This window comes from Condylura cristata, unplaced genomic scaffold (assembly GCF_000260355.1).
Source record: "Condylura cristata isolate star-nosed mole 26May11 unplaced genomic scaffold, ConCri1.0 scaffold00004, whole genome shotgun sequence".
Taxonomy (NCBI): Eukaryota; Metazoa; Chordata; class Mammalia; order Eulipotyphla; family Talpidae; genus Condylura; species Condylura cristata.
The window spans coordinates 20,363,473-20,435,561 of NW_004567105.1; positions in this window are offsets into that span (position 1 = coordinate 20,363,473).

The following is a 72,089-nucleotide window of genomic DNA, read 5'->3' on the forward strand; positions in this document are numbered from 1 at the left end:
AAATAGTTTCCCAGTATTCTGTTGACCATGGCCTTTAGTTTGCATCTTATTTTATTTTGATTTGTTTTTAATGAAAAGACAATAATGGAGAAGACAGTAAACCTCTCCTTACTACTTTCAGGAAACCAGACAAGTATAACATAGCGAAGGGAAGCCCTCTGCTCTATTTCAGTATAGTTCTCTCAGTCTTTCACATAGAAAACATCCTTCCCATGTCTGGCAATTGGCTGCCTGTCAGTTATAGTTTTCTGCATTGGGAATTTCAAATTTTTCTGCCTTTTATGTTTAAATTAGTGCAAGTTAGAAGAGGATGAAGCAGGGACTTCAACCTGATCCTATTTTAAACCTACTCCTGCCTGCTTGATTCTATGTGACAAATACAATTGTTTAACTTCCAGTGTCTCTGTCTTGAAATGTCATATTTCATGCCAATGAGAGAACTGAAAAATGAAAGAATAGCCCTATGAATATTTTATTTGTTTGGGCTAATTTTTGTCTTGCTAACAAATATATAAGACTTACTGTACTTTAAATTAACAAATGGGGTTAACAAATACAATTACTCTTGATAGTCAGCATTTTAATAAGCTTATAGTTTGCATTGTTGATGTAAAATTTACAAAATGCCTGTGCTTACATTATTTTATTTGAAGACATTGATAATTCCTTTAGTTCCTTCATGTAGAAATAGACATAGTGATATTTAGGTCTGGAAAAATTAAGTAGTCCGCACAATTCCATGTGTATTTTTGCCTGTCCTGAACAGATTCTTCCTTGGAAATTATTAATAATTGACCAAATGATTTTTACATGGAATGGCACATTGAGATTACACTATGCCTATCTCTATATGGAGTTTTAAACAAATGTAAAAATCACCCTGTTTTTATGAATACAAAAATCTTACAAATTAGACAGGCGTTTCTTGAAACATCAGCAAATTAATTCTGTCAAGAATTTTTGAGGCCTTCGCATGTCACTACAAAAAGAATATATCTTGGTTATATCTGCTGACATCTGATCTATGTCTTTGTGGAAAAAAACAGATGACTGCAAACTATATAGATTGCATACTAAATGGCAAGTCAGTTTGAATATAGACTTGTCAGTGTATGGAATCTGACTCAATCTATTTTCCTTTGTCAAAGTATTATTTATACAGACTTGTATGCATAATTATTCCTTTCTTATAATGGAGACAATTTCAATGAATTTTCCCCCCTATAAAATAGCTAAACATAATTAAATACTGCATGTGTTAGTGCAATTTTTAAAAACACGTGTCAAACACTAGTCAAGATTGGTGAGTTTCAGAAAGAGAAAATATATATATATTTCTTGCCTATTTTGGTCAGCCATTTGTCCATCATGTGATTTCTATGTTATATGTATTGATATTAACTGCAATGAGCCTGACTAATCAAGAAATTGTGCAACTGAAGTAAAGTGACTTACACTAACAATTTGAAATAGAAGCAGCTACCTGCTTACTAGTATTTTACCTGCCATGAGCATCAATGGCAGATAAAATAATAACCATGCAAGAGACCAACCCTTAGTAACTAACAGATGGACCTGAAAATACATCTCTGAGGCAATGTAAATATAGCAGTAGAAATAAGCTAAACTGAGATGCTTTGGAAACCACCCATGCCTGTCGCGGCTCCTAGATCTTCCCCAGATTTTGACATCCACAAGGGAAGCTTCAGACCTGAAAGTTGCCAACTTGTGTGCTGGGTTCCTGAACTTCACCTTAGTGGTTTGTAACCTCTGCATTTCACTGTCAATTAAATTATATCTGATTCATTGTGATGTGAATTTCTCCCCCAAATCACAGTGCAATGATGTGTGATTGGCTTGAGACTTTACATGAAAATTCTCCATCTAAGTAGTAGGAGTCAACACAGTTAGAACTGAACCTCACACTATATGTCTTCTACTACCAAGGGATCCATAGATAATTTAAATATATTTTCAGTCTTAATATGGAAATCCTCAAAGTCATAAATAATGCAATGAGAAAAAAATATTACACAAGGCTTTCCAAGTTTATCCACCAGCTCCTTTGTTTTCCCTGAAAAGCTTGTGCTGCTCATTTTTACACTGTCTGAGGAAATGAGCAACAAAGGATTATAAATTGATTATTAGCATGACTATGGAAAGTTCTATGATCCTCTATGACTTGTTAGACCCAAAGGGCTTATTTCAGCTTTGGAAAAATATATGTCCTTAGAAATGTAATAAAACCTAAATTGGGTAGAGAGAAATTATGTTCAAATAAGAGAGAGATTAGAAAAAATAATTGAAGTTTTTGAAAAGAAAATTGCTTTCTGTGTTCTTAAATATAGTGCCAACTCAATTGAGTTTTTCTTTTCTTTCTTATTAATAGTAGAATTATACCATAAAAGTAAAGTTTATCCTGTCACATGTGGAAGAAGTATTAAGATCATAATGTATACATGTTAATTATTAATACACTTAATTGTATTTGCTATTTAAGCAAGTGAGCATACCTAAAATATTTAAATGAAACACTTAATGTTACAGTCACACCAAATGTTATAAATATATACACTTTGATAAGCAAACCAATTAAGAATGGGTAAAGACTTCAATAAGAGGACAACACTCCATGACATCAACTTAAGAAACATCTTTGGGCAGTACTCATTGCAAGTAGTAAGCAAAGAATATAAACAACTGTGACTACCTCAAACTAAAATACTTTTGTACAGTGAAAAAGCAGTAATCAAAGTGAAGAGGCATCCTTTCTAGGAGGAAATATTTGCATGTGATATATCTGACAAAGGACTATCAAAGACCTACAAAGAGCTTATACAACTTAACAATACAAAATATCCCAATCAAATATTGGGCAGTTTCAATGAAATTTCAAATTCTTTTCTATCTATTTCCATTTTTTTTCTGTCAGAAAATCTTATTTTAAAGCACTTTTGAACATTCTATAAATTTCTTTGGGATATATCCCTGGTTCTAATCATTAAGTAGTTATTTCTACTTCTATCAAGTAACCACCATTTCTAGTTCCTGCCCAGTAAGCTCTGGAAAGTGGGAGAACCACCACCCTTTTAGGAGTTGACAAATGAAAATTACTTGTTTTTATATACAGCAGGATAATATAAATTTGATAGTACTATGTTAATTAGTTGGCAGAAGAAATAACAATTTTTGGTGCTATAGTAATAGTTGGAACTAAATTTCCAGAAAATAATAAGGATTTTACTTAATAGACTTTTACAGTGGAGTGTTGAAGTGGTGAAATTTCGATTTTCCTTTTCTAGAAAATTATATGTACTAATTACATTTAGAGATAGTTATTTTTTTAATGTGTATAAAATAATCTCAATAATCATGATGTAAAGAAAATTCAAATAATCCATCTAATTCTGTGGACAGAATGTTTCTCCTCTTCTCAGAGAGCAATTCTAAACTACTTCAAGCCTGTGGTGGGTTATTAATTGAATAAAGTTTCTTGATTCCCTATTCTATAAAATAAATAAACATTACATTAATATTAATTAAAATGGGAAAATATTTCATTGGAAGAAACACCTGACCATTAAAAACCTCAATAGTTAAACATCATAAAAGCTATAAAAGGGACATTATTAATAAACTGTTTATATGTGAAATCTCACTGTTTATTATGAATTAGACTTTGGGGAAATAAAAATGCAATTTGTCCATTGGAATTTAAGAGAAAACAAGAAAATACCTTTTTGCTCTTCCCCTTCCATGTCTGAACCACTTGAGAAATAAAAAGAGCCAGAGAGCTGGAGATGAAATTACTCTTTTTATTACTAAGAATGCTGATGCAGGAAAATGTAGACATGCAAAATAATGAAATATCTAATGCTAAATCCCAGGTTTATATAGATTTATATACTGCAAACTTTTCTGTGGTTTAGTCTCTCTCCTGTAAAATTTATAGCAGGGAAGAGCAAAAGCAAATTTGTGTTTCCTTGGATTGATTGTATCCCAAGATCAAGGAAGAAGGTGGGTTGAGGTCTAAGCCATTATCTCAAATGAATGGCTTGGATAACTCATTCTGTCTTGAGAGGGAATTAGTAGGGAAAGAAGAAGCAGCATTTCCTTAAATGTCAAATGTCAGATGACTTTTTGATTTTGACATAAAACATTACAGTATTCATAATGAGCATTGCCTTTTTAAATATTGAAATAAGCTTTATTTTACTTTAGAAGGGTTTAGGAATTAACTGGAAGAATGGTTGGGAGAATGATTTAGTGTTTTTTTCTTGATAATGTATCAGGAAGCTTGAATACATATCTCTTTCCTTGATATTTCTTTTTGTTTGTTTGTTACTGAGAGTATTTGAAGACTATTTTATTGACCTTCACTCGAATCATTTCACGAGAGTGCTTAATGCCTATTTGCTTTTTTGATGATTTTGTCCTTTCTCCCACAAAAAGACTCTTAAAATATAGGCTGATCCCCTAATCTTCACTTTTCCTTCTACTTCAGGTTTTTCAAATCTCTGCAATACTTCAAATTGTGCAGGATCACAAAGAAACAATATGTGACAAATAGACAATAAATCTTTACATATACATGGATAACCACAAAAACAATTATCTTGTAGTTAAGGGGTTTTGAAAAAGACCTCATAACATCCTTATCTTAGTTGCAAATACAAGTATAATAGAGCATCCTTCCTGACTGTGCATTGCTACTGCCTACTTAAATTGGACACTAAAGATTTGTGATACTGATATGATGTTTGCAAAAAAGCAGAGAAAGCTAATTTTTATGTCATTGCTCTTTCTCACAGAAAAATAAAATATTATAATTAACTTACTTGCATGTTGATAACATGACTTAATTTTTTAACCTCAAGGGTATTTATTAATGCAGTTATCTAAGCACAGTTTCAGGCAGGAATTGCTATAGTCTGAGTTTCCACACAGACATCAAATGTGTGTATATACACACATATATGTGTAGATATACAAAAAAGAGATGTGTGTTCATGTGTGTTTATGTGTATGAAAAGATATATATGACTGTAAATCAAAATCATTCTAATTACAATTTTATATCTGGATTTTCGCTAAGCAATATTTTCCCCAAATATTGTATGTTTATTTTATCAAGATATTTACTGCCATACATTCAATACTATTGATCATATTTTCGTGCCAGTTAGAACCCTAGTTTATATTAAACTTATTCAGAGGTAAAATTAACTGGAACTATTTGTAACTGTTTATAAGTTTGTCTTTGAATATTTCTGTAGAATAAAGAAAAATACATGGATGAGTTTTTTTAAATAACATAACAGTTTATTTTTACATCATTTTGTGCCTTTTTCCATCTCAGTTGTAATCCCTGTAGGCTTCCCTTCACCAAATCACCCTTGTGCCATAACCATAGTTCAGTGCACTTCCTCCCCTGCAATTTTGATCCCATTCCCCACTTCACCCCCGCAAAATGTCTCTGTATAGTTCTTCATTCTTCTTATTATTTTCTTCCCTGGTCCGTTATCCTCCTGCTATGAGTGAAACCTGATATTTTTCCTTTTCTTTCTGGCTTACTTCATTACGCATGATCCCTTCCAGCTCCATCCATGTGGCTGCAAAAGGCATGTATTTATTTTTTATTTTTTTGGTTGCTGAGTAATATTCCATTGTATATGTGTACCACGCCTTTTTAATTCAGCATGGATGAGTTTGTTGCAGATTCATTTATTTATCCAGTATTTATTGAGACCCTAATACTGTTAAAAATGTTTTGTTTCCAGCTCTATAGCAGTGAACCAAATCATCAAAATACTTACCTTCCTGAACTTTACAATTTGTGGGATCAATCATGTAGTATAGAAAATTAACAAGAAATGCTATGTGCTGGATTAAAACATGGTAAAGAATTTGGAGAAAAATTAAATGGATTGGAACAACTCGCAGCCATAAGCCTCAATGAAAGGGTTTATATTTGGACAAAGATTTAGGAAGAAAATTTTTAACCTTTGTAAATATCTTAAGAAAAAACATTTTGGGCAGAAAGAGTCATATATGCAAAGATGGAATTGTGTCTGACCAACTTAAAGAACAGTGAATAAATGAATGAGTGCATGAAGATTGCATGAAGGTGAGGATATTAAGAAATGAGGCCAGAAATGACAGTACAGGGAAGCAGCGGATCTTGTAGGCTCTGGTGGGTGCACAAAAGCACCTGCATTTTATGCTGTCTTAGAGTGGAATGAGATAGAACAAGAATCGTTGAAATTTTTTGAGCAAAGAAGTGATAGAGGTTTTTATATCTATTTTATCTACATCTATTTAAAAAAAAATCACACTTTCTGATATACTGACAAGCCATTACAAAAGGGCCGACGGAGGAAGCTGAGAGTCCAGTTCAGAGACAATGACATTTCTCAATATATTACTTATAAACAATGTGGAATTAAAGAAAAATTATGATTCATAATAGTTATCTGTAGAGGGCTGTATACTAGTTTGTTAAAAGATATCTCACTACCCTAATCCCTGGGACTGCTGATTGTTGCTTTATTTGAATAAATGGTCATTGAGGCTTTAAATAAATTGAGGACCTTGACATGAGGAGATAATCAGGGTTATTGAGAGGATAACCAACCCCTTAACTCCTATGAAAAGTAGCCTTGTAAGTGTGAGACATACACAGAAGAGTTGGACACACTGAGGAGAAGATGGAGGTCCAGCCCAGAAACACTGGCAATTATGGGGAGCTTGAAGGGACAGGAACAGATTCTCCCTGGAGCCTCTGTGGGGAGGGTGACCTTGCCAACACTTGATCTCAGACAACGGCCTTCAGGACAGTGTGATAACAGATTTCTGTTGTTCCCTATTTGTGGTAACTTACTATGTTACTTTGAGATAAGTTATAAATCATCTAAAATTAAGTCTTTAATGGTGTATCTTTTTAGTTCCAACAGATGCTGCACACACACACACACACACACACATAACATAATAACTTTATGCTTCAAACGCCTCCAATTAGTGATGATTATTTCCATCAGACACATGGAAAGTGGTCAAATTCCTGTGAAATTTGCTCAGGTTATAGTGCAGCTCATAATACATCCAGGAAGTCCATAAACTTTAAAGGTGTTAATGAATCTTAATCTGTCTCTCTCAAATATGTATGACATATAAATTACCTTTTTGTTGTTGTTGTTGAAGTAATATTCATTTATATCATAACCTGTACTTCTATAGCCTTTAAAATCAACAGCTGTATATCCTACCTTCTTTTTACCTCCAGAATTCTAGTTTTCATACTCTCCCGCTCAGTTGATCCCTTTTACCTGATTTGCTCACCATCCTTCTCCCTTCCCTTTTGGTAAACACTATTTTGCGCTTACAGTCTGGATGTTTTATTTAGTTTGTTCATTCATTTTGTTTCTTTGCATAGCGCATGTGAGTGGAATCATATGGTATGGCTTTCTCTGTTGGACTTCTGTAATGCCTTCTACATAATACTTTCTAGTTTCAACATTGTTACAAATAGTGGAGATTTAGTCTTTTTAAAAAATTATGTTGCTTTCATCCATACAGTTCAGAGGCATAAACTGCTTTTATACTATTATAACCATGATTATTATACTTATTCAGAAATTTTTCATCACCCCAAACTGAACCTCTGTATCCATTTAAGTAATAACTTTCTACCCTTCTTTTTCCAATCTCAGGAAATCACTATTTTACTCTGGATTTAAAACTATTTCATATGCACAATATAAATGGAACTTTATAATATTTTCCTTTTATACCTCTCTTATTTCACATAGCATACTATTTCAAGGTTATCTGTGTTGACTGTATCAGAATCAGATTGTAATGTGTACAGTGTTTTATCAGGCTTAGGACACTATGTTGTTACTTTTTTTTTTTAATGTATTTATGCATACATAAATATGGCATACAGGCCAGAGGTGCAGGGACAGTGAGAGGATGCACCAGAGACAGTGGGGAGCAGAAGTACACTACTAAGCAAAGCAGCAAGTGAGATAGCGAGTCTGCTGCGCCATGTGAGTCAGCTCCCTGGCCGGAGATCGAATTGGTGCTCCAGTGGCTTCAAATAGCTTCACAGTGTTGTGCTTTATTCTATTGTATCACCAAGGAGGGCCCACTGTGTTGTTATCTTTTATGCAGTGGAAGTTTTCACTTAAAGTACTCAAGCCAAATTCATATACCATGGTGGGGATAAGACATTATAATAATGTGAGGCTATGATTCAGTTAAGAGCAAAAGGGGGTAGCAAACCTTTTGCAGAATTGGACCAGTCTGGAGAAATCCTGGAATCTATTTGCAAAGCAGAAAGTGTCACTTGTCACCAATTTTTGGAGAAATTGGAGTCCAAGTCTAGAAGCATGGCGTCCACAAGCATCTCAATTATTTCAAATCCATTGCCTATATTGGTATCACTTTCTAAAAGTGGTTTGTATCTGTCCTTGCCTTTGCAATATATATGTTTATCTGTGTCTCCCCTCCCTAAACATAGGGTTGCATATTAATTGGTTACTTGGTCTCCGTTGTTCCCATTTTTACATCAATCAGGACCATAACAATATCGATATATAGACCATTTGTCAGTATTATTATGATATAAACATAAGCTATACCAGTGAACTAAAAAGGGGTACAGATTCTGTAGAGTTTGTGAGGTAGGTTTGTGGATCCATGTAGATGAAGCAAATATTTCCTGGAGTTACTCATGCCAATGAAAATCAGAGATTCCACATTAAACTGGTTTAGAATTATAAACTAGAGATTTGTGTGTCTGTAGGATGTAAGGGCTGTACCATACCTTTACACATATGTTGGTTATTTATCTGATTCATAAATCATTCTTCATCCTCACATTTCAGGCATTTGAAGATCTTATAGGCTGTCATAAAATGTAAAGGCTGATATGTAATGTTTTGAAGATACAGTATATTTTATTTAATTTACTTACATATTTACTTAGTTGACTTTGAACTATGAATCATAGTTATAAACTGATCTTGTGCATGTATATGAACTCACTGAAAGTTGCCCATTAAAAAACAAAAAATAGATTTTTGGCCCTCCCTGGTGGCGCAGCGGGTTAAAGCACAACACTGAGAAGCTAAAGCCACTTCTGCATGAGTTCGATTGCCGCCTGCTGGGGAGGTGACCACATGGCGTGACAGACCTCTCCTGACCCGCCCGCTGCTCCCCTCAGCAGTGTACTTCATCGACCTGCCTATTCTGCTCCCCACTCTGTCTCTGGTGAAGCCTCTCACCGCCCCTGAGCCGCTGGCCTGTACAAATAAATAAATCTTTAAAAACAACAAAAAAAAAACAAAACGCAGATTTTCAGAACAATCACCATTTCTCTTCTTAGGGCATATACCATATATTTTTTATGATTTTTGCTTTGGATTACAGAATAAATTTCAATCTTGAAAAGATTGTTTTGAAGTATTGATTTTTCCATAATCAGGACATGAATAAGGAATAAAGAGTCCCATGAAAAGAATACCCAACATAGCATCTGGCAGACAGGAGATTGGAAAAGAGTTGAAATAACTGAAAACTTTTTTTTTTAATGGGACTCAAATTACTAAGGGAAAAGAGGAATTGTTAATACACTATTGGCTCAGTGATGACCCATAGATGGTGCCCTCTGCTCTGTCTCAGACAGAACAAATGATATTTGTTGTTTTAGCTGCATGGTACTTGAGAATGTCATAAACATTACACAGATTGTAAGTCTTCTGTTCCTTTTCTCTGCCTTTCCTCCTGGTCCTCTGAATTAAGTGCTAAGTTCTGTCACCTGGGGATAGTTATAATAATCACAGTACTGATATTGCCAATGGCAGGAACAAAACTAGATCAAGGAAAATGTGACCCAAAGTACATGATTTGAGATGCCAGTTGTGACAGCTAATGCATTCACTGCTGGAGGAAAATGAGCCCCTTGACTGAACTCACCCTGGTCTGTTAACTGATTACAAAATGTAGGGTGGAAGGAAAAGCATGCTTGCTTGTTACACATAAATTTACTGATTAAGAATTGAGATACTGTATACATGGACTCTCATATATTTGAGAATATTTTTGTGTTGAGAACTTGACTATTAGGTTTGTATGGTGGGAATGAAGCCCACAGAATTGCAGAGTATCACAACACTTTTGTCATGATACGATTTGCATTTCAGAAAGGAGGTAAATATGAAATAACCACTAACATGCTCTAGCTCTGTAACTCACAGGGTTTTAAAATCTTTTACATGAGGATGACCTGAGGGCTTTCCCAAGCACCAACTTGTGAGCTGTTGATAAGGCTTTGTGATTCTCCAGGAGAGGAGGAGACATCCTGTGATCTCTTTACAGAAAGAGAAATGAACCTTGGGTTAATAAAGATAAATAGAAATTTGTATTAACAATATACATTTGAAAAGAGTTACATTGTTCAATCAAATGTTTAGACTCTAACTTTTCTTTTTTAATTTTGTTATTATTATTATATATTTTTGGTAACATTCATCATTGTGTATTAGAATCATAGGATCTCCCTCCTCAGGTGTTACCACACCACACCCACCACCTAGACACTTACAGTCCACCACCACAGTCCACTGTGCTCTCTCCTCACCTTGCTCTGGCCTGTCCTGTGTCCATTTGCCCCTCTGGTAACCTTAGTTTTATATCAGCTGACTAACTATTAGTCTCAACTCTTAGTTCGATTGATTATTTCTGATCCTTTGTTTGGTTTCTATAGATTCCATGTAAAAGCAACACTATTAAGTAATTGTCTTTTCCTTCTGATTTATTTTGCTTAGTAGCATCCCCTCCAGTTCCATCCATGTTGCTATAAATGGCAAGAGTGTCTTTTTGATAGCTGAGTAATACTCCATTGTACATATACCACATCTTCATGATTTCTTCACTTGCATTTGGTCATTTAGGTTGTTTCCACAGCTTTACTGTTGTAAATAATGCTACAAAGAGTGTGGAAGAGCATGTTGCTCTTTTATTAATGTTTTTGTATTTTTCTGGTAGGTAACTAGGACTGAAATTGCTGAACAGTGTGGCAAATACTTATAATATTTCAGAGTCCCCCATAATTTTTTCATAGGGACTGTATCAATCCTGGTGGGATTTTTTTTCTTTTTCTACTGTTAACATCCATGTATTACAAATGTGACAATTTCTTTTTGCCAAAAAAATTTTTACATAAATTTTGAGTTTTAAATGACTTTTAAAAAATAATTCATGTGTTATCTTATATAATAATAAAAAAGGCAAAAAAGGAGTTGGACAAAATTAAAGATTTCTTATAATCAGAAATAGGGCGGAACATAGTTATTCATGAGAAAAAGATACTTTTTCAGGCAAAGTCACCTTCCCTCAGGGGGAAGCAGGGAGCTTTTAGTCATACAGATGGCCTCACTAGTAGTAACCAAGAACTCCAGATTGATCACTTTAAATCTCCAATTTTGGGAAAGGCTGAAACTACAATTAGGTCAGATATTGAGTCTTGGTGGGGTTTGGAATGAATGACTTAAATATATTAATACTTAAGACTTAAATATATTAATACTTGTTGATATAATCTGATTTTTTAAAAGACTTAAAAAATATATATATATTTATGTATACAGAACTGAGGTATAAGCCAGAGATACAGGGGCAGTAAGAGGATTCACCAGAGACAGAGTGGGAGCTGAACACGCAGATTGACAAAGTACACTGCTGAGGGGAGCAGCGGGGGAGATAGGAGAGGTCTTTGCCCGATGTGGATCACCTCTGGGGCCTGGGATCGAACTCGCACTGAAGTGGCTGCAGTTAGCTTGCAGTGCCCTGTCCTAACCCATTGCTCCACCAGGGAGGGCCCTATCATCTGAATTTTTATATTAAACAAATACATTTTCATTTATTTATGTCTGAACACTTCTGCAAGTATAATATAATTATAATAGAAATTCTACAATAATAGGAAATATTTTTTCAGAGTTGAGAGTTGTTGGTTCTGTAAGTGAGCCTACTGTGGATACTCTGCTTCTATCATACAGACAAACTTCCTGATAATGATTTACAGCAGGAAAGAAGCTTTATTACAAGACGGTCAGGTTTGGAGTGGACAATACAGCCTATATGGGCTAGACAGCACCTGGGCAGCCGCAGGTTATGTTCCAAATGTGCATCAGGCTTGTGGCCTTCTCCCTCCAGTTAATTGTGAGATAATCATTAGCCAGAATCTAATGCTTTTTGTCTGTCATGGTGCCTCACAGTCAGTGCAGTGGCCAAATTGTTTGGCCAGGGCCCTCCAGTCCATGAACAAGGCACCTGTTCAAACAGGTGGGGCAGCTAGTCCTATTGGATCAGAATTTCTTGTACGGAGGCTGCTTCATTGTCTTGGGGTATTTGGATTGTGTGGCAGGTGAACTGGCTCATGAAACACTCCGGTATTTCACATGTGATAAGTGTTAGCTTCACTTTTTTTCTTCTAGAGGTTGTTCACATGTATTTCAAAACCACAACAATGTATGTCCAGTAATATAGGTATCTAACAATTTCCTCAAGATACAAATTTATTTTCCTACTAGAGACTTTATGTGCTTCTGTTGCTAGAGGAGCTGATTTAGTTATCAAGGATAGCTTTTAATATGAAGATGGAATCGAACTACCTGGAAGCTGCCACGTTCATTTTCCATTAAAGGTCCTCTAGGCTTATGCTAACATTTCTGGAATGCCTCTTTCAGAAGTTCTATTGAAAATCTCTGTTTAAGTATTACTTTCCTAGGAAGCTCTTTGTAAAATCCTACTGATACTGCATTCCCCAGACAACTTTATGTTCTCTACTTTTTTCACTTATTTAATCTTATGACTTCTTACCTTTTGTCTGTAGAATACAAACTGTAAAGGCATGAACTGTATCCCTAGCAGAATATCTTATGGCATTATGGTTTCAAAAAAATATTAAATATTAGTGAGTTAATATATTTTTGGAGGAGGAAGAGATTAATTCAGTTGAAGGAATTAGGGTTAAATTATAGGAGATATTTGAGTTCTAATTTACATGTGAATATTAACAATTGAGGGTGTGTAGGACAGGAAAACATAGATAAAAAATAAGACCAATGAGAAAAATTTATATACAGCACTTTGTTGATTACATTTGTCTGGCATAGAATGAAGTCTCAGATTGAGAGAATGCTTGAGGTATGAATTACATGCCTATGATATATATTGTCTAGGTAGGCAATGATGAGCCATTAATATTTTAATCAAAAAGGTGACATTTATGTGATGTTTAAAAAATAATCAGGTTACTATAAGTAGGATGGAAAAGCAGCTATAGGGTTCCTGGCCAGATAAGATTCTTTGACTTTAAAGAAATTGAAAGAAGTAAATAGAGCATCAGAACTTCATTATAATCTTGCTGCTAGAGAATGGCCTCTAGCAAACCAGTTCTAAGATTTCTCTTTTTGTAGAAATATGTTTAGATGAAAATAGCTTAAATAATCTTCATGAGGGTAGAATAGGTATAAAGAATGAGAATAGCAGGTTAAAGATAAATACTGTAGGATGCAATTAAGTTGAGTGTGGGCAACTGAGTCCCCAGAAATTCTCACTCACATACATCTATCAAAATCTTGTTTAAACATTGTATTAGGAACACAGATTTCTTCCCAGAAGGAAGTTGTGAATCCTAGCATACAAAACAAACATTCTTTCCCACATCAAGTAAGGAATCATTTTTTTCCTGATGAAAGGGAAGGACAGCCAGTGTGTACAAGAATGTTTTTAGACTAGGGAAGGCTGGCAGTTTAAAGTAAATATACCATCATGGACATGCACTGTGTTATAAAATGAATGTTTTTATATTTATAACCCCTCCTTCCCCCGTTCATTTGATGAAGACCTTAGCTTCAGCATGGTGATATTTGGAACTAGGGTCTTTGTGAGTTAAATCAGTTAGTGGGTAAATGAAGGTCATTCTCCACAATGGCATTGGAGTCCTGATAAGAAGAAGAAGAGAGCAGAGTATCCTCTCTCTACCCTCAGAGAAAATGGTGAGAAGGTTCTGTCCCCAGGAACTGAGTGTTGATCCCATGATCTTGGACTTCCAGACTCTATAACAGTGAGAAATCAATTTTCCTGAAGTCCTGAGCTACAGTATTTTGTTTTGGCTATCTGGGATGACTAAAACGTCTTGAGCCTAAAACTAACCTCCAGATCCATTTTGAAATTTCTAAGTCAGTTCTTATATTTCCATGAGAGTGCTTTTTCCTTATTGATTTACTTAAACCTTTACAATAACCCTCCCCTTTAAAGCTTGTGTTTTTTGGGATAAGATTGATTTCTTCAAATCAAAACAATTCAGATTAAAACATTATATTAAATTCTAGTTAAAGAAAAATGTTACAATCTAGGGTTATGTTGATATTTTGAATGTAATCTAGAAATTGAAGTTATATGATTGTTCCAATCTATAACCAGTTTATAAAATCTTCCTTTTGCATTTGTCAGGATTTTCTTGTATCTAATGTTCTGTTGTTTCAAATATTCAATACTTTACATCCAAGTAGACAAACCTTATTAGTGCTCAGATACTTTTTCCAGTGAGAATAATAATAAAAAAAAATCTGACCTAACGATCTAAAAGAAAAAAAAAAAAAAAAAAGGAAGTCCAGGCAGCTTTTTTTTTTTTTACCTTTATAAACATCCCAGAATTAAAATATGCAGTTCGCTGAACTGCTCACAGGTGTTTGGCAGAAATGATAGTAGTTTATTTACCAGAATGAAGTACAAAATACAAAACCAGGGACAGCATAACCTGGCGTATATTGGCAAATGACAGATCATGTCAAAATAATGAAAATGCGCAAATTGTCAGAAAGCTTTCTAAAACCATGTTTCTCAGAAACCTTTTAAATTTTCTTAGTCCTTTTTTTCTGAAAACAAAATGTCAAGCCAGTAGGATTTTTCAAACAAAATACACTAATGATAAATACATCAGGATGTGCATGCAATAGCTAAGTATGACTTTTTTTTAGTGCACTATGAAACTTGCAAGTACCACATGATTATAAGAAGGAAATGGTAATGATTTTCTTCTTTGAAACTTTAAAACCCTTCCATGTGAAACAGCATTTGATAAATCAGGGTTATTCAGACTTTTCTTATCAAGTCCTGCCAGATTGATGGTGCCTCCTATCTTCGTGGAACTGTACTTACTGTCCCTAGACCACCCCCAGATTTGTCTTGTAATAGTTAGCATTGTCAATCACCTCATCTCTCCCTTGCCAGACAGCTCCCAGGCCAGCATCTGATTCCTATCTAGAGCCTCCAGCAGCTCTCACACAGTCTCCAGTCCCCAGGCAGTGTATCGTAGCACACTGTCTGATGAACATACTTTTTTGCTAGCTCTTTTCTTTGCCTGCTCTGACTATAAGAATCTTGACTACATTAATCAGATGGCTTATAGTTAACTCAGATAATCCATCTACAAAGTAATTGTTGTATGCCTCTAGGTTTAAGGTAATTTGTTATCTAGCCCTAGCAACTGAAGCAAAGGATGTTGGGGAAGAGTGAAGGGAAATACTTAAAGCTCCTGTTAATGAAATGCTTAATTGAAATATTTTAGTATTTGTGTATTTTAATGAGAATTTTTACCATGTCAGAGGTAGAAATTACTGTCCATCTACTTTCCTTGAATATAAATCAAAACACGTTTCTTGTTGAGAATGATACAAAGATTCTTAAAATTAATTACATAATTATGTATATCAACAATTGCTGTAAGGCCTCATGGTGATTAGAATGTCAGTGGACAATTAACTTCACTGCTATGCCATTGATTAAAGTGAAGAAATGGGATAGGATGTGCCTATTGAAAGGGCTGGTGTATGAATTATTTGAAGGTGCCATATATATGGTGCCATATATATGTGTATATATGTGTGTGTGTATACACACCCACACACATCTCTTGCTTAATTGTTTATAGTTGTATATGACTCATGTTACTTGGTAAAATGTAATCTCATTACATCAAGGGAGTTCAAGAGATCTGGAGAAAATCCAGGTCCTGCAAAATGTAATATGAAAACTCTTTAGCTTGGCACTGATGTTAAATGTCATGAACACCCAAGAACTCACATTCTCACAAGAGTACCACTATACATAATTCATCCTGACACATCATGAACTAGACAAATCAAATGCACCAAACAGAAGCAGTTACAAGAAAAACAGTGTGCAAACAACATAGACCAGTTGCAGTGATCACTTCTCTCACTGCTTATTTTATTTTATAGATTTTTTACATAATGTATCCTTTTTATACAATGTATCTTACTCCCACTTTTTAATATTGAAGATCTTTTATTCCACATAAAAACTACTTTGGTTATTTTTCCTCTGAATACGTACTGTAGTCAATTGATTCAAAAATAAATACGCATTCATTTTGTGTAAATATTTACCAACATTTTAAAACCATGTAAAAATTGGAACATCTTTTTATTTCATAATTAATTCAAGTAAAATTATTTTTAAAAAACCTTCTGCTATGAGACATCACTGTTTATTTTAAAGTATAAATAAAATATTGTACACCATCTATTAAAACACTATTATCATATCTTACAGGTATTTGCAGTAAGTTGTAATAAAACAATAATATTTTCAAAGTTAAAAATGATGGCATAATTAAAAATGAATGTTCTTTATTACTGTCTTAAACTTCATGTAGCAGGATGGATTTGTTTTTCTCTTCAAAGAGAAAAGAAAAAAAATTTAGTCTCCTTTTAGCAACTTATTTTTCTAACACAAAGTTGAAATTTCATCTGTAACATTCATTGAATACTCATTTGAGGTGCTTTTCTAATTATTGCTTTTTTTAAGATTTATTTATTCATACAGAACTGGGGTACAGGCCAGAGATGCGGAGGGTGAGGATTCACCAGGGACAGAGCGGGGAGCAGAACAGGCAGATCTACGAAGTACACTGCTGAGGGGAGCAGCGGGCGGGTCAGGAGAGGTCTACCACGCCATGTGGTCACCTCCGGGGCAGGCGGGGATCAAACTCATGCAGAAGTGGCTTAAGCTTCTTTGTGCTGTGCTTTAACCCGCTGTGCCACTAGGGAGGGCCTCTAATTGTTGCTTTTAAAGGAGGTAGATTGGGGTATAACATCACTAATATTTTGGTATCTTTGGGAATACTCTGACAAGGTGAGCTATAAATAATTCTATATGTAAATTTAGTGCTTAAATATAGTTCCTTTGAGTTAAGTTGCATATATCTTAGAAGTTAACTACAGTTCTTTTGCAAAGACAGACTGAAAGACATATACACACACAAAGCATATCATTCTGTGTTATATTCCTATCTACTTGACCTTACCCAGTTTTTTAAATTAATTAATTGTTTTCTAATATAATAGCTTATTTTTACATCATTTTGTGCCTTTTTCCAGCTCAGTTGTAATCCCCGTGGGCTTCCCATCACCAAATCACCTGTGTGCCATCACCATAGTCCAGTGCATTTCTTCCCCGCCCATTTTTGATCCCATTCTTCACTCTACCCTTGTAAAATGTCTCTGGTATATAGTTGTTCATTATTATTATTACCCCCTGGCCCTTTATGCTCCTGCTATGAGTGAAACCATCCAGTATTTTTCTTTTTCTTTATAGGTTATTTCACTAAGCATGATCCCTTCCAGCTTCATCCATGTTGCTGCAAAAGGCATAAATTCATCTTTTTGATTGTGGAGTAATATTCCACAATCAAAAATGGTATAAAAAATCAAAATCAAATATGTATCACATCCATTTAAGCTAGTCACCTACTTTTGAGCATTTTGGTTGATTCCATGTCTTTCCTACTATAAATAAAGCAGCAATAGACATGTGGGTTCAGATGTCTTTTTGAATCAGTGTTTTTGTGTCTTGGGTAGATACCTAGGAGTGGGATTGCTGGTTCATATAGAAGCTCCATTTTTAGCAGTTTGAGAAACTCCAAACAGTTTTCCATAGTGACCTTACCCAGTTTTTTGTGAATTCCCAGGGGGTTATAACTTCATGGCACACTTGGGTTCCAAGTTTCTGTTGCTGGAAATCCCTAGTGTCTGTCCTCTAAAGCAATTTCTGTGCCTTCCCCTGACCTAAATTGAAGTTTAGCCTTGATTCCCCTAGTTTCATAAAAGCAACATAAAACAGAAATTTGAGATGACTTTTGTATTTGGTGGTGGTCTTAACCAAAGATTTCCTTTTAATGGTGGAGTCTACTTCATAGCAGTGCTAGTCAATTAGATTTAAAAGCAGACATTCTCATTCTTAAGTAGTACTTAGTTAACCCACTACCAGTAGGTATGAAACATACTCACATGTGACAGCCGCATATTACTTTGTCGAGTCTGTTTTCTCTCATTCTTCAATCTTCTCTTTACTCTGAATTCTCCAGTGCCCCAAACCCTCAATTCTTACTTATATGTAAGCATATAAAATTATTATTTTATAGATCAATTAACTCCTTTGAAACACAAGCCCTAAATACAGAACCCACCCATGTATTAATTATTGACTATGTATTGTAGAGCCAAAAGCTTATCTAATTATCTCTTTTCAAAATCATCTTCAGAAGTTTGTAGGGGTAAAAAACAAGCAGTAGTAATATTTATTATCATTTTCACAGAGAGCTCTATATAAATAGGTTTATAGAAAAGGGTTGTGCATGGTGGACAGTTTATAGACATGTTATAAAAACCAGTGCTAGGACTTCAAAGTTGTGACACATAGCTTCTGTCTACAAAGACTTCAGGAATTCTTAGAATCAAAGTAAAGAGGTGATCACAATTAATATTGTTAGTGAAATTATTATATGAAACAATATTTAAAGGATTCAGTTCATAGGAAGCAATATGAGCAAATTCATCAAGAAAATTCTTGAGAATAGGATATAAGGAAAGGGGAGACAAAGAAGTGGTAAAAGGAGTATACAAAGAGTCATCCTAAGTGTTGTTTGCATAGGCACGGTTTATAGTGAACTTAGGAAAAGATATTAAAAATTTTGGAACAAAGAAATGATTCAGTGGCTATATTTTTCTAAAAAGACAGTTGCCTTTATTAGAACTTACTGAAGAACACTTAAGGGAAAGCTATAAATGGAATATATATATTATATATATATATATATATATTATATATATATAATATTCATAACATGCTTTGAAGCACAGATGAAATCAAAAACTATATATATCGAACTCATGTGGAAGTGGCTTTAGATTCTCAGTGCTGTGCTTTAACCCACTGAGCCACCAGGGAGGGCCAGGTTAATCATTTTAATTTGAAATCTATGAAATAGAAGAATGATACATATTTTAGTAATATTCATTTCAAATCAAATCTTTATAGATGACATTTTTTCTATCATTTGTAATGAACTAATCTTGTGTGTCCACTTGGCATGGTTATGCAATTCTCAGATATGTGGTCAAATGTTCTCCTGATTTATTTTTGTGAGAATGTTTCTAGATGAGATTAACATTTGAGTTGGTAGACTCAGTAAAGCAGATCGCCAACCCTAATGCAGTAGTCTTTTATGAATTCAGTCAAAGACCTGAGTAGACAAAAAGGTTGAGTAAGAGGGAATGCCTGCCCAATTTCCTTGAGCTGGAAATCAATCTTTCCTACAGTTGGACTCTAACTGAAGTATTTTCTTTTCTTGAGTCTAGAGCCTGTCGACTTTCACACTGAAACTTCAAATTTTGCTTTTCCTGGTTGTCAGGCCCTCAGACTTGAACTGAAACTCTACTATAATGCCCAGCAAATAAGACTTCAGCTAAATGTACCTGACTCTTTTGTCCCCATCTTCTAAACAGAATGACTAAAGGGAGCTAACGACAAATTAAAATATAAGAATCAGTCACTTCCTACTCCTTTGACAATGCTACCTAATGGAATCTACATTTTCTAAGTATATGTGTTACACATAATAAACCACACATGTAGCTATATTGTAATTTATAAGATACTCTTCTATGCTTAAATATTTGTTTCTAAATTCCTTTTAGAAATGCTTCCATAAATTTGTGTCTTTTCCCCTTATTTGATAAAGTAATATATGTATTTCATATATAAAAAACAATGTGTCTATACATATTATATATATATATATATTTTTTTAAAGATTTATTTATTTGTGCATACAGAACTGGGGTACAGACCAGAGGCTCAGGGGCGGTGAGAGGCTTCACCAGAGACAGAGTGGGGAGCAGAACAGGCAGATCTACGAAGTACACTGCTGAGGGGAGCAGCGGGCGGGTCAGGAGAGGTCTGCCATGCCATGTGGTCACCTCCGGGGCAGGCGGGAATCGAACTCATGCGGAAGCGGCCTTAGATTCTCAGTGCTGTGCTTTAACCCGCTGCGCCACCAGGGAGGGCCCATATTATATATTTTTTAATGTATCACTCGATCAATCATGTATGGAGAGAGAATGAAGGAGAGGGAAGTATATTAAAGAGAGGACACATGAATGGAAAAATAAGAAAGCAGGGGCCCAGCAAAGAGTCCTAATGGACACAGATCCCACATGTTCAAAATAAGGATAAAAGATCGGATTATGACATAGCACAATTCTTTACTAGGGTTTACAGTGTTTCCCATGTTTGAGCTCCACTCATTGTAAGCACATATCTACAAATTTACTGCTTAATAGTAGCAATTGCATAATTTGAGCAGTTTTAGATAGAGCAAGTATAATTGCTCTGTACACACTCTTAAAGTAGTTAAAACATCTGCCTGCCCTTCATCACAGTCATTTTTTTTTTCTAGAAGTAATTATCTTGTGTTGTTTCAAAGTTTTAAAGGATTGAGGTCTGTTTAATTGAGTATGATATTAAAAAGAACTTCTACAGCTGGGTTACCATTAAAAAAATAGGCCACTCTGTAATTCACACAGAATACATTTAACATAAACATAATGTTTGCTGAAACCATCATGTTTGTCATTATGCTTTCCCCAGGTCTTTTTAATGTAGTAATTTAAATATGAAGAAGCCAGAAAGTAATTTCTTTTGCAAAGGGCATGCGTGAAGATGGCCATCCATATCCGTGAACCAGTGCCTCTAAACCATTGTCGTTGATATTCAAAATACTTCCCCTACATGAATGCTACCTAAGATGACTTTTAAAACATAATTTCCAAAATGTGTCGGAGAATGAACTTTCCACCAACAAGCGAGGTACTTTTCAGACTTAGGATTTCACCGAAATCCTAAATGATTCAAATGATTCATAATAGTTTAGCTCACTTTTTCATTCCTTATTTCTACTTTTGCATAATTACACTATTTTTCAATCAGTGGACTCTATTATCAATTTAAAGCTTTGTGAAGTCAATAACTAAACTGTAGTTTTAGTTTTAAGACACATTACAAAGCTTTTTATGTGGGCTAGAACTTTTCTATTAGAGTCACCAATTTAGGGGGTAGGAGGTGTGAGGTCAATTCTGAAGCATATGTAAATGTCTTTGCAGCACATGCTTTGATTAAGATTATGATTTTTGGGTTTTTGCTTTGACCATTCAGAGCCATGTGTTTCTTGCATGCCAGAAAGGGGGAACTGGGCTGTAGTTCAGTTCAGAAAGCTTATAAGGTCACTTCGCTACTCATAAAACTAAAAGCCTACTAAGGTCTCTCGTGGAGTTAAAAACCTATCAAAGCACATTATTATTATTAATAATTAAAATGGTGACATTTATGTTATATATATTTTAACTGAAATTATTGGAAAGCAAATAAATAGGGCACTAATAATAGCTCTGACAGTGTGTATGCATTTGCACTTATAGGTGAGTGTACATTTTTGTGTGTGCACTTACATGGCTTCCTGCTGCATATATGTTACCATAATACACAATTGTTGGTGGAGAAGGCTGGATTTTCTGGTGGCTTTTATCCTACTAATCTAGAAGCTGAAGCAGCAGAATACTTTACCCTGTTTATCCTTCACTGTCCTATTCTGTTTCTTATCTAGCACACAAGTGTCTACCAATCTTTAACTCACTATAAGAAAACATGAAAGCAGTTCTCCATTTTGTATTTTTTTTTTTGCAGTTGGAGAGTTTGTCTTTATTATGTAAAATAATATTACAAATATGGTAGATGCATACAATGTGCAGGTAGCTATTTTACTCTATTTACTCTATTTTACTCCATTCTAATAAGCAAAGACTCAGAATAATTAATTTAGCTATCCATCTTTGATCTGAATCCTGAAGATGGAGTATCAGGTCAAATTTTATAAAGCAACTGATAATAGGGAAGTTTTCCATGGATCTAATCTGATGGATAGAACAGGCTCTATCTTCCTTTCAATTGAGGTAGGAACGAGAGTGCTAATTTAGATGGATACTGATTCTCTGTGACTCAAAATAGGCACCTGTTGTCCTGAATTTAAGTGACTAAAAGTCTAGCAATTTCTGTGGTCTGGCTGAGTTGTATCATTGTCTTAGTAGCCTCTTACATATGAATGTACTTCTGTTGGGTTTCTGTCAGGATAATGTCGAACACTATTGCAACAATGGGGTTATTTTAAACCTGTACTTTAGAGTAATAATGCTTTTATGATTATATTCCTAGAAATGTTATCTCCTAACAGGTATATTATAAAGCCAAAAGTTTTGAGGGTTATGAAGTTAACAGATTAGTATGTAATTCAGTTACAAAGTCAATCAACATTAAGTCATAAATAGCTAAGAAAAGTCTAAATTACTTTGGGTGGGTGTCTCATGAAACAATGTATCAAGAAGTACAATTAATTGTATTTTAAAAACACACAAAAAAATTTAGGTTAGAGGTAATAAAATTCCTTCTGGCATTTGGGCTATAGCCATTTTGTTGACATATGTGATGCAGAATGTATTTCAGGGTTGTGTATTGCTAACCCATAGTCATAATTGCAGAAACACTGTCCTTCTTGTGTGCAAGAATCTTATTTCATACAATGCAATTTTAATTCAGCAAAAATGAAATTCTCCTTCGGAAATTATTATTTCTTGTTCAGTTGTTAATTTGAAAGCATAAACTACCTTTTTTTTTTTTTAAGATTTATTTATTTGTGCATACAGAACTGAGGTACAGGCCAGATGCTCAGGGGCGGTGAGAGGCTTCACCAGAGAAAGAGTGAACAGAACAGGCAGATCTACGAAGTATACTGCTGTGTCAGAGATTCACAGAGGTAATATATTTAATTTGGTTGCTAAAGATTGAGTAGGATTACTCCAAACTGTGGTAGAGAGTAATTAAAAAATATATAGGTTTGTTTATGTCAATTTCCATATGTCAGGAGAGGTCTGCCACACCATGTGGTCACCTCCAGGGCAGGCGGGAATTGAACTCCTGTGGAAGCGGCTTTAGATTCTCAGTGCTGTGCTTTAACCCGCTGCGCCACCAGGGAGGGCCACATAAACTACCTGAGGGGACATATAATTTTAGAGGACATTTCTCTCTGTGAGTTGAAACTACATTATAAGTCTCATTTATAATTCTGTCTATATTATTTATGTTATGCCAATAGATTTTAATCATGGTAAAACAATATCAGTTAAAGAAAAATATATAAATACAATTTTAAATTTTTCTTAAAATTGTCCTCCCCGTCTTCTTCTGACAGGCCCAGTTACATAATTATAATTTTGATATCTTTTAAATTATTAACTTTTGTCTTATAACTAAAACTTATTTTAACAATTTTTATTTTTCTTCTGATTAATCATTGAAACATTAAAGAAAAGTGTATTTACCACATTTTATAAGTTCTAATGAAGCTAATATCTAAAATGTAGAGACAAAATGCAAACTCTAGAAATAGAGGATTTCATAAAATAATTTTTGTACACTTCTTATTTGAGAAAAGAATATTATATTGGCTAAAGTCTTACCCAACTAGAATTTCATTTTATAATTAAATTCATACATTTCTTACCAGAATTCAGAAATATAGTCATAATAGTGAACTCATGTTTAAAAAAAGTGGGAATAATCACTTAAATTGGGAAAAAAAATTAACAGAGTAAACTGGCTAATTCGTATGGATTTAGAATTTAACCAGGATGAAGAATAATAGGCAGAATACTAGTGAAAAAAGAAAATCAGCCAAATTCATACACAATTCTTTTTCGTTTAAAAATATTTAATGTTTACTGCATTAAACATGGAATTACTTCTCTTTACAAATGAAAAATACTTGAATACTGATAATTTCAAAGGGTACAACTTAACAAGTAGGTACTGCAAAGATTTTATTTAATCATGACAAAAATCTTCCCTTTCTCAATCTACAATGTTTCTATTGATATTTGACACTTTTTTTTTGCTAAAATATAATAAATCTTTTAAGTTATTATGCTGGTATTTTTGAAGTCTGAATGATTTTAAAATCCCCACTTGGGATTATTAAAGCTGTCCACATGATTACATGGTAGACATCCCTCAGCCCATGCAGCACTGCCTCTCAGCTTACCAGACGTTCACTCCAGTAAATGCAGCAATCTATGGTAACATTTTTATTCACTATACTACTGTGTCAGAGATTCACAGAGGTAATATATTTAATCTGGTTGCTAAAGATTGAGTAGGATTACTCCAAACTGTGGTAGAGAGTAATTAAAAAAATATATAGGTTTATGTCAATTTCCATTTGAAGATTTTAAGGTGAACTAGTGAGCTAAATGTTTTTAAAGTTTCTTGTGTATTAATTTGGAGATGTAATATTTTGGCCAGTTTTATATAAGCAATATTTGAAGAATAAAGTATTTTACTTCTTTCAGTGCATTAGGCTGATGCCTTTAGAATAGAAATACATTCCTAAATACTGAGCGCAATTTTACATTAGAATTTGCTTTACATATGCTTGTATTAAGATTTTTTTTTAAAGATTTATTTATTTATTCATACAGAACTGGGGTACAGGCCAGAGATGCGGAGGGTGAGAGGATTCACCAGAGACAGAGTGGGGAGCAGAACAGGCAGATCGACGAAGTACACTGCTGAGGGGGGCAGCGGGCGGGTCAGGAGAGGTCTGCCACGCCATGTGGTCACTTCCGGGGCAGGCGGGAATCGAACTCATGCGGAAGCGGCTTTAGATTCTCAGTGCTGTGCTTTAACCCGCTGCGCCACCAGGGAGGGCCTGTATTAAGATTTTTAATTACTTGCTTTTATCCTTTAGAACTCTGTCCTTAGTTCATCTATCCCTTCATTTGCCCTTCCAGGATTAGTCTGATTGTTTCAGGATCACTGATATGGAAAATGAAATAATCATAATAAGAAAGCCTTATTTGTGTTTAGCCTAGATTGTTATAACTATAAGAATTTTTCAGTATCACCAATTCCAGTTTCACTGCTAGACCTACTTCAAAATGTATGAAGCTATTTCATTCCTAATTTTACCTACTTATTCTAATTCTTTCATTTACTCCCTGTGTATTAATTTCCTGTAGCTACTATAACAAATGATCACAGATTTGAGGGTCTTAATACAATAGAAATTAATCCATTCTCAGTTCTGAAAGCCAGACACATGGAAACATTTGTCATTGGAATGCAAGCGGTATCAGCAGGATACATTCCTTCAGAGGGAATAGGGGAGAATTCAACCTATTGCTTCCAAGTTCTGATGGCTCTTAGTATTCTTTGGATTCTGGCCAAATCACTCCAAACATCAAGGACAGAATATTCAGGTCTTTCTCTACTTTCTTTTATATTCAATGTCCCCCTATTCCACTAAAAATGTGATTGATTAAAGTTCCGCTAGGAAATCCATAATATCTTCATCTCAAAACTTTTAATTTAATACCATTTGATTAGATTTTAATTTATATATTATTCTTTGGAGATTTTTATGTAGCCCATGTTAGAGATAAGTATTTTGAAGAGGTCATTTATTTTAGCCTACCAAACTATTTCTAGCATATTGTTAGGTATCTGTGGAGCTTTTAGCCCTATAATATGAGTGTCTTTTTTTCATACTATAAATGTTAAATTTTTAATATTTTAAAGTTTCTATACTTTTAATGCCACAAACAAATGGATGGGCAAAATATTTGAAGAATGGGTGGATTTCCAAAGGTTGTGATATAATTTATATGAGAAAATCTTGGTCTAGTATGAGTATTCATATTGATAAATCTGACATTTTCCTAAGAAATGAAATTTTTTGTTTTTTTTTTCTTTCATTTTTGCCAGTTGGTATTTCTAGACATAAGAGGCTCCTAGGTAGCCCATCTTCAATGTTCTTGCTTATAAATTAATTCCAGGATTACTACTAATTGGCCCTAGGGCCAAAGTCACAACACTCCAACCCCTTTGGAGCCCCTTTTAAACTCTAAATTCTCCACCACTTTTGATCTTCACCCTTCTCAAGTGTGGGTAAAAGTCCAGCCAAACAGGATTGGCCCAAAAAAAGAACTGAGAGCCCACCACAAGTCTACAGCACCTTCTGTGGGTGAGGGTGGGGGTGAGGGGTGGCTACACAACAGTGTCAGAAACAGGCAAGTCTGGGAGGAAAAGAGCAAAATCGAAATCAAGATAAAAAAGCTGCCATTGTTTACCTCTCCACGGACTGTCATCCACATCCGTTTCAACCAGTCCAGGACCAAGAAGCAAGCAGCTTCTGTACATGTCCCTCTGCTCTATGTGCCTCCTCCAGGTCTCCTTCTTGCTCTCCATCCTGCTTCCTTCCTTCTTCACCCTCCTCTCCAGCTTCTCTCAGCTCAGCTCCACCCTCCTTTGGGTGGGTCAGGGAACTTGGAACCTCCTCTTTTTCCTGGGCACCACCATGTTACAATTAGTGTTGATCCTAACTACCTACAGTAGTACCTGTGTGTATTCAGGGCTGTAATTTCAATCTGTTTCCTTCAGTAGGTGTCACCTATTTTTTTTTTGCTAGTGAGTCTGAAAGTTAACTTTGTTATGGTCAAGACTACATTTTTTTTTTTTTTGGACAGGTATATTTACTATAAAAAGGTACTGTTTCCAGTCTTTTTTTTCAAATTTATTGTTGTATGACATACCAAGTGTCACATTACAGGACGTCTTTCCTAAAATGATGATGCCATTTGTAACTTCACAAGGTAATTAACAATATATAAAGGGAAGAAAATGAAAATATGATAGAAGAGTTCAGACTAGTGGAAACATTTGGGATGTATCTTGCAAAAGGAAGCGATAGAGAATTTTGAATTTTTGTGAGAAGAGATTTTACAGGGAAAGTTAGGAATATGTGTCAAAACAAGGATTGTGTGAAATGGCTGTGTATTCTGTGAAAGGTGACATATTTAATGTCATTGGAACACAAAATGAAGTAGCAACAGAAGCTGAAGTTGAAATAAAATGAGATGAATTCTGAAGTTAATGTTTTTTTTCCTTGTAATTCAGTAAGTAAATATTTTATGGAATGCATATTAAAATCCAAACAGTTCTTTCCATCCACGTGCCCATATAGATTCATATTGATAGGCTAAGGAGTTGAAGTATATCATAAAGAAAGAACTAGATATTATCTTTAATTTTAGAGTTGGCATGATCTGATTTGGTTTTTCGCAAGCTGAATTTAATGGCAGGCTGAAAAAATGTTTAAACTAAGGAAAGACTGGTGGCATAAATAGGGAGAGGCAGGTAGAGTCTGACAAGTTGATAAAATCTTAACTAAAACTCTTGTTAGTGTGGATAGAAAGTAAAGATTATTCTCTAGACATATTTTGTGAGAAAGTTTCATTTTATTTATCTGCTGAAAAATGCTTGTAGAGAGGGGTAGATGTGCTTAAGCATTAGATCAATCTAAAGTTTCCAGTTTGGCTGTATGGATGTGTTGGTATTCTACCTACCTGGAATAAATATATAAGAATGTTTAATTTAGAAGCAATTTTTGGATACTGTGGTAAGCAGAATTCCAAGAATGCTCTCAAAATCCCCACCTCTGTTGTACAGATTTTATATAATGCAGGACACAGTGACTATAATGGATTTGTTCCTGTAATTAAGTTATATTATATGGCACAGGTGACCTTGATGGAGATAATTGAAATGGGCCTGACCTAAACTCATCAGCACTTTAAAAGCTGAGAACTATTTTTTGTGGATCACAGAGATGGGAAAGATTCAATGTTCCATTGTTGTCTTAAAAATGAGAAACATGTCACAAGGTTTTGAGCAGCCTCTAAGAGTTAAGAGTGGTGTGGTTGCAAACAGCTAAGACAGAGGGATTCTGTCACAAGCCTTTGAATTTTTCAAACAACACAAATGAATTTGGAGGTGTATGTTTTCTGAGCATTCAGAGACCTCAGTGCATCCAGTCTTGATATCAGCGCAGTAAGAGCATCTAATTATACCATGCTAGATCTCTGACTTACTTAATAAATAGGTGTAGCTTTATGTTAATAATTTTGTTTAATTTTGGTGCACAACAAGAGAAAACTAACATAAAATATACCTATATAAATCAGTACACAAATAATATAATATCGACTAAAATAACTTTGAAGATGTGTTTGAAAACTTGTGCTGTTATATAATAATAATTTGTGATTTTAATTAAATTGAATGATTTCTTTCAAAAAATATATAAAAGAGCATCTTAAATAAAATGTAGGGAATATGAAAGAACCAGATCAGTAACTGTGGAATTTTATTTTAGAGTTGACAGGAAGGCATACATATCATAGTAGAACTTGCACCACAATCCTTAAGGAAGGTTTATTTTTAAATAGCATAATGTGCGAACCTAAACTCAAGTAAATGGAAATCAGAAAGGCCAGCATTTCATACATTCTAAAAATGGCTTACTTAAATTTTCTTTACAAAAAGACACAATGTGATTCAAAAGAACAAGCAAAGAACCTTTATGATACACTTCTCCTAAGTCTGCAACTCCAGTCTAGTCAGGAGAAAACTGCGAACCAAGTTATAGGACAGTCTCTGAAATTCCTGGTCCTTATTCTTAGAAATGTGAAAAAGGGAGTGAACTATGTTATAGACGAGAAGAAGCAGAGCAACATAACGTAGTGTATATTTGGGACCTGGAGCAGAAAAATGACATTCATACATAAACTCGGATACCCTGAATGAAGTCTGTAGTTGAATTCAAGCCCTGCAGACTACAATGTATAGGTCAGATCAAATCAAGTTGAAAAACTTGCCTCCTACATTTTATCATCATACAGCAATAGCTAATTGTTTTACATACTGTGTACTTACATAATAACAAATTTCAGGCTATCAAGGTAAAGTTGATAATTGAGGAGACCATATGACCCTCTACGCCTTTTACAGAAAAAGTTGGCTTAACACGGGTTTAGGTAATAGTTTTATGCTAATAGTAATTTATTACTTTTGATAGTTATATCATGGTTATATAATATGTTCATATCAGAAGAAACTGGATAGAGATCTAGGGAAGCCATGTGTTCTCTGTGACCTAAAATGATTTCAAAATAAAAAGTTTCAAGAGATATAATGGTTTAGAGTTCTGGCTTTGGAATCAGACAGAGCTAGATTTAATTACAGCTTTGCAAACTACCAGCTGTGATTTTCATCTTTAAAATTTGGGTTGATAATAGTACCTAGTCACATAAGGTATTACCAATATTCAATGTAATGATGTACTTATGGCCATTGCACATGATAAGCTCAATTCATGATAATTTACTTGTAATGATGATAGTTTTATCAAAATATTATAAAGTATAATGACATATAAAACATTATTTTTTGCCCTAAAAAATGAATCCTTGCAGGTCACTTATTTTCCATTTTTTTACTTTACAAAATAGGTTACTTCAAATCTGCTGGGATTGGTAGATACTTAGAGAGGAAGAAAGCTGTAATTTTCTGGTAGAATCAAGAGGGCATGTATCCATTTTCGTTTTGATGGAAGTTTCTAAGTAACTGCTGCTCCAAATTAATAAATTATTCATTAAGATTTATAATAATTGGGAGAAAAAAACAGAGGAAGATATTCAGAAAATATACATTGATCAGTGCTCAGAAGTGAATGATTTACTTTCAATGTAATATTCTTTAAGGGTAATATAAAACTACATTACTGCTTATAATATAATTTTAAAATCAGTAGGGATCTTACAAATAAATTAATTCAACCTCACAAGTGCTCTCATTTTTCAGATACATGATCATGCAAATAATGTTGGTGTGAGACTAGAATTTGTCTCACTGCACCAGAGCATTGAGGTATGAATTTATTTTGCAAATTACATTTTGGTTCTATGAATATGCCCAAGCATTAATAATACAAATATGTGGAAAATTTATCAAATGTTATCACTTACAGTAATATTCTCATTATTTCATTTTATTCAGAAGAAAATTTAGGAGAACTTGCTTTCCATGTATGTTTGATAATAGTTGTATGTTGGAGATATTGTTATGATTTGCTCTACCAAATGCATTAAATGATGGAAAAAGGACCTCAAAGGCATCATGAAGACCTCTTGTGACTTTTGCTACTTATAAAGAGTTGGATAAATTATGTGTTCTCTTTGAGATATGTTAAACTTCTAGTATTAGCTATAATCTTCAGCTCTTACTATGAATGTGCTAGTCATCATTTTTGGCAATCATAGTTAATTATTTCAAGCCTCTTAAGATATGAGGGTAGTTAAATATAAAATATTTCTTTCAAACATTTCACATGGCATTACATATTCATTATATATTAAAAGTTACATGCAGTTGCCACCCCCCCTTTTTTTTAAGATTTATTTTATTTGTGCATACAGAACTGGGATACAGGCCAGAGATGCAGGGGTGGTGAGTGGATTCACCAGAGGCAGAATGGGGAGCAGAACAGGCCAACTGAGGAAGTCCACTGCTGAAGGGAGCAGTGAGAGGGCCTGGAGAGGTCTGCCGGCACCATGTGGATCACCTTTGGGGCTGGGTATCTACTTCATGCAGAAGTGGCTTTAGCTTCTTAGTGCTGTGCTTTAATACGCTGCGCCACCAGGGAGGGCCAGTTGTCCCTTTTTCTTTTTATCCTTGGGTTTTACTCTACTTGTGAGGTTATCTGCTCTTTGTGGTTTTATTTCTCATTCAACTTCACTTATTTTTTATACTATTCATAAATTTTGGAAACTCAGGTACTCTAATATCATGCTGAAACTTTTAAGGAAATTAAACCAGTTTGTCTCCGGAGAAGAAATTTAGTTGAAATTTACACCATGGGAGCGGCAGCCAAAAATGGTACTGGGCTTTTCTCTTACAAGACCCCATCTTTAACATAACATTCTTTCACATACAGAAAAATAAACAGCCTTAATGTGTTCTCAATAGAGACCCAGGCAAACATTATTATTAACTACCACAAATACTATTCCTGCATTTGAGCCCTAAGCTGACCCTACACTTGAATACTGTGTTGCTGCAAATTCTGCTTCTTCGAGGAAAGCCTGAAGACACTGATCTACTATTTGTATAATTTTGCAATTAAAAACATCAATGGAATTCAACAAGCTAAATATAAATTGTTTTGAGCCCTGTGTGCTAAGAGACACTACGACTGTAGAGGTGCACAGATGCACCACTGTGGTCCTTGTTCACAACACATATCTCCTTTGTTCCTGGAAAATTCCACTCAGTCATGGAGGTTGTCATTAACTAATGAGTGATACTTTAGATATTATTCAAAAACCACTTTTTTAAGTTACTAAGCTGATATTTTTGAAGTTTGAGTGACTTCAAAATCCCCACTTGAAAGCTGTCCACATGATTCCATGGTAGACATCCCTCGGCCAGTACAGCACTGCCTCCCAGCTTACCAGACGTTCACTCCAGTAAACACAGCAGTCTATGGTAACATTTTTATTTGTTATACTGCTATGTCAGATGACATTCACAGAGGTAATATATTTAATTTGTTTGCTAAAGATTGAGTAGGGTCTTTCCAAGCTCTGGTAGAAAAAAATTCACACATTCATCCATCAAATATTTATTTGTGTTCATCTATCAAGTAATTATTTGTGTTTTACAATATGACAGGGCTGTTCTGTTCTTAGGATTCAGAATGTATCACTTGTAAAGACATTTTATTAAACATAAGCAATAATGATGTCGATTAAATCAGGAGATCAAGGGGACTCTGGCAAAGGGGACAAAACTTTAATTTATTGTCATATTTCGATAAGATTTTATGTGTTATATATATATATATATAAGATCTTGGGCATGACCCTCTAGCATAACAAACATGAACTGAATGCTTTAAATAGTGCAGTGTTGCTGTTGCTGTAAATGTGGTATTCCAGTTCCATAATCATCAATGAAAAATTATGAGAAGCTAGACAGTGGGTAAAGTGGTCATTCCATCATTTTCTCATTTGAGATTGCTTATTGTAAGTGCATGCCTGCTGTAACATCTTTTCCTTTGCTTCCAAGATGCATAAGAATTGCTCTTCTTTTGTGTTTACTTCATCTCCTCTGGTTTCTTCTCAACTGCGTGACCTGCAGAGAGTGATCCATTTGCCTAGTCAATCAGATTCTCCTTTCTCAAATCCCCTCTTGTCCATTTCCTCTCCTTTCTAGGAAATCACATCAATTCATCAGCTCATTCATTAGTTCAAGAAATGTACATTGAACTCCCATTCTACATCAGAACATTGTGGTCCTTGAGCTTATATGTTAATAGGAGAGACATATAAGCAATTAAAATGTAGATTGTCAGATGATGATAAATGCAATGAAAAATTAAAGTTGGGAGAACTATGGGTAATGCAGGTAAGTGCTAACAAAGGAGTATTATAATTTTATTTGTGTGGCAAAGGAAGGTTTTATGAAGAAGGTTAAACATCAACAAATATGTGAAAGGAGAAAGTGGTAAAGACAAAGATTTGTTCAGGCAGAAGCATAGCAGGTTTGAATAGTTTATGCTGGATAAAGAGGGAAGTAGGTATGCAAGAGTTGTGTAGGGTTCAAATGATGATGGAATGAATATATTTAAGCCCACACTGGGTTAAATAACTATAGGAGCAGAGGAACTGGAGTATGTTGAACATAATGACAAATTTAATAAAGATTAAAACTGACATGAAAAAAATGACAGTGATAAACATGGTAAAGTCTAGATTATGAGACAGACATATGTCATACCGGAATATGAAAAGAAAGACAGCTGAGTCAGGCCAGAAGATCATTGTTAAGAGAGAAGGTCAAGGCAATGGACTGCAGTATGTTGACGAAATCATTTCTGAGACAGATTTCCAAGATGTAAAGCAGAATTAATATCAGAGAGACCACTGATTAGGTGATAAATTCTTCTAGGAATAATGGACCTGGGTATGTAGAAATCTTTAACAAAGAGAATAAGAAGTTCTGAGACTAAGGTGAAATTGAGAAAGACCATGAAATCCAGGTAGTCTCAATGCTAATAACTACTTTACAGATTTGCCTGAAGTTTATTATTATTATTATTTAAGGGCTTACCAAAAATCTCAAGCAACAAGTTGAATAATATTTTAATGCTACATTTTAAAAGATAAAAATTAATATAGAATATTTATGACATATAAATTATCAAATTTTTTCCATTCATATAGGGTCATCGTATTAGATAGGATATCTTCATGAGGTAACATCCAAAGATTACATCTTTAGATACTGCCTCTGTCTGACATGTATTCATTATCCACTCATCCATGCTTGGGCATTTAGTTGTTTCCATAACTTAAACAATTAAGGTTCCATAACTGCACACCCATTAAAACATTCTCATGCCTCTCATAGACCCATGTGTATGGCTCCATCCTAGCAAGGTCATCTTCTACAGAATTGTCCCTCACTCAGTGAGTTGCAATGGATACTGATTCTCTATTGTTCTATGAATATATCACACGGAACCTTTGTACTTGATGTTCCTTCAACCACTAATATTCTACCCCAAATATCCAGGTGACTCATCCCCTCATGTTTTCCTGCAAGTATCATCTTAGTAAACCATAAACAATTTTAACTAGATTGTATAGATAAAGTAAAAATAATATCAACCGCCCCTGAGATCCCATCCACTTCCTTTATCTTTTTTGCATTATCATAATGCAGCTAATATAGTTATTATCGTATAAGTTAATGAGGACCTGTAATATACCTCTTATGTTTATTGATACATTCTCATGTTGAGAATAGTATCTGGAACATAGCATTTTCATAATAAATATTTTTTCAATAAATTAGTATGTTTTAAAAAAAAACTACTCAAACTTCGAGTATCAAAAATACTGAGATTGAATTTTAAACATATTTGAAATGTAAAGTTTTCCGCCTTTCTAATTTGTCACTTGACTAGAGTATTTTATTCTGTAAAATAAATATTTATTTTACTATAGAATATATAACTATTTCTTTTTTAAAAATATTTATTTATTTATACATACAGTATTGGGGTGCAGGCCAAAGGTGGGGGAAGGGGGTGGCTCACCAGGACACAGCTGGGAGCAGAACAGGCAGCTCCATGAAGTACACTGCTGAGGGGAGCAGTGGATGGGTCAGGAGATGTCTGCCCTGCCTTGTGGGTTACCCCCTTAGCTAGGTATAGAACTCATGTTGCCTTGACTGCAGTAGCTCCACAGCACAGTGCTGTGCTTTAATCCACTGCACCACAAGGGAGGGCCAGAATATATAACTATTTCACATAGAGTGCAAAACAGGTAAAAATTATCAGGAAACGTGAGGTGAAACCCTTACATATAACAATTCCTTTATATTTTCCATTGATGACTAGAATTTAATTTTTCAAAATTAAAATTTAATCTAGTCAAGCACGTAGGCATGAAATGCTATCCAGAATAACCCAATTATTTCTTACAGAACTCTAACCTATGTTTCAAGGAAATAAATGCAGCGTTGTCTCTGAATGCTTATCAGTTAAAATTACCATACAAAACTGATCAGCATTTTTTACCTCAATCAAAAAGACTCCAGGGTTTATAATCATAATAAATTAGTTTCTTGTTTATATAATTTACATTGCTTTATTTCACTTTATGAAAGAATAGAGAAAAACAGCCCTTCAGGACAAAGGTCATAATATAGTCATTAACTTAAAAAAAAAAAAGTAGTGGAGTAATAGACTTCTTTACCAACCGTTATGCAAGGTTTACATTGCATATTTCAGTTAACATTTTAAAAATGAATAGCTTTAATTTGCTTTTCGTTGACCTTTGTATTGAAATCTCTTTATGCTATGAGATTTCTATCCAATGCTAACATGGTGATATTCTTATCATCAAATGTCTTATTAAATTGGTGGTAGGCGAAAAGCTAGAGCAAAAAATCACTTGTGGAGAAATCCTAGCATATCTTTTGTCAAATAATGAAGTGTAAAATACCCCCCAAATCCTTAAGTGATATTGCAGAATATCACTTAAAAAATAAACTTTTCTGTAAATTAGAAACAAGCAGAATAGTGGTAATTTTTTTTTAAATGACCTAAATACACAGACCTGTTTCTATAATCTTGGCTCAAGTAATACAGCAAACTTAATTATGAAATGTATTGATGAAAATGGCATAATCAGAATTTTCTCATCTTCCTTCAGTTTTTCTCTACCTCCTTCTCCTTTTTATACAGATATAATCTACTTTACCTATTATTCCTGGAACAAAATGGATGTACATAACTTTCAGGAGGAAATCACTTAAGAGGGGAGTACATTTGCCTTGTACATTTTAACATCGATATATTTGCCCCACTTTAGATTCTGTTTAAATTTAAACTCAAGTAAATGAAGTAGCAGCTTATTCAAAGGACTACTTCCCTTTCCAAACTGTGAAGCTTTTCATTGTTTATATATCATGTGTTGATTTTATCCTTTAAATGACATATTCACAAGTAACTAAGTGACTTTATAGGTTCTAGCCATTACATGCTCTCAGGTCTCTGATGCCCTAAAGGAGTTTGACATTTTGAATGATAGTGAATCCTTTTCCCATGGATAGTTCCCCTTTGTCTTTAAACAAAAATTACAGTTTAAAATGTTTTTTGTTCCTTTAATCATTATTCTAGAATTTGACTAGCTCTAAAGACAAATGTAATATTCTTCCTCATTATCCATGAAACTTACTGGAAAATAAATTATACTGTTATGGCAGCGGCTCCGCTACCCACCTGTGAATATGCAGGTGCTTCTTTTCACCCACTTTCTCCCTCTGCAGAGCAACAGCCTCTTGCCTGCGGGTGACCATACCAGGACTTCTCTGCACTGACCTCCCTGAGTGGAGGCCGTTCTCCTAAGGCTGCGTGCCTGCAATCATGCAAGCCTATCTGTCTGCAAACCTGTCCCTTTCGGGGCAGCTCTTCCTGCCCGCTTGTGCCTATGCAAGTGCCTTTTTCTCTCCTGTCTCTTTCTAATAATAAATATAAAAAAAATTATACTTTTACTTTGCTTTTCATCTGTTTCTCCTATAGCTATATAATAAATAAACCTCTCAAAGATTTATTTGTTTAACTCACAAAGACTGATAGTTTCTAGAGATCTGTGTTTGATAGATATAAAATATAGTAATATAAAATATAAAAAATAGTATAAGCAGAGGTTGTGCTCTGATAACTATTCTAATTGTTTTCCATGTATGATAGCATGGAACAATAAGATACCTCTATGACTAAGTAATTATTTTTTGGTTATCCCCTTTGATTCAAATAAATATTATTTGCCTTGTTTCATGTATGTTTAAGCATTGGATAAATAAGACATGTCTATGATCAAGAGATTATTATAATTTTAGTTATCCTAATTGTTTTCGATGAGCAAATAAGGGTCATTGTTAAAAGGGATTGAATCAAATTTGCTGAACTGAATCGTGGACCATCACAGCATCAAGCTGATTGCTTCTAGAATCCTTCGATTATTGTAATCATTTGGCTATTCACTCATCTGACAAATACTTTACAATTTCCATTTCCTGATGTATTAAGGGGAATACAATAGTGATTATTTCAAGGACACATTGAAGGTAATCGTGACAAGTATACAAAGTACCACAATATAATAAATCAAAGGTATTTGTTACTATAAACTAGTGGAAAAAGATGAAACTAAGATAAATGGATTTCTAACCAGTCAGTCTTTGCCTGGGCAAACTCAGTGAATACGACTTCCAAATGCTATTTGTAGCACGCATGTCCTGCTCCAATAAACGTAGTTGATTCAATATTAGTTACTATCCTATGCTTGGATCCCACTTACCAGTTCTGCTTCATTTCTTATCATTCCTTTAACAAATATGTTAGAAGGTGGTCTTTATAAGTGTGTATTAGGCAGGCTAAAAAAAAATAATATACCTTCTTATATGTCAATATGAATTTAATTCTATTAATTTCACACATTAGTTAATGTTCACAGTATATATTTTGGGTGAGGCTAATGTTAAGCATAATATTAAGTTTTGTAGGTAATTTTGGATATTTTGTTGTTATGTTTTAACCTTACAAAGTGGAGTTATTTAAAATTCCTTTATTTTACTTTTTAAAGTGTGCCGTCTTTTCAACATGTAGTATGACTATCTTATTTAATAGACAACATGATGTAGCAGAAGAGTTAACCTATTTATATTCCAAAAATTTAACTAACTATAACAAATTCATTGCGAAACTACAGAAAAATCACTCAAAATCTCTGAGTGATATTCATCTGGTTTATAGGTTTATTTGGCAGCTGCTCCATTTTGTTAATAAACTAGAAGATTAAGAAGAAAATGGTGAGTTCTATAAAAAGATTGATAGTATAAACATGTTTATTTTAGGGCAAAATGTGATGCAGGCATGAATTGAATTGTTAAAATAGAATTAAGGAAAATGTAAAAAGAGTTTCAATAAAAAAGTGAACAAATCAAAAAGAAGTAAATGTTTTATTGAATTCCTACCTTGGAAATTGTGTCCATCTAGACATCATCTACACATTTTAAGCTTCTTTCTTTTTAAAATTCTCTCCATAAACCACCCATGCCCACTCCTAATCCCTTCATTGTTTCCCTTATTTCCCTTGGTAACTATTATCTTCTTTTAGGCAAGTTCAAATTTTTTATCTCTTCTATTATTTACATGTAATTGTTTTTTGGGTATGTGTATTCACAGATGGGTGAGACCATGTGAAATCTTTCACTTTTTGACTGATTTAATTCAACATAATCACCTGAAGATCCAATTGTTTCACCTTTTCATGGCCATGCAGTATTCCATTCACTATGTTCACATTCATCTGTTGAAAGAAAACTGGGCTGGTTTAATGACTTGCAATTGTAAACAATGCATATTGGTGTAGCTAGATCTTTTCATATTAGATTTTTCATTTTATTTGAATAAATACCTAATAGCATTATTTCTGAGTCAGAATTTCCATTTTTATTTGAACTCTTCATGTCATTTTCTGTATGTACTATACCAGCTTGCATTCCCACTTACAGTAAAGGAGGATTCTTTTTTCTTCACCAACTTTTGTTAATTCCATTTATTTCTATATGAGTCATTCCCACAGGGGTGAGAGGGTATCTCAGTGTGCTTTTAATTTATATTTCTCTTATAGTAAGTGATGTTAAACATTTTTTATTATGCCTCTAGGCCTTCTGAGTGTTCTCTTTAGAGAAGTTCTTACTTACCCTTTGTGCATTTTTTTCATTGGGTTATCTGATTCTTTTTGTTGGGTTGTGTAAGTGCTTTGTATATTTTGGACATGATTGGTATGTATTCCCCCCTTCATTAAGTAGGTTGCTTTGATTTTATGATGGCTTTTTGAGAGTAAAAAAAAAAAGTAAGAAAAGCTTTTAAATTTGATAGAATCCCACTTGTTTATTTTTGCTTTTTATTTCCTTGATGTTGGGGTTGTATTCTCAAATACATCTTTGTCATAGATGTCTTATAGTATGTACCTCATATTTTCTCTCAAACACTTAATGGTTTTGATTCTTATGTCCAAATCTTTAATCCACTTTTAGTTAATTTTTAAGTGTGGCATTAAATATGTGTCTTGTCTTACTTTTATACAGGTGGCTGTGTTTTCCAGCACCATTTATTAAAAAGGCTGTCTTTTCACTAATGTGTGTCTGTAATTCCTTTACCAAAATTAACTGCCAATATTTATAACTATTTATGACTAGGATTTTGATTTTATTCCATTTGTCTGTTTTGTTCCATGACCGTACTGTTGCTGTGTGGCGTTTTGTAACATTTCACAATGCTGTATAAATTTAAAGGTCCTTTAAGCCTGTGATGTCTTTTAGTTCATCCTCTTCATTTTATGCTTGAGGAAACTCAAAAATAAACTGGAAGGGGGACGGGTTGTCTTAGGTCAGATTGCAAGTCAGATTTAGACACTTAAATCTCGATCTCCTGAGCTATGTGTTCTTTCCTGTAAAACGTACTGTCTTGCATGGAAAACTCCGAGAACTGCAGTTCAGGAAATAATAAAAAGTGAAAATAGCACACCAAGTAAGAATTTGAAGAGAAGAAAGGAAATGATACAAATTAGTGGTTCTTAATCCTGGGCACTTTGGGCCCTCCGGGTATTTGGTGACTTCTGGAGTAATTTTTGATTGTATTAACTGGATAATAAGAATCTACCTGGAATATGGTGAATAGAGACTCAGAATGCTATTAAATACCCTAAAATACACAAAACAGTCCTCACAATAAAGAGCTATTTTACCCATAATGTCAACAATGCATATGCCAAGAAACCTATATATAGAGAGAGAGAGCGAGAGAGTATATATGTGTGTGTGTGTGTGTATACACACATATATACATAAGATACATATATACATGTGTATAACATAACATAATATATACATACATATATATAATATATATATATTTTTAATTTTAGTAACTACACTCAGATAAAAAGAGGACACAAGTGCAAATAAGAAGAGTACAAGAGCAAAAGAGTGAGAAGAAAAACTAAGGAAGCAGAGTAAAAGCCCAAGAAGATGGAAATATAAATATCAGAAATGAGAAAAATAGAAAATGCATAACAAACAAGACACTATCCAATTTTATATATGTGTATGAATAATTCCCTGGGGAAAACAAATGCCTTCACCTATCTCTGTGTATACTCATTTTTTTGATGGAGAGTGAAGAATATTTTATGTAGATAAACAATGCTTTCTTCACCAGATAGCTATGAGCAAAACTGTTATTAAATGACTTTACTGGAGGAAAAGAGTAACTTTAAAATGATACCTTTTATGTCAAACTTTGCCTCAAAGAGAGGTTCTGCACAGAAGTATGGTGTGCTCTGAACTCTAATTATATAGGAAATGTCATGCCATAACCATCAGAGTTCTTTGCTGTTCAGAGATAAGAATGTTCAATTTTTCATTTTCGTGTGTTGTTTATATCTTGGGTTTTAATAATTTATTTTATTTCTTTGTGGGAAAATAAGCATTTATAAATTCAGCTTAACATCAGCTAAGCTGGTATGTATCAGCTAATGTTGGTATGCATTTCAAAAGAATGCTTATATTTCCCCCTAAACTATAAGTAAAGAGATACATTTAAATAACAAAAACTATATATGACACTTATTAAGCAATTGTGAATTCCAAGAGTTATTCTTAGTGTTTTATTGATTTATTTTACAAGCCTCATGTATGAGGTAGAATAGTATTAGTGTTGTATTCAATGCACGACTGAGGCAAGTGAGGTTGAAAAACTCAACCAGAGCCCCATGGAACTGTGCCACAGCTAGAATTTGAATTCAAGTCTCTAGACATCAGGTGTCAGAGCTTTCATCCCTAGTCACCAGGGTATTTATACTTTGTCAAATTTTGTTTGATTTATGGATGTTTATATTTTTATATAAAATGCAAAAGAGCTCAGTAGCTAATTCTAAGTTATTTTAATTTTGTGGGTGAAAAATGAAGTTTTAAGTCATTTGCAATGTTCAAGAAATACTTTATAAATGCTCCTCTGTAAAATATGGATAAGTATTCCTCTTCATAAATGAACCAATACATATTGGTTCATTGGTCATTGCACAGACATTTAGTGCTTCATAGCTATCAACACAGTATTTGATAAAAAGGTGACTAATTTAATTTTGGTGGCTCTTAAAAGAGGAAGGGACTATCCCTTTTTATTCCTACTGGAATTTTGCCTTGATGTTTACAGCCACCAGATGTCATAGACAATGAGGTCTATGTAAGTGAAGATCATTTAACCAAAAGTGACAGAGCAGAAAAGGAGCCTGGACCCTGGTGATCATGGGGTAACTGTAGCAATCCAAGATGAAAATCTGTAGACTGTTTACTGAGCAAAAACTAGGCCATTTACTTATTTACGCTGTTGTTATTATTAGGTTCTGTTACTGCAGATGAATCAAAGTCTTGAACACATGCTATACTTAGTTTCTTTAACCTTTGCTTTCAAAATATTTTAAATACAGGAAATAGGCAATATATCCTCCCTCTTTCATTCTTAATGAAATTATAGAAATTTAAGTTAAAAGGGTCTTCCTGGTGGTACAGGGGTTAAAGTCTTAGCGCTGTCAAGCTGTACCCCACCATAGCAGCATAAGTTCAATCCCTGGCCAGGGAGCTAGCACATGGTGCAGCAGACCTCTGCTGTCTTGCCTGCTGCTCCCCTCAGCAGTATATTTCAGTAGATCTGCTTGTTCTGTTCCCCACTCTGTCTCTGGTGAATTCTCTCACCCCCACCCCCACATCTCTGGCCTATATACCAGAATAAACATAAATAAAATAAATCTTTAAAAAAGATTTAAATTAAAAAATTGGAAAATTAAATAGATACTATGCTGATAGTAAGAGAGCTATCAGTAGAGCAGATGTGAGACCTGCCAACTCTAGTTGCCAAATATGACCAGATTACTGTCAATCTGGTTACTGGACATTCCTACACTGCTGTTCCCATTTCAGCTGAGTTATTGTACACTGGGTCTCTCCAGCTCAAACTCCACCAGTAGAAAGAATTTCATGCAGGATGAAAGCCAACATCCTTCCATTGACCTACAGACCCTCCACTCTCCCTCTAACCTTTCCTACGAAGTTCCCTTGAGGCACCACGGCAGCGCACAGCCTCCTTACCCAACATGCACCGACCCTGCATACTTGACTCTGCTGACTGCACTTTTGCTGTCGGCTGGCGTATTCTTGCTCTAGAAGCCACACGGTTCCTTTCCTTACTTCCTCAAGTATTCCCTTAAAGGTCTCCTTCTCTCTAAGAATTTCTTAACTAGAAATTTACTGTACTTTACTATAGCTTCAGCACTCTTCCCTATTTAACCTACTTTATTTTTCCTTCATAAATATTATGAAAATAATATTAAAATAATAAATGTCACTTCATATATCAGTATTTATGTTGTTTAATGTCTGTGTCCTTTTATTAGAATATAATATTGACAGAGGCAGAGATTGTTACATTTAATTTAATTATATATACAATTAATATGTATTATATATCAATATATGTTATATATTGATATATAATATATATTAATATATTATATGTAATAGATATGTATGTCTATATACATATATATTTACATATCTATATATAATATATCTATATAATATGTATATATACATATAATATATAATATATAATATGTGTATGTATATATAATATATATGTATATCTTGGTATATCGTTATCATCTGAGTAGAGATTAACACTCTATGGTAGACAACCAATAGCCCTTTAATGATTGAGGAATGAATAGTTTAGGTAATTTACCTAATGGATCTCTCTCTATACATAGATAGATAGATAGATAGATAGATAGATAGATAGATAGATAGATAGATAGATAGATAGGTAGATAGATAGATATAGATAGATCTATATCTATCTATCTATATATATAGAGAAAAATATGAACACACTCATATATATCTTAATATTAATGCAATACTATCTATCAATTGCATACTTTGATATTTATCCAAAGGAATTGAAGACTTACATCCACCAAAAGCCTACCGTGGATATTTATTGTAACTTTATTATTTAAAAATGTCAAAAGTAACCAAGATTTCCTTCAGTTAATGAATGGATCAACTGTGGTACACCCCTATAAAGGGGATATTATTCAGCACTAAAGAAAAATGAGATATTAAGACATAAAAAGAAAAGGAGGAAATTTAAATGCAGGAAGCCAGTATGATAAAACAAAACAGAACAAAACTACCTCTAACAGGATTCTAACTCTATGCTTTTCTAGAAAATGAAAGCCTACGGAGACCATAAAAAATCTATAGATTTTTTGCATTACAGTTGGGGGTGGGTGAAATTGGTATGACTAGGTGGGACAGGGAGTATTTTTAGAGCAGGAAAAATACTTTCTCTGTTATATACTGCAAGATATTTCAAAACACTTGTCTAAACCCATGGAATATGTAAAACCAAGAGTGAGCTACAATGACAATTATGGATTTGCATTGTACTATGCTGTTTCAATGTATGCTCCACAGCTGTAACTAATTACCACCTGGTGGAGAATGTTCATAATGAAGGTGGCTCTGCATGTTTAGAAGAGGCTAAGTGGTTGGGCTCAGTACTTAACCTCCAATTTGCCAAGAATCAAAATATGCACTATTAAGTACAATCTTAAGTAAGATGTAAGGGTCTTCTGTCCACTGTCAGATGATCACATAAGAGAATGAAGTGAAAATGAACATTTGTTTGAATAAATCTTCATGTGAATAGCAGGAATAAGAAAATCAAGTGGAAAGTAATGGTTTTGGTTGAGATGTAATGAGTCAAAAAAATAGATGTCATGAGTTCAGGAGTCGGTGTGTTATTCAGATGTGATTTTCAGGACTAAGAAGTACAATCATTGAACTGCTTTAGTTTAGATTACCTTAGGTGAATAGAATTGGGTTACAGAGCATTATGTCTTTTAATATAGCTGAATCAGCCAAAGAAGGAGGCCAGTGTGGCTAGAGACAAGGGAATTTACTTGATAGTTTTGGTTCAAATGGTTTAACTGCTTACCTGTAATACTGATATATCATTACAACTGAAAGTGGTAGGTTAGATAATAAATAACTTGAAAGTGTACATTTCTTAAAACTGGTCTGGTGGTATTTTGAATATCTAAAAATAATTATTTCATTCCTATGCAAAAACAATTTTCACATTGAAGATTTACTGTTTATCATAAGCCTACGTGTTTTCACTAGTTTGGTTTTCACTAGTTTGATTGATCCCTTTCCAGTCTGAGGAATAAAAATGCACAGATGAAGATCAGGAAAACATAGTCCATTCTTCCTTAGAATTTCTCTAAACAACAGGCTGACCGAAAGGAACTGTGTATTTGTTTGAGATGTGGATTACTTTTCACTAGAGATCAGTGCTTAATATACGGACTTGAAAAGGTCAAAACTTTTATCCATTAAGCCATCAAGCTTTTTTCTATAATAAGAGTAGATGAAAGGTTTTAACTTGAATCACAATTGTAAAGTTCAGCACAATGATCATATCTCAAATTGAAAGAACAAGGCAAAAATAGCTTTGTTGTTCATTGTATTGGAATCTGGTGGTCTAAATGTCAGTACAGCGTGATAAAAGTATCAAATCTAAGATCACATCACCAAAAGTCAGAAGATAGGACAATTTTCTGCTTTCTTAGCTTAAATTATAATAGGATGCATAGTTTGAATCCTTCTTATCTAATACTACCATGAATTTAGATTTTATATAAAGTATCTCTAATTATATGCTAATAAATTTGATTCTCCATTTGAAATCCAACTACTGCCACACACTGAAGAAACTAAGCAGGTATTATACCTAGTAATAAGCAGAATTTAATGGTAGATTTGCTATGATGAAAATAAAGACAGATTAGGTTTCATTTTCTTGCAAACTGTTGTATGGAACACTTACACTGCTTACACTTTGTATTGACATATTTATAGTTTTTTTTTAATTAAATTGAAACATCCAAAATATTACCACAGTATTGTATTCATAATTTTCTTCCTGAGTGACAAACACTGGTTTCTTTTTATTACATTATTTCCTTTTTAAAACTTTTTAATTAAATTTAACGCAATTATGCAATGAGGGCAGGAAGAGGAAACTAAGAGGTTTATTTGAAACACTATCTCCTATAAATTAAGAGATAATTTGTAATTTCTCATAAGGAACACCAGGTTTTCATAGTTGTCTGATCTGAGGAAACAGAAATTTATCACTAACAATAAGGGGGGAAAAAAGAGAGACAAATTGAACAAAGCACTATTTTTATCTAATGAAATAACCAGAGAAACAAACAGCATATTTTGCCACTCAGCATATTTAAGGCAAAGCCGCTCTGTGGATGGTTCACCTGGGTGCTGATTTAAAAAAAAAAACAAAAATGGACGTGAGGGTTTGGTGTTCCCTGTGGGTTCTGTTATATTCTCCACAGAGATAATTTAAAGCCCTCATCTCCATACTGTGAATTTAATCTTAGTTGGAAATACGATTTTTGCAGATATAATCAAGTTAAAGTAAGGTTAGTGGGATGGGCCTTTCATCCAACATGACAGAGGTTCTTAGCAGAAAATGAAAACTGGAGCAGAGTAGCCCTTAGGGAAGATAGCCAAGGGAAGATGGAAGCGGAGATCTTACTCTCCTGAGTTAAGAAAACCCTGAGGCTACCTGAAGGTAAGAAGTAAGCCAGCCTCCTCCCCAGAGCTGTGGAAGAAGGATGGCCCTGTCAACATCTTTATTTTGCTTTTTTAGCCTCTAGAACTGGGGATTGGAGGGAAATTATTTTGTTTTAAGTGGCTCAGTTTGTTGTATTTGTTGTGGTAGTCCTGTGAAATACCAAATTCACTCTTACACTTCTGAATTAAAAAAAAATACTGAACACAAAATTAGGACTAGCTTTTCATATGCTATATAACTAGCACATACACATACTCTTAGTTTCTACCTTTCTTCATAATGGGCTTTGTAACTCTGTTTTCCCTCATTCATTTTACACCAGGATCCTATCATTTTTTTCTTCAGCACTCCTCATCACCTGGACATTTGTTCACAGATGTTCAGGTTATCAAATTTGCAGACAGGTGTCTTAAAGTCATAGCATCTTTCCTGTCATGATCATTTCCTCTGCTCCATTGTTGCCTCCCACCAATGTCATGGCCAAGACTTTCATTTCCGGTTACTACACCAGCCCCCAAACTCGATTTCAGGTTATTCTCCTTCATAATCATCACTTAATTTCCTTTATTTGCATCTCATTTCTGTTAGTGTGAAGCTCATATTTTTAAAATTCTGTCTCTACTACTTCATTCTCCTTTGTCTTTATTTCTACACACAAACAGATTAGATTCACTGAAATTACTTTTACTAAAATGACTCCTATTTTAAGTGTTAGATGAACTTAGAGACATGATCAAATTTCATACTGTGAATTTAATCTTAGTTGGAAACAGGATCTTTGTAGATATAATCAAGCTAAAGTAAGGTCAGTGGGATGGGCCTTTCATGCAACATGACAGACAATTTGATTTTTTTTTTTTTAAAGATTTATTTATTTGTGCATACAGAACTGGGGTACAGACGAGAGGCTCAGGGCGGTAAGAGGCTTCACCAGAGACAGAGTGGGGAACAGAACAGGCAGATGGATGAAGTACACTGCTGAGGGGAGCAGTGGGCGGGCCAGGAGAGGTCTGCCACACCATGTGGTCACCTCCGGGGCAGGCGGGAATCGAACTCATGCGGAGGCGGCTTTAGATTCTCAGTGCTGTGCTTTAACCCGCTGCGCTACCAGGGAGGGCCCAGACAATTTGATTTTACCTTACCCTCCCCCTTTTGATTTTTCATTCATCTTGGATGCAAAGGTGGGTTGGTTCTATTCTTTTTCAATTCAGTTTTAAGAAATTAGAATGTCCAGACAGACCTTTAGTTGTTTTATTTTATGTCATATATTTTTTTTTAAGATTTATTTATTTATGTATACAGAACTGGGGTACAGGCCAAAGGTGCAGGAGCAGTGAGAGGATTCACCAGAGGCAGAGTGGGGAGCAGAACAGGCCTACCTATGAAGTACACTGCGGAGGGGAGCAATGGGCTGGTCAGGAAAGGTCTGCCGCACCATGTGGGTCACTCCCTGGCAGAGATCGAACTCATCTCTAAAGTGGCTTTCTTTTCTTAGTGCTGTGCTTTAATCCACTGCACCACCAGGGAGGGCCCACTTTAATTATTTTAAATGACAATAACTGCTCAATTCAGGAACCACAATAAGCCATTCTTAATTATAATCCAGTTTACAAGCTTTATTTAACAATATGTCTTTTCCACATTATTAATTGTTCAATTTAGAGGGGGAGGTATGGACATTACCCATTCTCTTGTTCTTTCCGCAACATATAGGTTAATTCATCCTTTTTTTTTTTTTTTTCTCCTTGTTTGGGACTTAAGAATAGGAGTATTACTTTAATGCTATTGATCAGGTTTATTTCCCTCTGCAAGATCTATCAAAGTAGAAGTAAACCCCCATATTTCATCCTGCTTTTGTACTATATGGGGCCTGTTAAGCCTGGTCTAAGATGACCACATTTTCATTTCTTTCTAATTGATACCACTCTCATAATGAGTGTCTTGTACTCTTCAATGTGATACTGTTAACCACATGTAGCTGTTGAACACTGGTCACCCCATATCACTGTAGCACTCCCACCAAGTAAGCACCCTTAGTCCTCTACCATAAGTCCCTGTGCTCTGGCCCCCTTTTCTCAACTTCCCCTCTGAGAAACCATAGGTCTCTGGTCAGCTTTCAAGGGTTGGTTTTAATGTGGACTTAGTAGTGCTTGGATTTGGGGGTTCATTGATGTTTTATGGGTTTGGGGATTCCTCAGTTCTTGACTATGATCATGAAAGATTTCATAGCTACATCTCTAACAGAAGCAAACACAAGTTTATTTAGAGACAGACTGAAAGAGCGTCTAGGGAGAGGTCCTGAGGTAGCGGAGCCCAGGAAGAACAACCGTGATGGTAGATGGGGCCCTCTAGCTTTAGTGGGGTACAGGAATCTGTCACTCCATCCCTGTTGGGGTGTACTGCACAGGCACTCCCACAATGCTGATTTATTCATCTAGACAGCAGGATGTAAGTCACTTCCCTTCAAGGATGCTCCTGATCTGTAGTTTGATTGGCCCTCACAGCAGGTTGGGTCAGGCGAATGCCTCCTCCCTGGGCGTCTCTTGGCTCTCTCAGGCTTTATTGGCTCTGGCAAGTGATTCCTGGTTCCTGGGTATAAATGGCCATTTAATTTTCCTTAGACATTGCCCTCACTGCCTGTAATGTCTAACAGTGGTAAAATAATATTTGGGGTATCAGGGAATAAAGAAAATGTATTATTAAAATGAATTGTATTTATTTTTTATTTTTCTGATATGGCTACTAAAACATTTAAATTAGAATTGGGGTTCACATTATATTCCTACTGGATAGCATGTTCCAGATATTGATTAGCTTTGATTGTTTTAACATTTATTTTGGGGAACCAGGACTTACTCCTTGACCAAGTTCGAAGGGTGTTTGTGATCCTGATAATACATAGATTTTTAGACAACCTTAATTTTTAAAATCATGATTATCTCCAACTATTTCTACTGTACATCTCTTTTGGTCATTGTTCTCTGCATATCAATGAAGTACTCTAAGGAAAAAGTTCCCTCTTATATATAAAATGCTCATAGCATCTTTCTCATTGCAAAGTTAATAGTTATACATTTTCACAAGTGTTTATTTATCAAATGATAAAAAATACTTTATGTAAGCAAGGAAGAGTCTATAAAAACAGTAGGATAGGCCCTCCCTGGTGGAGCAGCGGGTTAAAGCACAGCACTGAGAATCTAAAGCTGCTTCCTCATGAGTTCGATTCCCGCCTGCCCCGGAGGTGACCACATGGTGTGGCAGACCTCTCCTGACCCGCCCACTGCTCCCCTCAGCAGTGTACTTCGTCGATCTGCCTGTTCTGCTCCCCACTTTGTCTCTGGTGAATCCTCTCACCCTCCGCATCTCTGGCCTGTACCCCAGTTCTGTATGAATAAATAAATGAATCTTTAAAAAAAAACAGTAGGATATATATATGTGTGTGTGTATACATATATGTGTATATAAAGTACTCTATATGTATATATACATATATGTATATGTATGTATGTATATCAATATCTATCTGTATCAATATCTATCTATAAAGTTAATGTTGAGGAAAGGGAAAGCTACATATATTTGCGTTATACAAAGATCTTGTGTGATCCTTCAGTTATCAGAAATAAATAAGAAATTTGTCATACATGACTCATAGATATTGAAGAGAAAAATAAAAATATGGGACGAGTGTTCAGCTGTGCCAGCGTATCTTATGAGAACAGTTAACTTCAATTAGATAGTAAGAGTGGAGGGAAAGTTGTAAAATTAATTATTTAATAATAATATATAATGCACACTGTTCAAGTATTTTTTCCAGTTTTGTTGAGAAATACTCGACATATATTGCTGTATAGCATTAAGGCATGCCATTCAATGGTTTGATGTACATATTGTGAAGTTATTACTGTACTAGGTTCAATTAATATCAACTCTCTCATACAAAAAGAAAAGGAAAAAAATAATTCTCTTTATGATAAAAGTGCTTGGGATTTACTTAGCAACTTCCCTATATATTATATAGTAGGATTAACTATAGTTACTCTTTAATTATTTAAAAGTAATCCTTTGTATAACAAAATACGAAGTTGTTTTTCTTGTGCCTTTGAAAATTTATGTCTTTTTGTACAAAATTTTCTTTTCACATTTATTATTTGTTGCAATTCCTCATACAGGGTAGACATGTTCTTCTTTGAATATATGTGAATTGCTCAATTTCGTATTCATATATCAATTCACAGAGTAATTTCAATAGAATACCAAAATAAGCCACTGTGCTGTCAGCTAATATCCAATTATAATGTAGGGAATAAAGCAAAATGCAGAATAACTGATGATAAGAATTCTACAGTGAGTGTCCATTTTCAACCTAACACAAAATCCAAGAAATTAAAAATTGCCCTTTACACTTATAATGAACTAAAGAAAAAAGAAAAATGTCATAAAGAGGTGCTCAAATGCTCATAGCTGAAATAAAAGACAGTAGACTTGAAGCATAGCGTAATCATAAACAAATCAGTATTTGCATAACATAAACATATATTATTTAAATGAATTAGTCATTACTACATCAATTAGCTAATTAAAGCTAGTTGTTTAATAGGGTAGTTCAAAAGGTCAGAGGAACTTAGGCACTTGTATGTCTACCTCTCTGAGAAGTCTGGCACCTAGGCACAGTGTGTGTTGCATGATACAGTCTCAATAAATTGCTAAAAAATAGTAAACAGGACTCTCTCTGGTGGTGCAATGGCTAAAGCACCACACTATGAAGCTCTCCGAAGCCACTGCAGCATAAGTTCGATCCCCTGCCAGGGAGCTGACCCACATGGCACAGCAGATCTCTCCTGACCCACCTGTTGCTCCCCTCAGCAGTGTACTTTGTCAGTTTGCCTGTTCTGCTCCCCACTCTGTCTCTGGTGAAGCCTCTCACTCATCATACCTCTGGCCTGTACCCCAGTTCTGTAAGCATAAATTAGTAAATCTCTAAAAAAAATAGTAAAACAAATGAAAGTATGAGTAGATAAATAACTGTCTCTGACCTTAAATATATTCAGATTTTGGAGCTGAAGCCTGTTTAGGTATTTGCTTGCTCACCCGATTTTGACATAAGCAGACATCTGATATAGCTTAGTCTTCACTTTTTTTTTTCTTTCCTATTTTACAGACATTTCTTTTCTATGAGGAATTTATTCCGCACTTATTAAATGAGGTTTAGTCTACCACAACTTTAGCTGACTGTTGAAAAAAGTAGACGATGTCAGATAAATTAACTAGAAACCTAAGTTGATTATTGGCTTTCAGACCAGGTTTTTTTTTTAATCCAGCACCTTAAGAAAATAATGTTCCTTTTATTTGTGTGCTTAAATTCTGTTTTGTCCTAAAAAAAAAAAATCCCACTTTTATGAATCAATATGATTTTTATGTTTATTTTTTACTTGAGATAGATTTCTGTTGTTTTTAGCTAAAATGACCCTCTTTCACTTTCTGACTACATATTGATTGTGGGCTTATGTAGCACTTCATTTTTTCCCCATTAAAAAATAGTTTGAGTTCCTATTGAGAATATTACAGGGTACCCCAAGGGAAAAGGGGTCATTTGTGTGGCAGTACCCAAAGGTAAATATGCGAAGAAAAATTTAAACAAATAGTCTATTTACAAAGAAGGTAAATAAGAGAGAAAGAGAGAATATTAATTGTCCAACATGTGATTAATACCATTCATCCTGCTAACCAGGTGTACCAAGGTGCAATAGGGTGGAAGAAGCAAGAGAGTTCCAGGCTGGCATGGGTTCACTTATCTACCAAACGTGGCTCCTTGATCTTGCCCTTTTAATTCCTCTGTTCAATAAATCTGACTTAAATCTTCATATTTTCAAGATCCACTCCTTCCATGTGATACAGGCATGAGTAATATCTGTAATTGTGGGACATTTTCTATTATGCCACATGAGAGCTGAGATTTTGTACTTTAATACAGAGGACTATGAGATTCCAATTCAGAGGATTTATTTTAATGTTAGAATGAAAATAATTTCTATACTAAGCAAATTAGCTATAGTTAATGATTGGGGACATCACAGGTATTTCAATTTTTAACTATGCATTTTTATATTAGTTTGCCAATATTTAAGTGGGCAGAACACCCAAGGGCTCTTGTCTTTTGTATATGTGAATAGAAACCCAAAAATATGGATTTAAACTATAAGCAGAAAAATGAGTTACAAATTTTATAGTTAGCTATTTAAATCAGCATCAATCTCACATCCAATTCAAGTCTTCTCCTGCTTTCCTTTTTTAAAAAAATGTTTATTTATTTACATATAGAACTGGGGTACAGGGCAGAAGTGCAGGGGCAGTGAGAGGATTCACCAGAGATAGAGGGGGGAGCAGAACAGGCAGATTGATGAAGTACACTGCTGAGGGGAGCAGCAGGTGAGACAGCTGCACCATGTGGGTCACTTCCCTGGCTGGGGATCAAACTCGCACTGAAGTGTCTGTGGCTGACTTCATGGTGCTTTGCTTTAACTCTTTGCACCACCAGGGAGGGCCCTCCTGTTGTCCTTTATCAAAACCAATTAGTGGTTAAAGGATGGGAAAGGAAGTTATGACATGTTTTGTTATCTTATTCCATTTCCTTCAGTTTCTCAAGTCTTCTCTAGACTATACATTTGGGAATTGGGTGCAATAACTGGGTATTTATTTACTTATCTATTTTTTAACATTTATTTTTAACTGTGGTAACATCAGGACATCCCCATCACATATTATTTACCACACTGCATGTCATTGTTAATGCTGTTTTTAACCTTCCCTTTGATGACTCTTTCAGGCCATTTTGCTCTCTTGAGTCATTCATCTAAATTATTTGTGGAGACATATTTGTGAGTTTTGCAGACACACCTGCCCATGATAACTGTATTAGATGCCACTGCCATGGCTACTTAATGTTAGTGCCCCATCTCAGATCCTGCCATCAATAGACTACTGTTTCTTCTGACACCACATTTTCAGGAAAGCCGTTCTCTTAGCTCTAATTTTCTGATATCAGCCCAACTATGTATCTACTTTTTCTCTGTCTCAAGGAACTCACACACATGTGAAATAGTGGCTCTCACAGTGTCAAGTGGTGGAGGTGCCATTTGATCAACTGTTCCCATCCTCACTCCAGGCAAATTTGTATATTCAGTTTCTTCCCTAGCAAATAAGAAGGGTCTTTTGGCCTTTCTTTCTAAAATCTGTCCCTCCTCCACTACTCTTGTACAATTTTAAGGACTTCTCATTTCATCATCCATATTTCTTTTTATTTGTTCCTTCTCAAAATTATTTGGCATGCAGAAATAATCACATTTTAAAATAAAGAAAAAAGCAGTCTCTCTGGGAATAACTCCACCACCTTTCTAGACATTTTGTATCTATTTTCTTTAAGAAACCATCAGAATTCCTGACAGAATATATTACTTTTAATATCTCATATTCACTGTAATCTGTCACCTAACCAGAAGTGCTAAAGTCTTTCAGTGTAACTGTCTCTGGATGTTAAGTTTTTCAGTATCTTAAAACATCAAGGTATAACGCATATGAAAACCTGAAGTTAGATACTAACTCAAATATTAACATTTTAAAAATAAGTATTAAAGGTAGGTTTAGATGGTTTTTAGAAGCCTTCAAAAATATAGATATTATGACAGGGTCTGGTGTTGAACATTGGAGAACATTTGAAGTACAGGCCAGAGGTGCAAGGGCGGTGAAAGGATTCACCAGACACAAGTGGGGAGCAGAACAAACAGATTGACTGAAATATACTGCAGAGGGGAGCAGTAGGCAAGGCAGTAGAGATCTGCTGAGCCATGTGGGGCACTTCCCTGAGTGGGGATGGAACTCATGCTGAAGCACTGTGGCCAGCTTCATAGTGCTGTGCTTTAACCCATTTTACTACCAGGGAGGGAGGGCCCAGTGGAAGGATTTTTTATAAATAGTTGTCACTTACTGTGACTGTCATGCCTGCCCCTGCCCAAAGGAGAGACATAAGGTTCCTACTTTTTAATCTCAAAATAAAAGATTAGAACTAGAAAGTTTGTTAGAGAGTTTAATATATGCCCACAATGGTTGTAAGTGGGTTTGGCATCTACTTAGTAAACCTACATGGACATTAAATGACTTTTAGTTCCTAAATCAGTACAATTACTTCTGCACTCTCAGAGGCTGTTAAGGAAACAGCATATGTGTTCCATAAATCTATATTGGACTAGAAAATAAACAGAGGGTAAACAGAGAAAGAAAAATGAAGAGAGGGAAGGAGAAAAAGAGTGACAAGGACAGAGAAAGAAAGAGAGAGAACCCACCCAATACGTTAGACTGGTGAACAGATATTACCCAACTTGACCATCAGAGAAGGAAGCATATATCAGTAAAGAGAAACTAAATAAAATAACTATACTGTAACAGTGTGATCTCCACAAAAAAGGGGGAGGTTCCAGTTTCCCTTCCCCACCCAGTGAAGGGTGAAGTTGAATAACATGGGGAATTAGGAGAATACTTGGACGAATACTTAGAAGAGTCTTGGAAGAGGCAGAAGGAGCAGAGAAATAGGTGAAGAAGTCCCACTCGCTTCTGTGATTTGGATTTGCACCAGGGACTTGGGGGACATGGAAGGGGGCGTGGAACTGAATATACAGAGAAACTTGGAAGAGATGTAATGGAAAATCCCTGGGAAGGCAAACAGGGGCAGCCTTACCTTGATTTCTGCTTCAGTTTGCTTCTTTCATCCCAAACTTGTTTGGCCCCTTCTAGCCCTTTTCTGGAATTTCTTATGGAGACTCTGGTAGCCTCATGCAATGCAATCATTTGAATTTACCCCTATTTTAAAAATGTTTTAACCTTTCCTCCACCATCTGATATTTCAACGGAGACAGCTTATTTTTGCTCAGTGTTAAGGTCCACTTTCTCCATTCTTCTGAGAGCTACACTAGCAATGATTGTTGTTTATTATGTGGAATACTTGCTAGGATATTAAAGCCCATACCACAGATAAGTGACACCCCCCCCCCACACACACACACACCAAATCAATGAATTTTTCTTCATTCTCGTTTCCCTGGTAATCTGATGGTATTTTTAGCATGCAGATGAGGGATAACCCAGGAAGTTTGCTCAGCCAAACAATGTTCGCCCCATACAGGACTATTTCAGTCCAAAGGCTTGTCCCAGTCTAAGGCACCTTTTGGTGGAGAACCAAATTCTTCCTTGGCATTTGCTTTCCTAGAAGACTTGAACTTAAAAGAAAACCAGAACTGGAATTATATGACTCTTAATGATTTATACTGCCCCTCCATGGCACTGCCTTGCCATGTTAATTTTTCACTCCCACCCCCTTAGAAATACAAAGTTATGCTTACTTTTATGAAGTCGTACCACGTAGTGTTTCATGATCTTTGCATATTTTTCTTTTTTGGTCTAGTCACTTCTTTCTCTAACTCTTTACTTTTTTTTCTGTGACTCTCAGGGTGGGCTAGATAAGTCAGGACCCAGAGCAAAATAAAAGTATGAGACTTCTTGTGTAAAAATTATTAAAGATTTTAAGGAAGCTGCATTAGGGCATTAAACCATTACAAACACTGCCAAGTTCAGGGTACTGAACAGCTGTTCAGGTCATATACCTAAGAGCTAGTCTTGCTCACTATTCTTTGGTGACTGAGCTATAATGTTTCCTCAAGAAGGTCTTGCAGTCTGCAGATTAAGTAAATAAACTTTTATTGTTGACAGTAACCAAGATTCATACTTCAATTTGAGATAGAACAGGAATTTAGCACAATGGCCACAGCTCCCTACTTCCCCATCCAGTATTTCTGAAAAACAGCTGTGTACATTTAGGGATAAAGTGACTCAAGCCCTATTAGTTTGATTTAAATCCAACAGTATCCCAAGTATCCCAGGCAGATTAAATAAAAAAAGCTTTTATCTAAGAAGAGGTTCGGGATCAAGTGCTATTGAAAACAACATTGGCCAAATCTCATTGTCCCAATCTGTAAATTCCTACTCATTTTGTCAAGCAGAACTGGCCATAACCTATTCATGATCCCATGAGAGCCCCTGGTTCTTCAAACTGAGCAAATATTTATACCAGCAGCCTGATGACCCAAGGAGTGGTTCTCCTCTGAATCTGCCTACACCACTCTTGGGTGTGTACTTTCACCTATAATAAAGTTTCACTTCTGACTCACCCATACTGACTCCCATGTGAATTCTTCCTGTGCAGAAGAGACTCCAGCACCCTGCTAGCCAACAGTTTGACTTGGTGCTCTCCTTTAATATATCAAAATAATGACATCAAATAATAGCTGAAATTATGTTTTTTTTTATGAACTTGTCCCTTATGTTGAAAAGACCACAGTTTTCAAATTTATGCAAAATTTGGTTAAAAAGATGGTCCCTGTGCTTTTCTCATTAGGCATTTCCCTATTATCTGATTGCCCATTTCAGCATTCACTCTTCCATGTGTTCTGCTTCTGACTCCTTTGAGAACACTTACAAATTGGGTGTGTCCTTTGCATTTCCAATATGTCCCTTTATTCTAAGGAGATGAACTGCATTGATTTTTTTTTTAAACTGTCCTGACTTAAGTAGTAATCTTAATTGCTTTATAATGCATTCTTGATAAATATCTTCTGAGATTGATTACACCCTTCACCTTTGCATTCTATCAATCTCAAAAGTTCTTATTATTAATAAAATGAAAAATAATTTGTGGAGGTATTTGGATAGTACTAATTTCTTTATGTCTTCTGATGATTTAGAAAATAAAATTGCCCTCTGGTTTTTAAAGTGTGTTCATACATATTTTAAGGGAATAGAATCACCAGCTTTAGTTCTTCAAAATGCTAATGGTAATTCAGTAATTTTTCTCAATTTGGAGCATGTTTCCATAGGCATATTTAGAAATCATTTTAAATTTTAAAATTGGTTGATTTCATGATGATAAACATAGAATATAGAAAGCAGTACAAATAAGATAATACAAATCAATCATAATTACATCCTTTAAATCTAATTGCAGCTAGTCATTCTTATACTATTTTTTCTGTCTGTAAACATACAACCTAGATCAAAGAAGCATTGCACTAACTTTAAGATACAGAAAAATCATTCAAACTTTTCCTTTATTTACCCTCTGAAAATTCAGTTCTTCCTCTGATGTCTGAAATTCTCAGTTGCCTCTAATTCTAAGCTGCTTTAACCACTGAGTTGGTTTCTGCTTAAAGATGGTCTAGGTAATCTGACTTCATTATTTCACATATTAATGTAAGGTTAAGGATGACTGTAATAATGTTATGTGTCTTTTTACATGTTTATTAACATATGAAATTGTCCTACTGTCGTCTCATAAAGAGGCATACTAACAAGCCATCAGCACAGGTTCCATCTCTTATGCAAAAATCTACTTTGCTTGCAGGTATAAATCAGTAAGTCCTTTTTTTTTCATTAGAAAAAAATTCAACAATCTTTTATACAATGTTTGCATGTCTTCTGATGGAAACTGTATCTGGCATTACCTTCCTCTAGCATTATAATCTTTTGATGGACATTTTGGATAATTTAGGGCCAGAACAACTAACTGCTTATCAAAAATACTTATTTTCTTGGTACAAATGATTCAACTATTTCTGGCTATAAAAACTAGATTCAGGTTTGTTTTTGGCAGAACAGTGCTTACAGAGTAACATCTGTTCAGGCTACTTCCTGGGTCTGTATCTGAAATTTGATTATCTAGTAACTTCTTAATTTATTTTTTACATTAGTGGATTTTAAATTGAGGTATTATGTGGATATTCCCATCAGGTATTACCACTGTAGTGCCAACACCACCAAATAACCTAGAGTTGACCCTCATGGTTATTCGTCCCTCTTTGTTTTTATCCCTCCTCCATCCTCCATCACCCCCCCCACACACACACACACATACACACACACAACTTGGTGCTTCAGTTCTGTAGTCAGCTATCATGGGTTAGTTTTTAAACGTGTCTTTATTGACTCTTAATTTAGTCACTTTATATTCCACATATTAATGACAACATCTAGTATTTATTTTTCTCTTTCTGACTTATTTCACTTAGCACTATACTATCTAGCTCCATCCATGATGTCACAAATATCATGCATTTATCTTTTTGACAGCTTGGTAATAATCCATTGTGCATACATATCATATCTTCTTGACTCTGGACTTGTTAATTCTCAGTTAACTAACCCCTGAAATAAGTTGGTTTCTACAAAGGGGATCTGTACTGTTACGGTTCCTTATATCAGTGTGTGGTGCTATCCTGAGTGATGTGTTTGCCAGCGTACCTGAAACTTGTGATACCAACAACAGATTCAGTGCTGCTTTACCACATCCTTTAAAAGTTGGGAGCAGTGGTTAGTCTGTTTCCAAAGGCAGTAGATTTAGCAATCAAATGGGTTTTTAGAGTGTCTATGGCTGGTGGTATAATTGGTACTGTAGGTGCTGGTGACTAAGGTATTAGTGTCTTCAGAACAAGTTCTTTGGCATAATTGTAGGTGTTCACCAGCTACCAAGTACCCTTGGAATATATTCCTTGCATCTTGGTTGTTAAATAAACAAATAGTTTCTGTTGCTTGCAACTAAGAAACATGAATAATATATTGAATTGCACTATTACCAAAATGATAGATGAATGGAAAAATTCAAATAATTTTATAATGGAAACCAATGCGCGTGCGCGCGCACACACACACACACACATACATATAGCATATATATCATGCTTTATATAATTTTGACATATACCATATGTAAACACATATATAAATAGTATATATCATATATATATATAGGGTATATCATACTATATGTACATACACTTATGAATAGTATATATCATACTTTACATAGTTTTGGCATGTACTATATGTATTCATAGCAATCACATATAACATAATCTATGAATATTAAGTAAAAAAGTTGAATGAGCATTCATTTTTTTTTTTAAAGATTTATTTATTTGTATATACAGAACTGGGGTACAGGGCAGAGGCTCAGGGGCGGTGAGAGGCTTCACCAGAGACAGAGTGGGGAGCAGAACAGGCAGATCTATGAAGTACACTGCTGAGGGTAGCAGCGGGCGGGTCAGGAGAGGTCTGCCACGCCATGTGGTCACCTCCGGGGCAGGTGGGAATCAAACTCATGTGGAAGTGGCTTTAGCTTCTCAGTGCTGTGCTTTAACCCGCTGCACCACCAGGGAGGGCCTGAATGAGCATTTTTAAAGAAATATTATTTAATTTCTATTTTAAATTTCCTTTTCCCTCCACTTTTCCAAGCTTCATTTAGGAGTTAGAGTGGGGACTGAAGAGTACCAACTAATTCAAATCTATGATATACAATTTAAGTGATATATGTTTTTTTTAATGTCAATAGCCAAGATCATATTTTTCTTTTTCAAATAAGACAACTCCTTTCTGTTTTCCCTGACATAGCAAGGACATCCTGTTGAAACTCTGAGACTCCCAGTTGGAAATAGACTGTGCTAGAATAAAGGCAGATGTAGGAACTGGGAACTCTGCCAAAGTAGAAATACAAGTAAGAATGCAAAATATTTTTCTATGAGTTTGAGAATGTCAAAGAATTTTGAGCTGTCATCAGCACTTTGGATCCTAGGGAGCAGCTTGATAAGTAGAACCTGTGTAATGCTAAGTAGATTTATAATACTTTTCATATGCTTATTTGTCTCAGATATAGCACAATAGGTTTGCATAGTGCTTCTATTGTCACATAAAGATGAAGAAATGTCCCACAGTGTTTAGGGGCAAAGTTTGAAATTGGTAAGTCCCCACTCAATTATCCTTCCCCAACCACTATAGCTTATTCTAAAATGTTGATTAAATTTAAGCAGAACACATTACTGTCTTATTATTTCTCAGGTTTTGCTCAATCAATTTGTTTGGATTTGACCCCTTTGATGTCTTCATCTCTTCTATCGCCCACCTTCCTTGAAGTGTAGGTTTTTGTATTTGCTACCCTAACTGTAGTCTTGTTGATATCTTAGTTTCTTGCCTTCCTGTCTTTGCTTTTTGAATCCTTTCAGTCTTTTTTTCTTCTGCTATCCATGAGTGTGTTCCACTATAACATACCTTCTTTCTCTCTGAGATCACTTCCTACCTAGGATCTTACTTCTGTCTTCCTTTTCATGACTGAGTTCCTGGAACATAGCTTTCATCTTCTGTTCTTCACATCCCTATAGTTACTGAATTCTGTATTCTCCTACTCCGTCCCCATAATGGCCTCTTTGCTGCTAAAATCAATTTAAATATTTTGGTCTATTTTCCACTTCTTTTGATACTGATAACTTTTCTTGTTATTTTCCAGTGCTTTAGATGCCCACATTGTTGCAAATATTGCCATCTTATTCCTCTGCCTCTTTACTCACTCTCTTTGGTTTAGGACATCAGGACCAGTGCTACATTTGTCTTTTTGATATTAATATATGTGTGTGTGTGCATGTGCATGTCTACCAAACTCTTGTACTGTTACTCCCTGTGTACAAGTATACTGTGTACAAGTGTACTCCCTGGAACACTTGATATGCAGTGTGATTCAATATCCCATACTTCCCCTAATTAGCTAATGCCTCTTCTGGATAATAGAAGGATCATATTATAGGTACCTACGTAAGCTGATGGCATGCTCCTGCTGGTTCAATATCTACCTCACCCCCAACTCGTCAATAAGTTATATGTAAAATGTCTCTAGGATATGATTGCCTTTTACATATCCACTGCCACCCTTTTTTTTTATTCTATATTGTCAACTCAATGATTTTACCTGGGTACCCTAACTTTAATTTTAACTCTTTAGTTAACTTTCTACTTTGTAGACATGGTAACCTTTTGGTAAACTGAAATGTGATAAGTCTAACTCTCACATGAGAGTGTTTTTGCTGCTCCATTTTCTCAAGAAAAAAGACAAAATTCTGGGCCTACGATATAAAAGCACTTAATATATACAGAACTCTTGCTTATATTTTTATCCTAACCTGTTTAGTCTTTCAATAAGTGTGAGTTTATTTATTAGTTATTTAAAAAATGTGTTCCTGTTTATTTTTTTATTTAATGAGAAATTAATGATTGCTTATTAGTTTATTCGTATAGGTGGGTTTAGCATCTATTATGTTAGACATTGTTATATATATTGAGAATATAGTACTGATTAAGAAGACATTTTCTATGCTTATAATGTTCATATTGAATAGAAGCTAGTGGTAAAATGATACTGATGAGAATACAGGAACTATTTTACATAAGGTCAGTTCAACCCTTTCTAAAGAGTTTAGCAATTCACCAATGAGGTGAAGGGAAAATTTTTCCCATGAAAATTTTCAAGGGAAGAGACTTACAGGCAAAAAAAATAATCACTAGATATTTACTATTGTAGAGTAAGTTAAGATATGAACTATGTTTTAAAAAGATTACCATAGTGGCTGGAGAATAGAACCAAGAGGGGCAAAGTGAAGACAGACATTGGGGTTAAGCAGAAAATGAAACTTAATTTCCAAAATGCTTACTTTTTGGTGGAAGTTTTTAAAAAATTGGCAGTTATTATTCAGATTATTCATTCGATATAAACATATTTCCCCACTTAGAATTGTATAGCCATCATGCAGTTCATTAGATACACCATGTTTTTGCTGTTTTGAATCTTCTCATATCCTGTTCACTGTCATTTGTCACTTGCTTAAATTCATCCACTAGAATGCAGCCCAGATGATATCTTTCCTTGTCTTTTGGGTAACATTCAATCTTGTATCCTCTCAGTTCCTATCCCCACTAGCACTGATTTCTGATTACCTGTTTACTTTGTACTAGACAACATTTTTTTTTGTTTGATCTGTACCCTAACACAGTGAATAGGTGACATTTTAATATGATTAGAAGGAATCATTCATGTACATGAAGCAGGACATAAGAGAAACAGATGGAGAGAACAACTACAAGGACTTTAGAACAGTAGGAGTTTGGTATATGAATCAGGAGAAACAATGTGTCCGCATGGCTAATGTAGTGAAGCAGGGAGAAGTAAGTGACTTGAGATGCTTACAGCCCAATTAAATACAGAATATTTCTACTGTTTTTTAATCCCTTGTATAATTTACTCTTTGTATTTATATGACACCTTAGATTATAAAGTTAGATTTCATGCCCAATATTTCCCTTTGTTCCTGATTACCATTCTGGGATCTTTCTGAAAATGTTTTTAAACCTCTTCATTCACTTCAAAGCTTTCCACATCCAGGTTCATTCCTGTACACAAACACTGTGTCTAGTTTCCTTTCCATTATCTTAAATGCTTTCAACATACACCATTTTTATTTAAAAAAAATCATTCTTAATATTTCATATCACTACAGAAATTTTACTTTGCTCTGAAAATACAGTTCTTAAAATCAGCAGGCAAAAACATTCCATCTTCTGTTTCAAGAGGATATTTTGTAAAGTATGGGTCCTATTTCTTATTGCCATTTGTCTATCATTGTTCTGCCACCATAATTCACAAGCTTTCCTTTTAAAAATTTGCTCTGTGTCAATTCTTATTTCTATCCTTTCTCAATGCTATTATTTGTATAGATGAAGAAACATTTTTCTAGATGTCAGTGAAACAAATAACTGCTTTCCCTCTTTCATCTACCTTCATAATGATGACATTTACACTTCCCAGTTCCTGTGTTCTATATACTTGAATTGCTCTGTATGCAAATGCCCCAAAGTAATTTGCATACATGTAGGCATTTTAAATAAAATTTTATTTTGCATGACATTTCATTACAACAATCTACAATAAGAGCTGGATCAGATCTCCACGCATGTTTTTCTTATTCACAGCGTTCTATTCTTAAAACTACCTTTCTGTTTTTATCTATTTTGTTCTATTTTGTGACAGATAGCTCTTTAATTCATTTCTAATATGTTAATACACATATTTTACCTATCTTTTTACCAAGTCTAGATGCCATAGTCAATCATATAAAGGATGTACTCTAAAGCTGTTTTGGCTTTCACTCTATCTTCAGTGTGGGAGGGACTATATTGATCCACTCAAACACATAGCTAACACCCACTATTTTAGAAAGGCATATTGTGGGTACAGTTAATATTGTTATGAATCAAATGATTACTGCTGTCTTGTGGCTTTTTTTTAAAAATATTTATTTATTTGTGCATACAGAACTGGGGTACAGGCCAGAGGCTTAGGGGCGGTGAGAGGCTTCACCAGAGACAGAGTGGGAAACAAACAGAATAGGGGAGCAGTGGGCGTGGGAGAGGTCTGCCACACCATGTGGTCACCTCCCGGGCAGAGGGGAAACGAACTCATGCGGAAGAGGCTTTCGATTCTCAGTGCTGTGCTTTAACCCACTGCACCACCAGGAAGGGCCTGTCCTATAACATTAAGATGTGCTACAGAGAGGAATAAAGTAGCATATGTGTGAAGAGAGGAAGTGTGCCTATATTTAAAATAGAGAGTGGTCCAGTAAGGACTTTTTAATAAGGGGGCAATGGGGCCAAGAATTGAAATATGTCATCTAGTGAACGATGCACATCGCTGAGGTAATTATTCTAGATACAAAAATACAAACACAAAGATCCTGAGGAGAAAATGTGAGAACCTGCAAAGAAGTTTATATGTAATCAGATCATGGTGGGCAAGGGAAAGAATGGTTAAGAAATAAATTCAGAAATTCATGCAGATAACATGTCTTGTCTGATACTATAGGTTTCTTGTCTGCTATATCACAACTGGCATTATGTTTTTGCAAATCAAAAATATATATTTATCCATATACAATTATGAATTAAATTATTTAATATAAGGACCATTTATCTTATACTTATTCCATCCATCTTTTGATGAGACCTAAAACTTCAAAGAGGTTACATATCATTTAATATTTAACTAGTTTTCCCACAGAAATTTTGGGAACAAATATAATTGAGATTATGCTATGAGATTCTAATTTTAAATTAATTTCATTGAGGTAACATTGGTTTACAATGTGGCATATGACGTAGATGTGTAGAAGCACAACCTTTAGGTGTATGTGAGCAAACCACACCTACCACAAAGGCTCGACTGTCCTCCACTAGTCCATTGTGACCCTCCTTACTTGGTTGTATTGTCTCTTACCCATCTCTGGCAACCTCAGATTTCTAAAGTTTGTTATTGGTTTGGCTTTATCTTACCATTTATTTTGTTACTCTACATCACCCCCACCCCCTTTTTTTGATTAGGTTGTTTTGTTGTTGATGAGTTCTGTGAGGATTTGTTAATCTTGGATACCAGCCCCTTGTCAAATGTATGTTGCATAAATATCTTTTCTCATTCAGTATGATGTCTGTTTGTTTCAGTGATAGTTTCTCTCACTGTGTAGAAGTTTTTTGGCTGGAGGTGGTCATATTTGTCAATATTCTGTTTTTTTTTCTCATTTTTTAAAAAAGAGTATTTATTTATGCATAAAAGAACTGGGGTGTAGGCCAGAGGTACAGGGGGATGTGGTGAGAATATTCATTAGAGAAAGAATGGAGAGCAGCACAGAACCATCTAGTGAAATATGTTGTTGAGGGGAGCAGCGGGGGGAGACAGGAGAGGTTTGTTGTGTCATGTGGGTCACTGCCCTGGTCAGGGAATGTACTCATGTCACTGGTGATAGCTTAATAGTGCTAGGACTTTAACCCCTGTGCCATTAGGGAGACCCTCTTTTGTTTTTCTTCCTGTTGGAGACAAATTCACCAGGATATTATTCAAACCTATATCATGGAAAGTTTTGCCTTTGTTTCCTCCCATGCATTTTATGGATACAAGTTTTACATTCATGATTTTAATTAATTTTGGGATTTTTTTTAAATATATGGTGTGAAACTCTAGACTTGTTCTTTTGTATGTGGTGATCTGTTTTTCCCAGCACCATTTTTTAAAGAGAATTTCCTTTATCCAATACATACTCTTGAGCCTTTTCACATAGATCAACCAATCATAGGTTTATTTCTGGGTTCTTAATTCTATTCCATTGAACTATAAGCCTGTTTTTGTTATTATATCTTTGCAGTGCAGTTTGAAATTTGCAATGTGATACTACCATTCATCCTTATTTTGTCAAGATCACTTTGGCTACTCTGGGTCTATTATGTTTCCACATTAATTTCAGTAGTGTTTCCTCTCTCTCTTTTTTTTTTTTCTTTGAAGCATACATTTAAAGGTTTAGGGGCTGTATTGAATCTGTATATTACTTTGGTTATAATGGATACTGCAGCAATATTAATTCTTCTGACCCCTGAGTAGGGAATATCTTTTCTGTTCTTTGTGTCTTCTGTTTCTTTTAAGAATATCTTGTAGTTTTCACCATATATTGTTCCTTTGTTAACTCCTGTATATTTCATTCGATTTGATGTGATTGTAAATAGAGTGGCTTTCATGATTTCACCCTCTTCTAATTCATTGTTTGTACACAGACTGAAAGAAACTTTTGTGTATTGATTTTTGTAACCTGTGACTTTGCTAAAATGAGTCATTGTTTCGATTAGCTCTTTTTAATGAAGATTTTAGGATTTTCTATGGATATATGATGAGGTCATATGCAAATAGTGGCAGATTTACTTCTTCCCCCATTTGGATTCCTTTTACATCATTCTCTTGCCTGACTCCTCTATTCTGGACTTTACAGTCCACATCAGAAGTCATAAATCATGTTAATAGCTCATACATTTGATATAATATGATAAAAAGGAATTTTATCCCTGTGATCTTCTCAAAAACCTATGTCATAAATAAAATCAGCACATCGTTTTATAGAGGTGTCTTTTGCAATGTGCTTCACTCATACTCCTCAAAAATATCAAGGTTATTGGCCCTCCCTGGTAGCGCAGCAGGTTAAAGCACAGCAATAAGAAGCTAAAGCCACCTCAGCATAAGTTCTATCCCCGCCCCGGAGGTGACCCACAAGGCAAAGTGACCTCTCCTGATCTGCCTGCTGCTCCCCTTAGCAGTGTACTTCATCGATCTTCCTGTTCTGCTCCCCACTCAGTCTCTGGTGAAGCCTCTCACTGCTCCTGCACCTCTGGCTTGTACCCCAGTTCAGATAATGAGTATCTTAGAAATTAGGTATGTAAAGCTGTGTAATAGATTAAGTGCTCAATGCATTTCAATTATTTATTACTAATAAATAATACATGACCATTTATAGTTAGAATTGTTATTACCAACAGTTCTAACTGCCTATTAATAGATTTTCCTCTACTTTATATATATATATATATATGTATATATATATATATTGTATAACAGTTTATTTTTACATCAATTTTGTACATTTTTTTCCATCTCAATTGTGATTTTCCTCTACTTTTTTCTCCCTTCCTGTGAGTTTCTTTTACCCTTTATGCCTACGTAAGGCATCATAATATTTAGCACAACATTTGAACCATATGCTATGAAACATATCCCCTCATCCCTCTCCCCCTCCCCCCAGGAAACTGAATAGATATGACTGAAAATAACAAAGATTTTGGTTCAAAAAGATCAAGAATCAAAATATCTTGCATTTAGTAAGTTCTAAGCTTTCTACTCTCTTTATATTCTTCTTGACTCCTTATGAGTAATATTCCTCCACAATCTTCCATTTGAATCAGCTGCATTGCTGTATTCCAGAAAACTATAATTGCTGAACTTCCTTGTAAATACAGTCATTTACACCTTTCATATACCATTCCTGGAATGCTCACATATATACACACATGAGCATATACATATGCACCCATTTTGGTTAATTGACTCCTAATGAATTTGTGTGGCACAGGCACACACACACGAATGATTTTCTAATGCCCCTGATTGAGTCAGTTTTTTACTATATACTTTCATAATACTCTGTATCTTGTGGATCATTTACCTTTTCACGTTTTACTTGCTTTGTGTGATTGATTAAATGTCAGTCTCCCACACTACCGTGAGAATATCTACAAAACAGGACCTTGTATCTTTTTTTTACATCACCTACCCCCTAGTTCTTCATCTCTACTTGGCATCTAACATATCCAAGGTAAGCTATTTTGAAATAAATGAAAAGACAACTTGCCTAATCAAATTGAAATAACCATAGCACTGGTGAAAGAAGGTAAAGTATTTCTTCAGTTTTCCATATTATTCCAGAACATGATGACATCGGTTGCTTCTTAAGAAAAAGCTAAAATAAAATCTTCCTCTGCATGCAGATTTAATCCCATCAGTTCTTAAGCAAGTCTTAAAATTTCCATTGATTTTTATAATCAACCTGTAGATAAATACAGATTTCTTTCCAGGAAAAAAAAAACTGATGAAAAATCAATTTAAAGCAGCTATTCTGCTGTATATTTCTGGGTACCTCAAAATTTGAATGGAGCTCATTTAAACCAATTATTCATACATTACATTTCATGAGAAATATATTGTAAATGTCCACCAAACCCACCATTAATCACCAAAAGACCAAAGCAAACAAACAGGTAAGACCCATTGAATATCTTCTAATAAATTGTATTAGATTTTTTTTCATTTTCCATTTAATATAAGAATTTTTAAAATGAACATACCATATGCATATCAATAAACATCTTGGAACTCTTTTAATAACCAGCTCTGCCTGGATAGCATTAGGAGATTTAGTCTTGGGAAATTCTATTGTAATTAAGGTTGCTTTGAGTCAAATGGAGTTCAAAGGAGATTAATTTTAAGCTTTGAAAATCCCAAGAAACCTAGTATGGTGGCATGCATCCTAAAGTTAATCTAATTATTTGATGACAATTCCAGTATTGAAGATTATCTCACTTAATTGTTTTCTCTTTGCTTCTTTGGGGACTCTACTATCTGAAACAAAGTTAGGGATCTTTTTCCCATAAGCAACTCGACCTGCTCTTCGAAGTGAATAGCTGATCAACTAAGTTCCCTTTAGTTGTAGAGTATTTTTAATTAGTTGAGTTTTTTAAAAGGAAATTGACTTTATAAATACATACATCCTATATCAGTTAGAATACTGATACAATTTATATTATGGTAACAAAAAAGAAGATGAAACTATAAATCAAATCTAAGTGGTTTAGTTTTGACTTCTTTGATAAGTCAAATAATTTGGAGACTGACAGCACTGAATTTGAATCATACTTATTGTATGTAGTGAATGTGTGACACTGACAAAGATGCTATCTTTTCTAACATCCAAGATCCTTCAGGATTTAGAGGAGGCGATAGTTCCTCCCATAAAGACTTGGGAGAATCTAATAAATTATAGTTGTAAAGCAATTAACTTATTGACATTATTAATTCCATTCGTCATTTTCTTTGTGCTACCAGAGTACCAGATATTACTTTCAATAAATATGAGAAGATAGGCTTGAAACTGAATTCCAGAATTTAAAGCCAAAGTAAATATTATGGTGATACCAAGTTCCCTGCTCCCACTTACACACAACTCTAGGACTAATTACTAGGAATTAGGGGGCACAGTTGAGTGGCCAAGTAAGGTTGTATCACATAAAAGGCACTTGGGCTCTTGGGAGAAGGTGGTGAGAGCTCTTGTTGTTGCAGATTGCTCAGACCCTGGTTCTGCAGAGAAGGTGACTTGGGAAAGAGGCATGGGTGGGATATGCATGGAGAGGCTAACAGTGACAACTGTTCTTTTATGAGAATTTGTGGCATGTTCTTTAGTCCTACATTTCTGAGACCTGCTTCAGAACTCTTTTCTGGTGTGGCTCTCTAACAGAATGTGCCTTAAACTTATGGCAATCTTTTAGGGGTCAGTGGGCCTACTTCATAACAACCCTCTTTAGCTGGGATGGGTAGTTTAGGATGCTTTATTGGCAAAGTCTTATGCTTTGTTCTCCTCTCTCTCTATTCTAATTCTATTAGCATTCTTTCTAGCCAGGAGTCTGTTTTCCCTTTGTGAGTATGTATGGCTGGCCCCTTTAAACCATACAACTTTTGAGGTCCTGGATGCCCATTGTTGTGCACTAACGTAAGATTACATAAAGGTACAAGTAAGGATAAGTGAGATTAAATTATTATATCAGTACACTAGATAGATAAAAAAGTAACTACTCTGAAGCCAATCCCAGTTTTATGATGCTAAACAGAAAAGAAAGACTGAATGCATTTACACGTACTTTTTTTTATATGTGGTGAAATATAAGCAATTTTAAGAGAATAGTGAAATTCAAAATTTCAATTGTATGAAGAACAATATGAAAGCTGTATACACCGTTTATTTAGTTTTATTTCAAGAGAAGAAATCCTGGGGTCAAGGAGAACCATTAAAAGGACATTTTAATGGCACTCAACATAAAGGAAAAATGAGATTTCAACTGAGGTAGGGTTGGTTGCATGACAAAATGTTTTTCAAGTTATGTACAACATAGACCTATAGAAAGAGCTAAATGAGTAATTATATAGGGATTTAGGAAGAATGAATATTTAAACTGGGCTCCTCAATTTTTTTTTTCTTATTTGTTGAATTATTGATTTTAACATTCACCATGTCTGGGAAGCCATTGAACACCAAAGGGCGAAAGACAATTCACAAAGCATTCATTCTTGGGCATGTTGAAGCTGAGGTTTGTTGTGACACTCATCACGTGTTTGTCCAATACATTATACGATGCACATTATGAAAGTCAAAGATGACAATGTGTAATAAACATGTGAAGGAATGATGATAAAATTATATTTGGATAAGCTCGGCCATAGATAGTGAGTTGAGATAGTTGAGATGAAAGAACAAAGTGTTAACAACGAAAGTAAAATGCCCAAGTTGTATATTATAATAGTTGAAATGCTAAAACTAAGGTAAAGTCTAACACTAATACCTGCAAAACTATACTGTGTTTTTACAGACACTATGTCAAGAACTTTGTTTTAATTTTTTAAAGATTTATTTGTTTATTCATACATTAACTGGAATACAGGCCAGATATGTGGAGGGTGAGAGGATTCACCAGAAACAGAGTGGAGAGCAGAACAGGCAGATTGAAATCCACTCTGAGAGGAGCAGTAGGTGAGACAGGAGAGGCTGCTGTGCCATGTGGGTCACCCCCCTGGCCGGGGATCAGACTCTGTGCAACAGTGGTTGTGGATGACTTCATAGTGCTGTGCTTTTAACCTCTTGCACCACTAGGGAGACCCTATGTTAAGTACTTTAGATTATATACAACTTGAATAATTATTTCAGCCTTATGCAGTAATATGTACAACTATGTATAAGGAAGAAAATTGAATTAATATTGAAAAATATCCCATGTCCAGGGGAAAAAAAAAAAAAAGAACAGCCAAAGAAGTCAAGATGATTTTCCATCCATGTGTTTTATTCTGTAATTTTCCTCTCCAAACTTCTTAACATTTGTTGACATGCTATTTTTGAGAAACTTCTAGATGCTCAGACTATCTGTTTCTCTTGAACATGCAGTGTTTAACCCGCAGGCTCTATCTAACGTGCTCTGCGTCACACTAGTCTTGACCCACTTACTACAGACTCCCAGATACCTTCCTGACCTGACATACTGCATCCTGGCCACTTCTGCCCCTTTGGTCTCCTTGGCCCTGACCTTGCGTATCTTCCTGACACTTCCCGCAGGGCTCTTGGCTGCCTAAACTGAATGTGATGAACACTTCATGCTATCCTGACTAGGAGATAGCCATCGCCACACTCTGGGTTAGAAGAAACGTCTACAAAGGTAACCTTTATCTTACTGTGAAAGTCACATTTTTTCATCAAGTATCAACTAAGCCGAATGTGATTAAGTCTTTCCCCCTAAATTTGTTTGTTTTAGTTTTTCAAAATAAATTTATTGGTATAGTATGGGGGATAAGCAGCTGTGATATAACTTGAAAGAATTTTGGATTTGCAGCTCAGTGGGGCTTTGACTTTTATAAGCTGCTTTCATTATGAAATTAATTATTTAAATAATTACAACAATGTAAATGAACCATCATCTCAAAATAGAACCCAATTTACTTCCTGCTAGTCCCCTAAGGGGCCTTTTGCTGTAGTTCAGTGTAACCATGTCATTGCTCCGATTCACCAATTTTCATTTCCTACTTTATGGACTAAGAACTGCAGAGGCTGTACTGTTCTAACTTTCTTTCTTTCTTCTTCTTCTCCAGTGTCATGTTAGTATTTTACCAACAACTGACAAGGTTTGGTAGTAGGCAGGAGGTGAGAACAGCATGTCTGCTAAGTAATTCAGGTTAAATATATGTACATTTAATTATTTACACTTGATTTACATATTGTAATTTGGAGTTCTGGAAGGCATTAGAATCTCAGTTTATTGCTAACAGCATGGCACTTGGGTTTTCAAAGGAGAGTTGATAAGGGACTAATGAGATTTAGTATCAGATATTTAGCTTTGCCTGAAATTGCCTTCTTCACTCAATAAGTAGTAAGAATTTGCTAAATCCCTTATCTCAGGGTTATTGCTTTAAATTGAAAACCTAATACTACTAAGCGATTAAAGAACTAAGTTTGAAATGTATAACAAGATTCTTCACTTGTTAAAACATTGGAAGAAGCAGAGCAAGGTAAGTCCTTGATTTTAATTGTGTGCCTATGAGTTGGGGGAGTTTAAAAAAAAAAAAGTAGATAATGAAGCAAACAATTAATTTCAAAAGAGTTCATGGCACATAAAAAAGCAAAAATATAACCACATCAAAAACCCACCAAAATATGTAATATTGAAGAGCTACAGGAAATGTAAAGTCACAATTATTTTTTACTGACTCCTGAAAATGAGTTGTCAAACTAATTTAGTGCAAGTCAAGGTACAGGGAGAAGAGGTCATAGCAGGAAAGAATATGCTTGGAGTTAGTTGTCCACAGCTTTGCCAAGAAAATGATGCTCTGTTGTAGTTCTTGAGGTTCTGATGCAAGTGGTCAGACTAAAATCCATGCTGGAGAGGCAGGCTCACTCACTCTGACTCTATGGTCCATGTTGTAATTTCTGCTTTGCTTTTTTGCTTTTTCATTTTTCCAGAATGGGTTCTAGATCATATCAGCCTCCTACTTGTTTTATTTTAGTGCCCATATCATAGAAGTGTCTATTTTGTATAGTAAGTCACACAACAGTTTTGAATGTTTGGAACAGTTTTGAAGAGTGCTGTCAATGTGTTTTCTGACACTGCTTCTTCTGTGTCTTCTTCTTCATCATCTGGTACTAGTTCTGAAGCACTCGTCTACATGATGTTATTTTTTGGTGACTCCTTGGGTATGGTGCCTATGCACATATAAGTAGAGCCAAGCAACTCAAACTTGTGTTCAAGGGTCAGCTCTGTACTATCCCATATATATGAATAGATTTATAGGCATTTCTTTATGCATCCTGTATGTGTA